The sequence below is a fragment of the Pseudochaenichthys georgianus genome, chromosome 9 (genome assembly GCF_902827115.2).
Source record: "Pseudochaenichthys georgianus chromosome 9, fPseGeo1.2, whole genome shotgun sequence".
Lineage (NCBI taxonomy): Eukaryota > Metazoa > Chordata > Actinopteri > Perciformes > Channichthyidae > Pseudochaenichthys > Pseudochaenichthys georgianus.
In genome coordinates, this window is record NC_047511.1 from 1967268 (window position 1) to 2039356 (window position 72089).

The 72089-nt window shown below is 43.8% G+C and overlaps 1 protein-coding gene and 1 long non-coding RNA gene across 3 annotated transcripts in view; both read right to left on the reverse strand.

Annotated features, from left to right (window-relative positions):
* Window positions 1–34978: 34978 nt before the first annotated feature.
* On the reverse strand, window positions 34979–35847 carry LOC139434371 (uncharacterized). Its single transcript, XR_011643718.1, has 2 exons — window positions 35810–35847; window positions 34979–35296 (listed from the first exon to the last, which is right to left on the reverse strand). It is a non-coding gene; the product is annotated as an uncharacterized lncRNA (long non-coding RNA).
* A 32044-nt stretch (window positions 35848–67891) lies between these two features.
* The window catches only part of lhx2b (LIM homeobox 2b), a 9932-nt gene continuing 5734 nt past the window's right edge, over window positions 67892–72089 (reverse strand). For both annotated transcript variants that reach the window (XM_034091605.2, XM_034091603.2), the window contains exons 4-5: window positions 71368–71573; window positions 67892–68565 (exon numbers count right to left, since the gene is read on the reverse strand). In XM_034091605.2, the coding sequence (XP_033947496.1) occupies window positions 68275–68565; window positions 71368–71573 (497 nt within the window). In that variant the 3' untranslated portion in view covers window positions 67892–68274. The remainder of the gene's footprint in view (window positions 68566–71367; window positions 71574–72089) is intronic.

The following is a 72089-nucleotide window of genomic DNA, read 5'->3' on the forward strand; positions in this document are numbered from 1 at the left end:
CCCCTGCAAAAGGTAGAATCACTTTTAGTTTACAAAGTAGAACCATGGCAAACAAAAGAGCAACCGGACATTTTACTTCCATTGTATACCAAATGTGACCACACCACAGAGAAGAGGAAAACCTATAACCTAAATAAATGGCTGTGATCATTTGGAGGCAGAACTTGCCTCCTGGACATACAGTACATGCTTTAATACTTGTCCTCTAATCGATCATGACAGACGCTTTGGAATGTGAGCCGGGAACTACATGCTCTTTGAGATCTTTCCCAGCCTGGTATCCAAAGTTAAAGACTTTTTTGTCCAGGGTTAAAAGTTGTCCAAGCTCTCTTCGTCTAAAACCAGCACTCTGCCAACAATCTGTTTTGGGTCAAGTCTCCTATGCAGAGTGTGGGCTGTGTTAGTACACAGAGTCAAGGTTTCACTCAGTGAGTCTGCTTGTCAGGGCCTCGGGCCTTGGCACTCCTGATGGCTGCTGGCCGCTAGTAACCCCTCCTCCTCCTCTTCCACTTTCTCCTCCAGTTCTTTGCAAGTACATGGCGAGGATCTGGCAGAGTAGAAGGACCCCGGCCTTGCAGACTTTGCTCCTCTCTGTTAGTGCTTGCCGCATGCCCCCCTCCCCGCATGCCCCCAACCACCTTCTCCTCTGCTATCCCATCATACCTCCATCTCCTCTTTTAAAGTAATGCTAATGCAGAGGTCAGCAAACTAGCGCATGGTTTTCAGAGGCCAACTGCTCCCGAGGAGGTGCTTTTGATTTTCAACTCCATTGAGCTGCACTTATTCAATATTTACTCTCCAAGACCTCTGCATTAATTTTACACCATACTTCCAAGAGGGCCCATCTAAAAAACCCTGCAAAGGGCCTTACGCAGCACTCCTAACAACCCCCCACAAACACACACACCACACAGACACACCACACAGACACACCACACAGACACACACACATCCTAAAACCTCCCTCTCTGTGCGCTCCACCGAAGGCTCATTCTCCGCTCGTCTCTGACTCCTTCCTATCCACCAGTGGGAAGGCCAATCCTGGGCTAGTTATTGTTGGTGTGCCGTTCTATCATTACCGCTAACCTTGACTCCTGGCTGCTTGCTGTAATCACGTGGAGCCACCAGGGAGGAAGTCTGGTCTGGGGTGAATTATTAATTAGCAAGGCTGGTCCTCCCCCTCAGCGCTCCCTGGGATAGGAGAGGGGGCTGTGTGCACTCCTCACAGGCGGTAGGGGTTACCCACCATGCAGATGGTATTAACACACCTATCAAGGTAAGAGGGATCAGCACTCTAGGCTACTTGTGGAATTGTTAAGCAACAAGGAATCAATAACTAACAGTGCAACGCTTCCTGCCATGCATGATATGTGCTTCTAACTGTCCATCCCTGTGAAAGCCTGTACAGCATTATTGGGGGGGTTTGGAAGAGGGGGGGGTGTTCATTAAGATGAACTTCACAGGCTTCCTCACTGGGGACATGCTGGAGGTCGATGAATTCCAGTTTTCAACTAATGATCAACTTCTATATGAAGTCAAAAACAAAGCAAAGCTTCCTAATACTTGTTATCCCTTACTGACCTTTCTACACCTTGCCCCAAGCCCCCCCCCCCCCCCCCACACACACACACACACACACACACACACACACACACACACACACACACACACACACACACACACACACACACACACACACACACACACACACACACACACACACACACACACACACACACACACACACACACACACACACACACACACACACACACACAGGATAGGGTATATCATGTACAACAACACACCCGCAGTCAGAATATGGCAGAAGGAAGGACTACAGACATACAGTTACCTTACAATATGTTTTTGAGCCTCGGTTCACTTGTTTGGCAGATCCCCTGGGGTCATGCATTTCCCAGCACCCCTGATTTCCCCCACCTAAACAGCAGAGACTACGGGGACTGGGACAGTGGCTTTGATCTTCACACAACTCCCTCAAATCATCGAGAGGAAGCAGGGGATTTTCTCCAAAGGGTGTCTCTGCGCTCCTATTCCCCAGGAAGACTGAGCCAAGTCATCTATGAAAGAGTGAGTTGCAGAGCAAAACAGTGCTCCCCAGGGTTCAGAAACAGATACTCCAACAGTCACTTTTGCTGCTTTTTGCAGAGGAACACTGCTAGTGAAAAGTGTATCAGCGTGTGAAGTGCAGTACCTGCAGCTCCTCCACCTGATGCGCAAGTCACATACAGTCAGTAACAAGTGATAATAATAAAACCAAAATAAGCGTATGAATGTGAACTAATCGGCTTAAATGACCCACTTCATTTGATTTATTCAGCATGCCAGAGTCTTGTTTAATTTTCAAATATACTTTAGAATGTATAGACAGAATAAGGGATCATGTTTGGGGGAATCTTGTTTTGTCCAATTATTAGGAATAACTACAGGAAGCACACACTGTTAGAATATAATAAGCTCGTCACTAAATGCAGTGAAACAGATCTGTATCTGCTGCTGGGGGCCGCCTTGGTGTCAGTACGTTTGTAGTCGCTATAAGCTAAACACAATAAAACATATCAGTTATATAGACTATAAAACCAAGCTCAGATTCAAGAGACAATGAAATCAATGTTTGATCCAAAAAATACATGAATATGTAGTTTTTTGTAAAACAATGTATTTTTCCCCCTGACCTCTCCCTAAACTTTATTCCCAGGCATCTCTTGCATTTTCTTTTTATTCATACTCCCTCCTGCTGTACTCCAAAATATCTTCCCTCTCTTCCAGCGGATCATTGCACCCGGTGATCCCCCAGGACTCTTCTCTTTATTTGAATCCATGAACTGGGTTTTAGCCTGAGCTTTTGATAAGAAAAACTACCTTTATGAGGGTAATTCATCACCTTATAAACGTGTTCTTCCGCAGAGGCTGAGTGTTTCTGAAAAGAATTATGCTTCTGAAATTAAAAATGTAAGGATGTCTGCGGAGGTCCGGGGGGAGTCGTTTGTGGGGCTACTGTAACTGTACAGTGCTGCGGTGGCGTAATAAAACACAGGGTGTCAAAGTGGCTTCCCCACTCTCGCTGCTGTCAGCCATAAATTGAGAATAAACACGGCTATATATGGAGCGCCTATAAAAGCCTTCATAATTCATGCCGTTGGGGAGGAGCTCAGGTAGATTAAGTTGTTTCTGTGAAACATTGTTTTCACAGGAAAAATATATCCATAATAACCCTCCCGACTCCCACCCTCCGCGCCCCTCCCTCAGCTAATAGGTTTATCTGGACATTATTGTACAATAAAGGGACACATAACATATTGCAGAAGAATAGACCCACGGGTATATAAAGTACTACTGTAGGTGTAACAGCCCCTCATATAGCAATACGTTGCATTAGTGGTTCTCTGTTCATCTCATGTGGGATGGAATAATTACTCTCATCTTTTGTTCATTAAATGAGGATATCAAGATGCGTTGCTTTTCTATGTAACAATTTAATTTTCTTTCTTCCTGCATTTTGATATAGACTTAGGCATTCTGATTAATCCCTGAGCTAAAAGCTCTCCATCTCTGCCTTCTGACATGGTTCTGATCCTTGGTGAACTCCTCAGGACGACAGGCGACTGGCATATAGCAAAGCCTTAAAACACAGCATCACAATATAAAGCCTGCTCACTCTGTGGATCTGATGCTCGTAAGCCAACAGAAGATAAAGTCGTAGAAGACATAATACACCTCAGAAAGAGAATCCAAGAGAGCTGGGTGCCAGATTTCTGATCAAAGCACGTTTGAAGTTTGCAGGAGTGGTGTGTGTGTGTGTGTTAGAGGCAGAGAGTAAGACTGTGTTCTCTCAAGATATTTGCCTTGCCGTCTTTGTCAGTGTAACAAAATGCACTGAGCAAACAGACAATGTTACAAAGATATACTGAACGTAACGAGACTTTCCACAATAATAATTAAAAGATTACATCTAAAGAAAAGTCCACTTGTATCATTAATTAAATATATGTACTTATCTGCTCAAGTGTCTCTCCTTTTCATTATGTATTTGAAAGCATCATGTCCAAACTGTCATCTTCTCCTGCAGGAAGAGCAGCCTGTTCCTCTCTTTCTAACAGCATTTCAAGTTGATTCAGTTGTATCTAAACCTCCAGGTCTCTGTGACTATTAAGGGTCATTCTATAAAAACGGTGTCCTTCATTAACGTATAATCCAGGACCAACGTTTCCCTCTAATGAATCTGCTTTTCTAAATGATGCATCCCCTAATCTGTTTTTCCCCCTCTGCTATGGAGTACATATCTGTTACTAATTATTTTTAGCTTTACAGTTTGAAATTGTGTGTTAGGGTTAGGATTATATTAAATACAACACTTATTCAGGAAACCCATATTGGAAAGAACTTAGCCTTAAGGATCATAAAACCAGACCGGGAGGTTGTTGGAAAAGCTTTGTTAAGTATGACAAGGACATATTGTTATGTGAAATATATCTGCAAACCGTTCACTGCTAACCCAACATGTTCTTGCTTAATGAATGAACTAAACTAGAATGCTATATGTTAGTAAAATGCTGTGGGGTGGTCAGGTTTTATTGTTTAAAAATGTTGTCAGTTATACAAATGACATAGCAATTTGTGTAATCAGTAACACAATGCATTGGATTAAAAACATGTACAGATGTAGCGCTTCATTTCAGACAGTTTGAAACGCGAGGGCCGTGATTGGTACGTGATCTGCCCTCGCTCAAGGGAAAACCTCCAGCTTGACTTGAGACCTCCCCCGTGATAAATAAATGTAATTATAATGAAGCCAGCTGCAATGGATCATTGATCCACCAGGGGGTGCAGTGGGGTTCCACACTGGAGCTCATGTGAAATAAAGTCAGATACAGTACGTTGGATGTACAGCGGAACTTTGTTAAGATCCATATGTCACGGATATCATACTCTGTGCTAAATAAGAGACATGTAATCATTTACAAAACATCACCATGTTGTTATTTAATTAAATAATGTTGTTTAGTCGGAAACGAACGGGAGGAAATGCAGCTCGGCTCTCGATTTTTAATCCTAATGTAATCATCATCTTCACCACGATAATTTATGTTTATGTTCGCCGAATTGACATGAAATCACTGACACATATGAATGTACTGTATTCAACTGAATTAAAACGTTATTAATGTGCCTAAACTCAGTAATTCACTAAAAATATTTATATTGTAATGGAGCCTCGTCAGCAGATCAGGATCTTGATTAGCATGAAGGGTGTTATTTTCCCCATAAGGAACAAGTCGCTGCAAATTATCCCGCTTATTACATGGCCACATTTTCAACAAAGTAACGACATGACTCCCAATATTAATTGAAATGCTTTTATGGATTTAGAAAATGTTTTTATAGATTTAAAAAATAGTTGTATGTATTGATTTAAATTGACATGCATCCGCTAAGAAAAATAGTCCGTTGTTACCGTTTTTTAAACAGTCTGAATGAAACGGCAGCTCTCAGCTGTGTATTTACACAACCAATGGCCCATCAACCACAGCTCTCTCCCCCCCTCCCCCCTGATCTTTCTTCTCCAGCAGCTAAATTAACTGTAGGTTACTCTGAGTGACAAGCTTACAGTTAGACACAACACTGTCATTGCAAGTGACCCTCAGGCTCCGGCCACACGAGGACGAAAACGGTTGTTTGCGTTACTGTTTAGTGTCATATAGACCGTTCGGCCACACGAGGACGACCGAATACGGCACTAAACGACTGAGGAAACGATAACAGGTCCCAAGGTGGATAGAACGGCATACGCAACGCTCTGGGGGGTCCAACGGCTCCGTGTGTACGCCCTATACGATCATTTTCTGATAATGATGAGGCAAAAGCCCCGCTTCTCCCCACCTCTGCTGCTCACCCCTGCGTCAAAGTAAACTTCACACTGAATTCAGATTATTTATCTTTCTCTCGATATGGAAATAAACGCGAGTGAAGTCTAATCTGACAGGACGGAGACACCTCTCAAACTACCTAAACTAGTTATAAATATGTTTATTTTTACTGTCGGCCGGGTCACTCATTCACTCATTACTGGATCAGCTGCTGCATGAGACAGACACTGACGCTGTCCGAAGAGAGGGAGGAAAAAGAGAGGCTCCGTGTATTTTATTATTATATTATATAGAGTCATTATTCATTTGTTTTAAAGCTCAATAAATAACAAAGAAGACCTTTGACCGGCACTTTTATAATTTTGTCCAGAAGATTTAAACTTTAATACACGTTGACTGGCGAAAAACTCTGCCCGGTTCCCTCGGCCCCCACCGCGGAGAATAAACAGAATGGCAACCATGACAACCATGCTTCTTCGCTGCTTTTGTGGAGGAAGTTACAGCGCCACGTACAGGCTCTTGCATATGTACTGCAGCTTCTCCAGCGGTTGGAGCTAAACGGAGCTGTCTCGGGTGGACAGACAGACAAGCTTTTTTGCGATTGCGTTTGCGTTAATCCTATGCATTTAGCCGTTTTCGTCCTCGTGTGGCCGGGGCCTCAGTTAGTTGACTTTTATGTTCAACTGCTAAATTCGTTACTGATAAAAAAGGGCTTCTACTGTACCTAATTACCTTAACACTATAGAACCGCCAGAGGTTTTTATATAGGCCTACCTAACACCGTAAAATCCCGCTATTAGAATGCAATTTTTAACAACATAGGGTGCTACATAACACACTTTCAGGAAAAGTCACGGACTGGGAGACTTTAAAATTCTATTGAAAAAAAGTTACATTGCACACACATCACATTTGACCAGATTGGCAGTTCTAGTGTTGAATAAATTCACTAATTAATTAAACCAGTTCAATACACATTATTCTTATTCTTATCATTCTTTATGAGCGCAGAAATAGTCTTAAAATCAGACCTGTTTTTTAAATGAAATCTGACGGCAGGCAGTTAGCTCTGATCACCTAATGATAAATGCGCCACACCTAATCGCTGGCCATTCAGCCACAGAGCTTCCTCTATACAAATCAAACCGTAGACGGTGTGAAAGCACCGTATTGACTACAAAAACATTCTACTCATATACAAAGCTGTCCATAACCTTGCCCCCATCTACATCTCTGACCTCCTTCAGGAGTACACCCCCTCCCGCACCCTCCGCTCTTCGTCCGTAGGACTTCTCACCGTCCCAAGCTATCGCCTCAAAACCATGGGTGTTCGAGCTTTCAGCTGCTCGGCTCCCAGACTCTGGAACTCCCTGCCACGACACATCCGACAGTCTGATTCCATAACAACATTCAAAACCCAACTCAAAACCCACCTGTTCAAACTGGCATTTTCTCTATAATCTGTACCCGGTGTCCTTTTGTAGTCAATTTCCTGTTGTTTGTCTTTTCTTACCCCGGCTGATACTTCACTAAATCCACTGTTTTAATTTGTAAGGTACAATTGTAAATGTAAGGTGTCCTTGGGTGTTTTGAAAGGCGCCCCCCCAAAATAAATTTATTATTATTATTATTATTATTATTATTATTATTATTATTAAGCCCTCTGCTCTGGCTCCCTTGAGCTTGGACAAAAATAAGAAGGAAATCAAATAAAAGTATTTGTAGGACTATTTATATTTTCTTGCATGGTTGTAAATGTTTCGTATCTTGTATTTTGAGCTGACACTGTGAAACATAAAGAAATAACAAAACGGTTTTAATTAGGTCAACTAAAATGTGCGTCACTTCCTGCTAGCGCCTTTTCTAGCAGGTGAATAACCTGACCCCCGGCTCGATGAGCGAACTATGGATAAATCAAAGAAAAGTATCGGAGGAACACAGGGTTTAATTCTGCGTGGACAGAGTTATATGTTTTCACAGCAAACAATGCTGGCTTACCGGTATGTTTGATATGTAAATGCAATGTAATGTAATGATATGTAGAGAGAAGTTGTCAAAGGTGCTGCAGCCTTTACGTATCGAGGAACAACACGGGAGAGGAAGACAGCTGACGATCTTCAGTCATAATTCAATGGGGTATGTAATTTATTTCAGAAAACACTTTTTGTTATATTCCATGGAATGCTCTTAATGTCCCGATAGCAATGAATATATTAAATGCTTTGACAATAAATACATAACATTTTTTATCTGTGGAAGCTGTAGCGCTGTAAAAAGCACGACCAATCATCTGAGCCGGCCCGGCTAAAGTAACTGGATGGCCTACCTGCCTGTCAGCCTTCCATCTGTGCACAAACTTATCTCGTGCCCCCATTGGTCATGTGCACGTTTGTGTGTGTTGGAGGAGGGACTCTGTAAGGAAGTGGCAGATTTGTTCCGGCTGTGTATTTTCAAATTCGAGCTGATATCTCCATTCTTACCCTTTAACTCTTTTTAGGGTGCAGCTATATGTTTTATTTATTTCAAAGTGGGCCCATTTTAATTATATTTTTTTTCTTTCAAATGTGCAGAGGACTCCCCAAGTGCTGTGTTTAATTTATTTTAAAGTAGGCCTGTGTATTATTTCTAATTCTCCTTATAGGAGTTATTTGTTTCTTATTAGAGGTTAACAGTTTTATATAATGTAAATAGCCTAATAAATGCAAAAAAACTGTAGTTTTTGTCTGATATAACAATAAATACAACTTTATAAGCTGTTAAGCTATGAAATGTGTTTTGCGGCTCCAGACAAAACATTTTTTGTGAAAAAGGAGCAAAATGGCTCTTTTGGTCAAAAAAGGTTGCAGACCCCTGCCCCAGGTGAATAGGGTAATTGTTTTAACTTAAATATATCAGCTAGAGATTTCTCCAGTTAATAACTTATAATAAGGCAATTGTTTTTTGTATTACAAGTTTTCTGAAATAGCATGTTTACATATGCAAATTATTCATTATCTCATTAAATATGCACCCATTTTAACACATTTCAGGAATCGGCATCTGAACTTTGGATAAAGCCAGGTTCAAAATGATTGTTTCATTTTGTAGTCATATTAGTATCTAAGGCTTTTACAGAAGGGATTTTGGATATCTCTTTGTTTCACTCCATAAATCAGGAAATACTGTCAACAGCCCTAAAATATCCATTTTCGCCATGTTTTTAGGTATACAATGTTGTATAATTCAGGCTATGAATGATATATGAACAAACCCTTCTCTAAAAGCCTTCATTATATTGATAGGAATATAACTGGAAGGTTTGGTGTATCTACGTGCTACTGAAGTGGACATTTCAGACTCCGATTAAGAGAAAAAACGATTTTTGAGAAAACGACCTTTAAAGATTGCAGTGAGGCGCTAGCTGAACCCTCCTGTTCTTTGGATGACAGCTTGCGCATCGACGCACTCCGTGAAAGTATTTCATGTTCGGGGTCATTTTTTTTTTGTATAACCTTGCTTTGTGCAAGTGATAATTGTTGTCGTCTTCTCTGTGAACGTTTTTTTCGCCGTTCTTTTGCCATTTTGAGATTTACATTTCTAGCGGAAAGCTAACCAGGAAGTGTTTTAGCACTAGTGATGTGTTGGTCGCGAACGAGATGGCTCAAAGAGCCGATACAGTAGCCCCTTCTTTTAAATGTCTATGCTTACGTTTTTATAGGTGTTGCTATCTGCTTTGTGTAGCGTGGTTCTACAAGCAAGTCAGTGCATTCATTGGGTGGTATCCATAGACTGTATATATAAATGGACGTAGGGTCCGTGACGTCACCCATAGGAGTCTGCAGAGTTGCCGAGAAGCCCTTAGTAGGCGGAGTCGGCCACTAACGGCTCAACAGTGACGTCAGAGTTCAACTCCTGCCTGCTCCAAATAAGGGCAAAGAGGCGGAGCAGAGGCGGGACCTGCTGCCACCGAGCTGGAAGTTCCAGAGCTAGCTGAAGCTACCAAGCTAAGCTAACATGCTCCCCATCTGCACACTGCCGTCGCATTTTACGTTTCTAAGGTAAGCGGACATTAAACTATTCAGCAAAACTATAAATAATAATCTAAGTTATTGAGTTTTTAGCATAATACTTTAGAATCTTAAAATCCCTTAACGTTTGTATGGAATTGTGCTAAATTCAACACATATTAATATGTTTGCATGACATTAGTTATTTATATTTTGATATTACTTAATTATACGTTTAATAAATTTAAGTCAAGCTAAGGTACATGTCATGGTAGCTAGTTAGTGCTCTTACCTGTGAGGCCTCCTCCAAACAGCATACTAACCAGACTGTATCATTAAAACTATAGGTTACTTACGTAACCCCAATTCTCAGAGTAACATGAAGTGAGATGTCTCACTATGGGATGCGCCTCATCGCGGAGCAAACAGAAGCATCAATCTCATTACGCCAATCCTGATTGGCTGGTGATCTTGACATCAACGTCAGGGGAAATCACCCCCTATAAGTAGCCTGCGCCACCACGCATGCGTCATTCAAAATAAGCACCTCTTCTCGCTTCATCATAGCAAGGAGGGCCGTCTGGTGAGACATCTCACTTCATGTTACTCTGAGAACTGGGGTTACGTAAGTAACCTATAGTTCTCATTCATAACACTCCGTTTGATGTCTCACTATGGGATATTGTAGCTCCCGTATTGCCAGACGAGCTTATCTCCAAGATCTCCGATCAACCAGAATTTAACAGGTGGAGTCCCGACTCAACAAGGTGCCCAGCACTGCTCGGGCCACGCTTGGAGCGGAGACGTTTAGCCTGTAAAAGCGGACAAAAGTGAGCGGCGAAGACCAGCTCGCCGCTGCACAGATGTCTTGGATGGAAACACCCTTGAACAAAGCCCAGGATGTAGCCAGGCCCCGAGTCGAGTGAGCCCGCAGACCCGAAGGTGCTTGCAGAGTCTGACTCGTATAGGCCAAAGCAATTGCCTCCACGATCCAGTGGGAGAGCCGTTGCTTAGTAACAGGCTTACCCTTGTGAGGATTAGCCCAGGACACGAAGAGTTGGTCATTAAGACGAAGCTCTTTTGATCTGTCCATATATGTGTGTAAAGCCCGGACTGGACACAACAGATCCTGCTGCTGCTCCCAGGAGGAAACTAGCGGCGGAGGAAATGCCTCAATGTCAATTGGGGTACACGAACCAACCACCTTTGGTGTAAAGGCAGGGTTGGGTTTCAACAACACTCTTGTTTGCCCTGGGGAAAACTGAGTGCATGAGGGATGTACAGACAGTGCATGAATATCACTGACCCGCTTGGCGGATGCCAGGGCCAGTAACAGCACTGTCTTGAGTGACAGATGTTTCATATCAGCTCCTTCCAGGGGTTCAAATGGGTCTGAGCCCATTTAAAACCACTGCCAGGTCCCATAAGGGCACCAGCGACCTGGAGACAGGGAGGAGCCTGCGAGCTCCCTTCATAAAACGGCAAACCAAAGGATGTTGGCTAGCCGTCTTACCCTCAAAGCCCACATGGCATGCAGCAATAGCAGCCAGGTACACCTTGATCGTGGAGAAAGCTCTGTGTTTATCGATCAAGTCCTGTAGAAATGATAAAATCACCCCGACAGGACATTGAAAAGAGATGTGTCCTTCTTGAAGGCACCACTCCTCAAACACCCTCCACTTACAGTCGTAAAGAGACCTGGTGGAGGAAGCTCTCGCACTCTGAATAGTGTTTTTCACCTTCTGAGGGAGTCCCACTGTATTCAGATTGTACCACTCACGGGTCAGGCCCATAGTGCCCCGCGCTCTGGGCGTGGGTAAAGGATCGCCCCCCCCCCCGCCTGAGACAATCTGTCCCTGCGTGGTGGGGGCTGCCATGGCTGCCCGCACAACAGCTGATATATCTCCGCCAGCCCGTACGTTGCGGGCTAGGGCGGAAACATCAGAGTAAGTGTGTGGCGTTGCTCCTTCACTCTGGCCAGAGTTGGGGGTAACAGAGCCAGGGGTGGGAACGCGTACAGAGGACCCGGAGGTCAATCGTGTACGAGTGCGTCCCCGCCTAACAGTGCGTTTAAATCGTGCATTAAAGAGAACAGCTGTCATTGAGCATTTTCTCTTTTTGCGAACAGACTTAACGCGGCTCCGCCGTAACGCACTCACAGCGGACTCCCGATCCTTGGATGAGGAGTCCAGTCTGCATAGAGTGGTGCACCTTTGGACAGTAATTCTGTCCCGAGGTGCATCACTCCCGGTACCTGTGTCGTTCTCAGAGAGAGGAGACGTCTGCCGCTCCAAGGGATCAGTTTGTGTGCCAGTGTGTGTGACTGGAGACAACGCAACCTCCCTTGGCGGTTCATACACGATATCGTGTTGTCTGTCCACACGAGGACATGGTGTCCTCTGAGAGAAGGCAGGAAGCGTTTTAGGGTGGGGAACACCGCTAAAAGCTCTGGATAGTTTACGTGTGCCCGCTGGAGGTCTCTGCTCTAGGGACCTCTCACCGGGCGACCTTCGTAAATACCCTATCAGCCTGTCTGACATGCGTCCGTGGTGACCACCTTCCGTGAAAAGACAGCACCCGTAGGCGCGTCCCGCACTAGAAAAGTCGGGTGTAGTGCCACTACGCATTACATAATAACCTTTACGAGGACATATTTCCCCGTAATCTGACTCTGCTCGGTGGGCATTATAGATAAAACCCTTCTTTCTAGGAGAGACAGAACCTCTCTCTCCAGAATATGGGTTGACTCTCTCTGGGCTTGTGAAAACAGATAAAGTATAACTGTTTTGAGAAGCCCAGGCAGATGTCGTGAGTATCTCCTGCTGTATGCTCCTTAGAGCCAGCTGAGATGTCACGCTTACGGCTCCGGCCGGCACTGTGCATGCGCGTGACGGAGGTGCCCTTACAGCTCCAGTCGGCACTGCGCCTGCACGTGCCGGTGGTGCCTTTACAGCTCTAGCCGGCACTGCGCATGCGCGTGACGGTGGAGCCTTCACAGACCCGTCAATAATCCGCCTCTTGAGAGATGCCGTAGCTGCTCTCAAAAGGGGAATAATTGGCGGGCTGTCCTTTAAGGCGGGCTGTTTATTGGTTTTATTGATTTTCTTTTCATTTTTTTTGAGCTGCGCCCTCGGCCTGAAGCCTGGATGCGTCAGCAGCAAATGTTTAATGACAGAATGATCAACCAGTGTGTGACATGTGTTTGTGCAGACTTGAGGATGGTGTTTAGGCATCTCTCGAGGCGGCGGGAACACATTCACGGAGGGGAAAAGGGGGGGCTGTCAGGCCGCTCGCTTTTTCTTCCTCGACTGCTGGTCGAAAGTCTGGGTTGGCTGCGCCTGGGCTGCAGCCGGAACCGGAGACTTTCTAGGCCAACTCGCCTTCGTCTCCTGCCTGGGCTGGGGACTCGGGGCGGGCTGTGACCTCTGCTGTTTCAGTATTTTAAACCGAGCAGGGTTCGGGGCAGCTTGGGCGAAAGGTTGCCGCTGTGAAGGCAGCGGCTGGACCCTTCGAGGAAGGCAGAGGTGGAGGGCCTCGTCTTCCTTCTTTTTCGACTCGCATCTCCTCTGCATGGAGACGAGAGCGGAGCCGGTAATCCCCTCGAGAACGATGGGCATGTCAAGCACATCCTCCGTTTCCCGGTCTGGGAGGTTGGTGAGGTTGAGCCATCTAGCTCTTTCCTGCACCACCATAATTCCCATTGCCTTGCCCGTGGCCTGGACGGCGCAGCGTTGGACACGGAGACAAATGTCTGTGACCGCAGCCATCTCGTCCAGAGTGGCCGGTCCAGGATTGCTCGACAGATCCTCACAGAGCTCTGCTTGGTATGCAGTTAGCAGTGAGGAAACGTTCAGAGCCCTGGCGGACAGCGCTGCGGCTCTGTAGGACCGTTCAGTCATGGTCGACTGGAATCGGTCCGCCTTCGCTGGCAGTGTGGGGTTCCTGCTTGGTGACGGGCCCATCCTCGGTAGGAGGTGGGTTGCCACCAGCGGTTCCATAGGCGGTATGCGGAGCAGGCCGAGCCTCTCCATACCGTCACAGTCTAGGGAGGAGGCACCCTGGATTGGGGCCTTGTTGCTAAAGGGCCGGTCTCTCCACGAGACCGACACCTCATCCAACATCTCCGGGAAGACCGGAAGGAGTTGCCTCTTCCTCCTCGTTGTTTTGGGAAAATGTTTCCCCTCGTAACGGGACCTGGAGGTCTCCTTGGCCATTTCGGGCCACGGGATGTCTAGCCTGGACGCGGCGCGCTGACACACGGCCTGCAGGTCCATGCTTAGACAGGGCGAAGCTGGTGTGCTATCGCCCGGGAGAGCAGCCATCGCTCCCGGCTTTGCAGCCTGAGCTGATGACATGAAGATGTCGTCTTCTTGCTCATCCGAATCAGACAGGAGGAACTCAGAGGCATGTTCTTCGTCCTCCATGTAATCCAAATGGACATGAGGGGATCCTGTCCCGACAAGCTAGCTTTTCGTGCTAACCGTCGGCGGAGGCTCTTCATGGTGAAGCGGGCAATGCCCGCACGAGCCGGGGTTGTCAATAGCCTCCTGGGCGTGTTCCAGCCCGAGGCAGGACGAGCAGACCTGGTGTGAGTCTGTGCCTGATACCTTCAACCCGCAGCCGCAGAGTCGAGCCTCCGAGTCGAGCCTCCGAGTCGAGCCTCCGAGTCCCTGACTCCTCTGGTGTGAGGGAGAGAGGCGTCCATCTTGTTCGCCGCGTGGCGTGGAGAGGACCCGCTCGTAACAGATACGTCGAGAAAAAAGTGTTACCAACCTGTCTTTAATCCGGAGAAAAAAGGACGGTGTGGGTCTTTTTTCTCAAAGAATATTACCTGGTGTAGTAATATTCTTTTAATCCTTTTCTCCTCCGTGAGAAGAGAAAAGAAAAAACGTCCTCGCTACCGTGGTGTCGGCAGTGAGGGAAAACAAGCTAGCAACGGGTGTGTTGCTAGCTTGAAAATCAAAACCTTACCTTAATTCCAGAGGAAGAACGGCGGGGTTGATTATTTATAATACTAACTGGTGTGTTAGTACTATAGTCTTCTTGCGAAGCAGAAAGAGTAGCCGGCTAACGCCCGTCGACCGAAGTTAGCTTTGGTTCAGTCTGTGGACTGTTAAGCTAGCCCGGCTACCATTAGAGATTTGCTCTGAAGCGAGAAGAGGTGTTTGAATGACGCATGCGTGGTGGCGCAGGCTACTTATAGGGGGTGATTTCCCCTGACGTTGACGTCAAGATCACCAGCCAATCAGGATTGGCGTAATGAGATTGATGCTTCTGTTTGCTCCGCGATGAGGCGAGTCCCATAGTGAGACATCGAACGGAGTGTTATGAATGAGAACTAAGTACCAGTTCTAGATCCTTGACTTTAGACAAACAATTCAAAAGACAACATGTATTTAAAGACCAATCTTTATTTGAATGTGCCTCTTAACCTGAGATATTAGTTATACAGTAATAGTATTGACAATCTAAAAAAACTGAGCAACTCAACAGTCAACTTTATATTTCTTATTGTCGAAAGTATTTATTATTTTCATTTTCCCCCTCTCATATTCAGTGTGGACGGATTGAGACAGCCTGGTGTCCAGAGAGCTGCAGAGACTTCAGGGAGAAACCTCCGTGTGATGGACGTCCTGTCTGTTGGTTTGGAGAGGACTGAGGGTCTTTCCTCAGCAAGGAGGACCAGGCCTGATGGAGGAGGACCAGGCCTGAGGGAGGAGCTCATGCTGGGCAAAGCTGATACCAACTGCACAGGCCTAGTCTGTCACTTTATTTGACTACATGTGTTCACGTATACATTTAATAGGTTTACACCTTCTGTCCATATGTGCTTTTTATTTAAAACATGTTTGATTAACTTTTGGTTCACATTTCAATAAATTGTATTTGTATTTGCACTCCTTTTGTCCATTATTCTTACTGAAAGTGTTAGATTACACATTGACATCTGACTGAAGATTGGCCCCATTTATTTGTGACGTTGCAAACTCTGCAGTACGAGGCACAAGTGATGTGAAGCTCATAAAGCGAGGCAAATAGAAATAATCAGCTGATGGAGTGTAGATGTGGAAATAGCTGCATTCGATCAGCTGACTGTGTTTTCACAATAAAAGTAGTTTCTTAGTGAATGTCCTGTACTGGTCTTAAAATCTCATAACATAAGCTTTTAATGTTCCTCTTGGATGTTCTTCTTGACCCTCAGAGAAGGAGAAGATGTTGTGTCTTTCGGGCATGTCCTTTCCTAACAAAAATGTCAGGAAACATAAAACATATTATTGCAGAACAAGTGTGTTATTTATGAAAGCAGTGTGTTTGTGTGTTTAGGGGCTTTCGATATAATTAATTTGTAATTGTAATGTTTTTTTTTATTTCAACAGTGACAAAGACAATCAGATTATGAATGAACAGTATGAAGTTCATCAACATTGAAATATATGTTATTATCAAAATAATATTGAACTGTTCTCAAAACATAGTGCAACTGTAAAAGCTTGCTCTGTTCTGTTTTCTCACTGAAAGAATAACTTTTACCACGTTTTTTACAGACAATATTGAAAGATAAATAGTAGCAGTTCTCACTATGTGTTAAATATCTTTGCCTTCAATACATTAAATTAGAAAGCTGACAAAGTCATATTGCTAAATATCTAAATGTAACTTTTTGCATGGAAAAACGCCTCAACTTAACTGATGTGTAGGTGATCTAGTATTTAGTATTGTGTAATGCAGCGTTTCTCAAAGTGTGGGGCGCGCCCCACTGGTGGGGCGCAGAGATGTGATAGGTTGGTCGCGAAAAAAAAACAACTGGTGGAATATCAAAACAACAGCCCGCCCGGGGTACAACACGTATCAATGAAAAGTGACCCTCTACCACACAAAACAACACCTGTAGATAACCCAATTTGTGTTCTTTGAAATTGAAAAGGATATTGCATTGTGTTTGTTACTTTCGTTGCAGTTGTATGTCTTAAGTGTAATTTGGCATGCTTTTATTTTGAAGGCAAGTTTACGCTGTTGACAGTTGTTGTTGCTATGGAAACAAGAAACGTTTCACAGCGGGCGGAACTTGTCATAAAGTCCGCGATAATAAAGCCCACCCATTTAGAGGGAAGATATGATTGGTCAATTGTACTGTCATTTGACATTACTCTCGTTCAGTTACTATAGCTGGCCCTCTGTGAATTCATAGCTGGATGTCCAATCAGCTCCTGTCTTCACAGACTCGCAGAGAGGAGCTTCTTTCATTTAACCCTTCACATTCAAACAGAAACTGAATAGGCAGATTCAAAGGATTTATTTCTTTGGAAATGTTATTTTAAATACAATTTAATCAAGTTATTTTTGGTAAAACTATTGACAAATATTACTAAAAACATATTTAAAAAAAATATATAAAGAAAAATATAATTTGTTTTAATGTTTTTAAATATTATTTTGTAGAATATCTTAGGCCCTCAGAGACAGGCTCGCCACTGGTAAAAATCTCTCATACACACGTGTGAAACGCTCTCACAGACACACACAACAGCGTTGCAGTCGGGAAGAAAAGCAATGTGGAGCGAGAGAGCAAGAGAGAGAGCACACCTTTATCTATTTAATAAAGTTATACAAAATAAAGTAAGAAATCATTCCAATGTGTACTATAGGACAGTAAAAAGTTTAAAAGGGGAGTGATTAGTCAAATATGCATACATAAAAAGAAAGAATGCTAACTAGGTAACATAAGATAAGAATAAACAAGTTTAAATGATTTGTTGTGATCATATTCTAAAGATGTTTGGATTATTGAAAAGTATACAGCTCCCTTTCATCTGAGTGTTGAGAGCTGTATCCATAAATTCATGTTGGGCTCAAAGTAGGGCTGCTCGATTCTGGCAAAAATCATAATCTCGATTATTTGGGTCAATAATTGATATCACGATTATTAAAAACGATTAACCATTTACTTTGAAAAACATCAATTTATTGAAGAAAATAATTTGAAAAGTATGTTTTTAACAGTTGATTACCCTGAACTTTAAGTATAATTCAACTGAAAAACCTATTTAAAAAATAAATAAAATCGTTTTATTTCGATTATGTTGTTTTCATAATCGTTGCAAGCCAAAATCGTAATTTGCGATTAAAATACGATTTAATTGAGCAGTTCTAGCTCAAAGTGCACCAGATTGATGCATTCAACTTCAACATTTAAAACAAATCTTCCTGGGGGTGCATGCCCCCGGATCCTCGAGGATGTGACGTCCACCACCAAATAAAGCAGGTTAAAATAATTAAATTACATACATTTTATTTTAGTAAACACTGAAAACGGGTCCCACAGACCCAAACAGCACTCAAAGGTTAAAGGTAGCATATAATAATGTTAAAATGTGCTAAATATATACACTGCAAAAAAACAAAAAAGAGGAGTAAAAGTAGCTCACGACTTGTTTTATTTTTTGAAAGTAACCCTCATCCTAAAAAAAGTTGGAGAACCCTGTTATAGAACGATACATTTGACAATTTTAAGCTTGGCCTACCATTTTATTGGAGCGATGAGGAACAGGTGGGGCTTGAAAAGGCCCACCTGTTCAAAGTGGGGAATGACAGAAAAAGTTTGAGAACCACTGGTGTAATGGAATGTATATCAGTGTATTCAAGTCAATACTTCATTCATTTAAACCAATATTTTTCTTGATTCTTTGTGCAGTATGAAAAAAAGAGTCTTCGTACCTGAGCTGAAGTTCACTGCTGTGAGGAGTCCAGTTCTGTCTCTCACTCTCTGGTCCAGCCTGTCTGCATCACCTGGACACCTTAAACAAACAAATACATATGTAAAGTACCATGTGTACAAACAATATAACTGATTCTCTTCTGTTGAACATGTTGGAGTGTGTATTGTCCGAGTCAGGTTCCTTTTTATTTTACTGTAACTTTGGAAGTTGTGTTACCAATGCTTACTGTTCATTTGATACCCATTTGGTAATGCAATTAATAAAAACAACAAGGTTTGGGTTCGTTCTTCAGATGACCGTGACGTTAACGCGTAAGCTCGATAATGAACTCCAGCTCAACCAACCATATTGTAATATCTAAGTAATCATCTTTAAATATGACATTAATAATTGTAATATACACACATCTTATTGTGAGGTTGATTTCACATACACTACTTCAACGTTAGCTTGTCTACATACTTGAGCATAGCCAATTTAAATTAACCTTAGCGATGCATACAGTTCCTACGTATAATAAAATATCTCTCTACGTTACAAGGATGACCTTATTTTATAACCTCAAACAGAAGCCGTTTGTTCTACAGTATTATCCCACTTAACGCTTAACACTTGTCTATTTCGTTTTAACCTTTATATATACAGTCTATGGTTTTAATTTGGAGGCTACGATTAGCATCGTTAGCACCGATGTAGCTACGACTCGCTTCCACACTAAACCAAGCCTTAACATTCATTACGTAGCCGATTAAAATCATTAACTCGATTTTCAATTACCGTAAAACCGCATGCATGCACCGTCTGTTTTAACCGCAGAGCCAGTCACAATAGTCCGATATATAAGCATGAAGAACAAACAGCCACGGCCGGCTTCAAGTTGTGTTCCCTGGATGAACTGACCAGGCAGAGTCCCTGTAGCTAGCTTCACGGAGCAGCTAGCAGCGAGACGAGAAGCTAGCAGCAGCAGTCACTTGACAGAGCCGTCACTCAAAGTGACCACGCCCTAATTTATCCAAAAACTTTAAGATCTAATATAAATAATTGGTCACGTTAGAAAACAATTCACTCACAGATCCATAATCATGAAGGTGGAACCTAATTATATATAATATGTATTGCATCCATGGGTAGAAACATGTTTTTTTCTGCTGTAAAGTTGGGCATTTTAACATGGGGGTCTATGGAGATTGCTCCTTTCTGCAGCCAGTCCCTATCGGCCAATATATGAACTGCAGTGTGTGGCACTTCCGTATTGGCGTCCCGGCTCTTCCCCAGAGTTTGCCGCTTGATAAGCACAGGCGGAGCCCTCTAATGGACTCTATGGGTACTACCACTCAACCATACCATGCAAGCATTTACCTACTGAGACTTCTATCAATCAATCAATGTTTATTTATATAGCCCAATATCACAAATGTTACATTTGTCTCAGTGGTCTTCACAGTGTGTACAGAATATTAGTATGACAATACGACACCCACTGTCCTTAGACCCTCACATCGTACAAGGAAAAACTTCCGGAGAAAACCCACAGTTTTAAGGGGAAAATGGGAGAAACCTCAGGGAGAGCAACAGAGGAGGGATCCCTCTCCCAGGACGGACAGACGTGCAATAGATGCCGTGTGTAAATTAAAGAGATAATACATTTGCAACATAGGTAGTCCAAATGTTTGGAAATGCATGTGTGTATAATAGGAAGATGAATCCACGAGGATATCCATCCAGGACCGATGATCCAGGACCATAGCCACAACTCAGGATCCAGGGATCGCGATCCAGGACACAGGACCGCAGGATCATCCATGACTCCGGATCCCGGCGTATATAGACACCAAAAAGAAAGACATTTGGGGAAGCTGGGTTAATCGGAACATGAGAGTACACAGGTACAGACAGAGAGAAGGAAGAAGTAAGATGTCCCCCGACAAACTAAGCCTATATCAGCAAAACTAGGGGCTGAATCTAATCAGCCCTAACTATAAGCTTTATCAAAAAGGAAGGTCTTAAGCGCACTCTTAAAAACAGATAGGGTGTCTGCCGCCCGAACACAAACTGGAAGCTGATTCCACAAATGTGGAGCTTGATAAGAAAAGGCTCTGGCTCCCATTGTACTTTTAGAGACTCTAGGAACAACCAACAACCCTGCATTCTTGGAACGCAATGCCCTAGTAGGACAGTAGGGTATAATGAGTTCTTTAAGGTAAGATGGCGCCTGCCCATTAAGGGCTTTGTAGACGAGAAGAAGAATTTTAAATTATATCCTGTGTTCTATAGGGAGCCAGTGTAAGGCAGCCAGAACAGGAGTAATGTGGTCCCTTTTCCTATAAACATAGCCGGCCCCCGGGCCTACCTGAATGCTTGCGCAATCACACCGTATAAAAGGCGGCCTCGCCTCCTGACAGTCATCCTACACCCTCTTGAGCGAGCGTTATAGGACAGACAGTGCCCCGAGGGCTCCGCCTGTGCTTAGGGTTACGTATTGTACCTAGGGTTACAATACGGAACCCCTCACTATATCTCACACAGGAGCCCTGATGCATAAACGCGCTGTCGTCCAACATCATCGACCCCCCCACACTGCCCCTGACCGGCTTTTGGTTAACAGCCACTGCACCGCCACTCCCTCTCCTCCAGTTGTGACCGCAGATCACTTGGCTGGTAGAGCACACTCAGACACGCTTACCTCGTGAAGAGTGTGCATGAAAAAATAGTGAGGAAGGCCCCAGGTGAGTAGAGGCTTCCAGCCCCGCCTGGGGCCTACTGCGCACCATGTTCCCCGGGTCCCCAAGGAGCATGGGAAAAACATAAGTGCATTATGTCCAGGGGAGGGGGGGGGTCGGATACCTACTGAGAGCTCCAGAGGCTCAAATGGTTCTGTGACCAGAGCCTCGAGTACCAACAGCTGGTCCCACTGCGGGGAGGAGGCATGTACCACTGGGCGCTGCCTACTGACCCCCTGCAAAAAATAGCTGGAATCCCAACCACTGTGGCCTGTAGCAAGCTGTGGTGGATCCCGCTCTTGCTGCCTGGATAGTCTGGATAACATTGTCAGACAATCCCCCTCGTCTCAGCCTGTCCCTCTCAGGAGCCACGCCTAGAGAGGGTAATGCCCCTATTGCACCTGTTTCCTGAGACATCGCCCCCCAGAACTGAGGAATCGCCCAGGGCTGGCCGACCATCATCTTTGTGAACTCTGCGAACCACGGCGCTCCGCTGCGATCTGGGGCCACTAGGATGACTGACAGAAGCTCTCGTCTCACTCTCTCCAGGAGGGGGAGAATGAGGCGCAGCGGTGGAAAGGCTTAGAGCAGCTTTCTTGGCCATGGCTCGTGTGCAAACGCGTCCACCCCCAAGGGCGCACTGTCCCGCCGAGCCATGGAAAACCACAGGGCACATTGGCTGTTGCACCTGCTGGCGAACAGGTCCACCTCCGTGGAGGGCTCTCAGAGACAACACAATCTCTGAAGCCCATAACCACAGTTTCTCTGCTGTGGTCAACAAGGCGGTAGGCCTGTCACGATAATTAATTTTGTTGGACGATACATTTTCCTGGAAATTATTGCGATAAAGGTTAATATTGTCGGCACCGTTGTAAGACCATTTTAGACCACTGACATAATGATAATATATAATAATAATTCAAGTACATCCTTTCAAACATAACTTTTTATTGAACATTCAGCATTGCAAATAAAATGTGAAATAATATTTAAATATATAAAATATATAAGTGTCCTGTCGATGTAACAGCCGACACCAGCTCCCCGTGTCCTGTCGGCGTTCCGGCCGACTCCAGCTCCCCGTGTCCTGTCGGCGTACCGACCGACACGAGTTCCCTCTCAAGTCCCCTCTCCAGTCCCCTCTCAAGCCCTCTCTCAAGTACCTTCTCGAGTCCACTCTCGAGTCTCCTCCCGAGTATCCTCTCAAGTCCCCTCTCGAGTCACCTCTCGAGTTCCGTCTTAAGTCCCTTCTCGAGTTCCCTCTCCAGTCCCATCTCCAGTCCCTACTCAAGTCCCTAACCTATGTCCTGTCCCGTTGGGGGTCCTGCCAACTACTCGGGGGTCCTGCCAATCCTATGTCCTGTGCCGTTGGAGGTCCCGCCGACTACTGTTCTGCCGGGGGTCCTGCCAACCCTATGTCCTGTGCCGTTGGAGGTCCAGCCGACACCTGTTTCGTCGGGGGTCCTGCCAACTCCATGTCCTGTGTCGTTGGGGGTTCCGCTGAGGGTCCTGCCAAATCCATGTCCTGTCTTGTTGGAGGTCCCGTCGACATGTGCTCCACCGGGTTTCCTGCCAACACCATGTCCTGTCCTGTTGGAGGTCCTGCCGAAACCTGCTCCGCCGGATTTCCTGCCAACACCATGTCCTGTCCTGTTTGGGGTCCCGTCTACGCCTGTCCCGCCAGGGATTCCCGCCATGAACTTTGCCTTGCCCCTGGGCCGTCCGCCCCGAGACCCCCTCCTTGATCTGTGCTTTGCCCCCGGGCCGTCCACCCGAGTCCCCCTTCTCGGCTTCTGCTTTGTCCCGGGATGTCCGGTTTATTTTTAATGAATCAAATCAAAAATCAAATCAAGTTTTATTTATATAGCACATTTCTAAACAATTTTTGGTCGAGCCAAAGTGCTGTACATAAATAGCCTACAGTAGAGACACTTTACAGCAAATACAACAGCACAGATTATTCAGAATATCAGTATGAGAAAAACGACACCCTCTATCCTTAGACCCTCACATCGTACAAGGAAACGATAATGAAGCCTTGTCATCTCACCATGGGCAAACAGGCTATAATATTATACTATTGGTAATAGTTTACTGTATTATTAGTGTTTAATATTACTGCTATAACAATCACACATTTCATTGTTGTGCAATGTTAAAATCAGACCGTTTTTTTTTTTAAATAGTCTGAATGAAACTGCAGCTCTCAGGTGATCAGCTGTGTGTTTACACACCTGATGGCCCATCAGCCACAGCTCTCTTTTTGTTCATGTCTGATTGGCTTCATCTGAAAGTAAAATGAATCATTATGTTATTGGTATTAAATACATATAATTTGTACAACTTATATTTGTGGCATCTGCTATAATGGGGTTAATGTATGATAGTATTTAATAATACAACACATTACTGTATAATACGTGATAATGTATGAGTTGATTTACTTCGATATACTGTACTGTGTACACCATCTCATGGTTAAATCCTGAAATTGAACAAATGGGAACATTTGGCAACGCCCTCTTAGGAAATAGTGGGAGGGCTTTAATCTCCCAGCCACTGGGATCCGCTGGGTTTTCGGTTGGAATCTGTTGGGTGGAGTCCTATCTGGAGTGCTACATCTGTACACTGAAAAAATGGATACTTTGGACTAACTTAAAAAATGTTCGCTAATTTGTTTTTACAGCTAACTTTTTACAGCTAATTGTTTAATTTATTCCAACTTAATTTTTTGACCTAACATTTTTTATTTGAGTCAAGTAAAAAATATTGCTTCCGTCTAAGATATATATTTACATTCACACAAAGTAATAAGATGATTCATTCTGAAGACCACACAACATTTATTACTTTGTTATAACTTAATTTTTCCTTTTGGACTAACCTCATATTTATATTAGATCTAAGTAGAGTTTTTAAGTTTGTGAAAACAAATAAAATAAAATACTTCATTTTGTTGCAGGCAATATTTTTTATTATAGCTTAAAATATTTTATTTTAGAACAAAGCAAAAACTTTAATGTACATCAATACAATACTGTGTTTTGTTTACTGTAAACAAATTACATTTTGGCTTAAATTTATAACACTTTGTTTAGCTCAGTTCACATAAAGGCATAAAGACAGGAATATTCTCTTCAAAATACCTTAACATTTATTGGGATGTCTTTAAAATATGCATCACCTATTCTGTTTTATAAAATACAATATGTTTTTAATTAAAAATAAATACATTAGTAAATTATGCAACCAATTTGCACTTATGTAAAAAAAAAAAAAAAGTAAATCAAGATCACTTTGACTTGTTTTTTTTTTCAAAACTCTCCTGTAGCCTTAACCACATGCATATGAACATGTTAAACTAGCTTGCATATCTCTCCTTTAAGATGTACATATGTAATGCGTAAGACTAGAATGTATGCATGACATCTTGTTTTTTTTTTAATTTTTAAACACTTCAACAATATTTTCTGAAGCTCTTAATTACAACTTCAGATAAACATGTATTAGCCATTAAGAAGGGTTTCAGTAGCATTACCAGAATCTGTGAAGTCACATTCTTTTTTAACTTCAAATGAAACATACAGAGGCCAAAGCAATTAAGCAACGAATAATGCAGTTCAATCCCTAGCATTGCAATCTTTGAACAAGGTTGGCCTTTTGTGTCAGTTCAATAATTTCAACCAGATACGAGTTCTTGTAGAGACTGAGCTGGAGGGTGTGGACAAGATGTCAGTATCGTCTGATTAAGCAGACGCTGCTTCTTCACAGATGGTAAAGATGTATTCTTGGACACCATCATCAGGTATTGGGATGACCTTGATAGTTGTCAAATCTTCAAGGTCAGCAGTGGATGTCAGGTTGATTGCATCTCCAATGTCTCTGTCTTGATATTGCATTCTAAAACGTCCACCTATAGAGTGCCACAGTGACGCGTCCTAGAACCCGGAAGTAAGTCAGCATTTTACCACTTCCGGTTCCTTTCGACAAAAAAGCAATGCAATTTCTCCATAAGATTTAGGAAAATAGCTGGAAATAAGGTCTGTGGTTGACACACATTTATGAGACGGATCACGTTTTGTTCAGTCGGCATTGGGAGCAGAGCAGGGGATCACCCTTTAAAGTGTATTGTTGTTTACCATTAAAGCAGATTATTGTTTAACCCTTTATCTGGTGCATTGAATTCCTTCTTTTATAAATCTGAGATGCTCATCAAAGAACACGCGGAGCCGAGGTGGGTTTCAGACCAATCCTTGCTCTAACAAAGTGAATGGAGAGAAGCGTTGAAGCTTCAACCAGGGTTCCAGTTATGAACTGAGCTCTATGGACACACACACACACGCTACACACACGCTACACGCACACACCAGCAGCCCTCTACTTGTTACAAACTTAAATATGAAACGGTTCAACTACGCACACACATCATATTGGCCCACGCAGCGCAGCACGCTCACAGGCATAGATTGCGCAACCTTGGAAGTGCAGTGCAGGCATATTGTCATTCAAGAGATGCGTAGTTCTTTTGGAAAACATGTTTTTCTTAGCCTATTTACCTCTTTAGTGTAAATAATACTCATTACATTGACACATGCATTATTTTTTATTCAAATAATGGTTGTTGTTAGCGACCCACACAGATGTATGATTTCACTGCGTCCGTGGGAGCTCAGACCCCTGGCTTCAACGCACGCTGCCGTGTGGACGGGCCGTAAGTCTCCATTTTGGGTTTTTCAATCCTTTTTAAACGTACATGAAAACTACTTGATTCATTTTGGAACTTACCAAATCAGCATACATTGTGACCTTCAGTGGAAACAGCAAACCTGTAAACACAAAGGAAATAAATAAATAAATCAAATCAGGTTTGATTTATATAGCACATTTATAAACGATGTTTGGTGGAGCCAAAGTGCTGTACATATAATAAAAATAGCCTACAGTAGAGACACTTTACAGCAAATACAACAGCACAGATTGTTCAGAATATCAGTATGAGAACAAACGACACCCTCTATCCTTAGACCCTCTGTCCGTAGACCCTCTGTCCTTAGACCCTCTGTCCTTAGACCCTCACATCGTACAAGGAAAAACTTCCAGAGAAAACCCACAGTTTAAAGGGAACATGGGAGAAACCTCAGGGAGAGCAACAGAGGAGGGATCCCTCTCCCAGGACGGACAGACGTGCAATAGATGCCGTGTGTAAATCCAAGAGATAATACATTTTACAGCATATAGACCGAATGTTAGGAAATGCATGTGTCTGTAATGAGAAGATGAATCCACGAGGATGTCAGCTACAATCCTGTGGAAGCCATCGGGGAAGCAGCATGACGAGACCCAAGGCAGGACCGCAGAGACAGGTTCAGCCACGACCTGAACGTCCACGACTTAATCCAGAACTCAGGATAGAGGATCCAAGACACAGGACTACAGCAAGAGGATCAGCCTCGACTCCGGATCCCGGCGTAGATATAGATACAAAACAAGAAAAAAGATTTGGCTGGGTTAATCGGAAGAAGAGAATACACAGACACAGACGGAGAGGGAGAAGGTCATTGGATCAAAGTTATTCTTGATGACCCTCTAGAAAGATCTCATGAACTTCCCCACTCAATCTATCAAGACCCGAGCAGTTCTATTAGATATAGGATAAAAAACAGAGATAATTGAAACGATCTTAACCCAGCATAAATCACACACCCTCAAAGCATGGTCAACAAGACGGGCAGCGTGTTACAAGGAGATTCGTGTTGTTTCCCCCTCCTCACTGTTTACAGTCCCCTCTCCAGAGCAGTGTGGTCCGAGTGTGGGCTGCTGCAGAGCAGAGATACACCTTCAGCCATATTAACTATAGCGGTCCCGGAGCTTTAATAACGGCTCGCCAAAAATATAAACATCTCTAACGCTGGCTGAGGTCTGGCTGTTTTTAATGTGTATTTAATATGCTGCGGTGTTTTTTGTGAGCGGAGCACGCATTTTAAATGATTTTTTTAATGAAGACATGCGATGCTGATTAAGTTAGCGTTGTGTTCTGTTTAGCCCCCGACAGCCCCAGCCCCTGTTCATAAACAAGCTTGAATTAAACACTCTCGTTTTTACTCCAAAGGCCCATGCCACTCAGAGTTATATGCATTTCGGTCACCAAATTCATAAAATCTTTTCAGGGACCTTTACTTTCTTCCCCCAACTTTGCCTCACCTGCCAGCTCTGTGTGTGTGTGTGTGTGTGTGTGTGTGTGTGTGTGTGTGTGTGTGTGTGTGTGTGTGTGTGTGTGTGTGTGTGTGTGTGTGTGTGTGTGTGTGTGTGTGTGTGTGTGTGTGTGTGTGTGTGTGTGTGTCGGAGCATACCAGCCCGCCCGGGCCTTGATCAGACCACACCCAGAGCAGACTGGCGCGGTTTTCTCGTCAACGGGTATATATATATATAACGTATATATAAAAATAAATAACGTTCGCAACAATTCAACCTTTTCACTAGTCACACTAACACAACAGAAGTTCACCCAATGCATGATACATGTATGAAAATTATCTGGTTAAGCCATCCTTAAAATAAATGGTGACACGTGGTTAAACTTTGCTAACACATAGCCAAATACAAAGACAGATGGTAAATTAGTTGTTTATCTGGACACAACACTAAATGGATAAACATTTAAATAGTTTAAAACAAAAAAAAAGCAACCATTTCAAATCCTTACCTTATTTAAAAGTGTTTTTGGGTCAGACACTCTCACAGACAGGTAGCTGCAGAAAATCTTGAAGTCACCTTGCTTTGTACGTCACATGGTCATGCTTTGAAGTGAAAATAACGATTTAGGTAAAATATTGTTGTTAAGTTATTTGAGGTGTGTTTAGCTTCTGGGCAAACGGAAAAAATCATGTCAAAAACGGAAACCATGATTGTTAATTAGACCAATTTAAAAATGTACTTTGATTAAATGACACAGTCGTTGCACTTTTTAAAATATATATATTTGATGTATAGCTCTCTCCAGGCAGGTCCCCCCATCCTGTCACGGATGCGTCTGTGAACTCTGTGACGTAGGAGGTTGCCCGGAGGTTGCCCCCCACTGAGAGGGGGGTGGTCACCAGACGTCGTTTGTGCCTCTTGGGATCTAAAGGAAGGCCGGTAAACCACCTCTGCAGGCGGCGCATATGCAGCCGTCCTAGCGGCACCACATGCCGCCATGAGACCCAGAGTCTGCATGATGGTCAAAGCTGTCACGGTTGCCCCCTGTCGCAGTCTGCAAACTTCCCGAAGCAGGGATGCCTGTCTGCTCTCTGACAGGGTTGTGCGTAGCCTGCCTGCATCGAGCACCATCCCCAGATACTGCACCTGCTGGTGAGGTATGGGATTGCTCTTCTTCCAATTGACTGCAAAACTCAACTTAGGTTAAGTGTAGGATCAATTGGGCTGTGTGGAACATTGCCCATTGCTGAATGTTTGCAGGCAATGTGCTGATTCAGGCTGCGGAGATCTAGAATGGGTCTGAATTCTCCCGTCTTCTTGAGAACCAGGAAGTACGTGGAATAAAGACCCTGTTCTCTATGCTGAGGGTGCACAACAGACACTGCCTGTTTTTGCACCAGGGCCTGAATCTCTGCTGAGAGGAAACCCATCCCCTCCTGGGAAGATAGCTTCGCCTCTCTTATGGATTTGAACGGAGGAGGGATGCTGCAAAACTGGAGTGAGTGACCCAGTTTCCAACACACTCTCACTCCATAATCGTCTAGGAGCGACGTTTGGTCAGTGTCCGTGGCGTGCAGTTGTGACGCTCCTAGGCTCCTTCAGCGTCATAAAGGGACGCAAATAGCTTTCAACTGATTGCAATGTATTCCTATCTGCGGCGGGATTTGACGCTCATGGAAGCACGGCATTCGTTTGTGTCGGCTGCCCTTAAAGGCAATGTGAGCGTCCATTCCCATTGGATAACGGAGAATTGTACACCCGGAAGTAAGTATTCCTCTTACTGTCGATTGATTTTACAGTGATATCTGCACTACTCATCGACTAAAAAACACCAGATTATCCTTGTTAATTACACAACATTGATTGGTTTAAATTGTGTGCAATGCTTTTGTATTTTTCCCCTTCGATTCGGAGAAACACATATTTGTTCGGAGTAAAGGATGGCAGAAGACACTACACTACCCAGAATCCCCAGCTATCGTTTGGACTACACCATGTGCTCTGTTTGACGTCACGTGATCTTCAAATTTCTCCCTGCAGAAAAAAAAAACATTGCCGAACTTCGTTTTATTCTCGGTGGAAAATCCCTATTTTAAAGTTAGTTTGGCCATTAAAATGTGTTTTGATGTAATTTGATGCGAGAAATATGAGTTGTTATTTCAGATTATGTGTGCAGTGGATGCACATGATCTTCAGTTTGCTAGTTATTACGAAGATTACTTCAGGAAATTGCGTCCATTCAACGTTTTCATTGTTACCAAGGTGGTTGCTCGGGACGCTGCTATCGATATTATTTCTGTTATGTTGTGTAACTGTTTAATGGTGTTATCTTTATTGCTACCCCCTTCTCCGTCAATGTATAGTGTTGGTCCACAGCGCAAACGTATTAGTTTAACAAAATCCGCATCTAAAGATAGCCTACGTTATTTTCCCCTGTGCAATTCGAGTCTCACATCGTCATTAACAAATACCAGAAACAGACCCGAAAACATTTTTTAAAAATAAAATAATACTTTATTCCTAGTGTGCTTGCTTTTCTTTTTGAAAGTCATCACATACCGGCATTGTAATACACGGTTCGGCTGCATTAAATATTACATATCTGCCGTAGTTCTCTATTTATAGAGCCCTGATGAAAAGACTTCTAGACAAACATGAGGAACTGAAAACGTGACATGGATCATAAATATATCAGCCATTAAACAACATCTTACATTTCTTTTCACACAATACGTCTCCTTGCAGTATCAACACTAATTCGGCTGACTTTTATATTTGATCCAATTGGTAGATAGGCTGTATTTACACCATAAAGATGCACAGCTGATATAAAGGGACACCTAGTGGTTAAAGCATGTTATTGAATTTCATTATTTTTATTATTAGATATTAATAGGATCGCTATAAAGTATATTCATTACTCGATATTCTCTACTAATAGTTAATTAAAGACTGTATATAATGACTATTTTGCACATCCCTTTCAAGATTTAAAGATTTTCTAAGGTTTATTGACATATCATATAGGCCTACACAACTGTGGTGTAGTTCTGCATTGAATGAAAAACTTGGGTCGCAGGTTCCTCAATAGTGCATTACAAGACATCTATCAATATTTGTGCATACCTCCAGCAATGTTAACTATGTTGAAGCACTTATTTTAACTGATATTATACATCATGTATTATACTCTTATAAGATGTATGTAGATATTTCATCTCCGGCCTTGTCAGGTATTGAACAATCAATAAATAAAGAACACAGAATTGTTAAATATAAAACACAGAATTTGTGTGATTATACTAAATGATTTACAAATAAACACCTCTGCATATTTAACTGTTACACATGCTGATGTAACGCAAATGTTCCAACTTGGGATCAATAAAGTATATCTTATCTTAAGCTGATCGATGGCTACTGCCATATTTGCAAAATGTGCCTCCGAACCTTGACACGTGCATGTTTCAGGCTTATCAATTAATGTAATGTAATGTAATGTAATGTAATGTTATCAATTAACAACAGGGGTCACAAACATAAGACCAGCTGTTAAATAAAGCTCTTCTGACCTTAGCTGGCATGTGTGTATATATATTAATGCTGCCCATTATGGGCACAAGCAATTTTCACCCATTTATTAATTATTATACAACATTATATGTTTTAAATGTGAGTGTTTCCTATCCCCTAAACCTCCAGGGATGTACACAGTTTAATACTGGCAACTTCTTATTATGGGAAATACGAAAACGTCTTTTAAAACTACAACTCCCAGTAGAGACGTGCCATAGATAGAGAACATGTTTGCGAAACAGAATAGCCAGCATGTGTGGTTCTGGGGACAGGGTGGGGGAGGGGGGGACGCGGTGGACCCGTTCAAATCCAGTTTTGGACAGTCTGCCGTGGTTCCATCCCATTTCAAGTGCTGTTCGAGGCTCCGTAACCCTCGGAGCACACTCTCCAATCACAGAGCTTGAGGACTATCACGGGGTTTGTCAAACAGAGCACATGGTGTAGTCCAAACGATAGCTGGGGATTCTGGGTAGTGTAGTGTCTTCTGCCATCCTTTACTCCGAACAAATATTTGTTTCTCCGAATCGAAGGGGAAAACTACAAAAGCATTGCACACAATTTAAACCAATCAATGTTGTGTAATTAACAAGGATAATCTGGTGTTTTTTAGTCTATTAGTAGTGCAGATATCACTGTAAAATCAATCGACAGTAAGAGGAATATTTACGTCCGGGTGTAGAATTCTCCGTTATCCAATGGGAATGGACGCTCACATTGCCTTTAAGGGCAGTCGACACAAACGAATGCCGTGCTTCCATGAGCGTCAAATCCCGCCGCAGATGGGAATACATTGCCATCAGTTGAAAGCTATTTGCATCCCTTTATGAAGCTGAAGGAGCCTCGGAGCGTCACAACTGCACGCCACGGACACTGACCAAACGTCGCTCCTGGACGATTATGGAGTGAGAGTGTGTTGCAGTTTCAGTGTCCTGTCCATCCACTTTGTTAATACACAGCTGAGTTGCCATTCCCCATAACACTGTGTTAGAGGACAGGCCATCAGCTGTGATGCTAGGAAGCTGTCGTACTCCCTAGTGCAGTGGTTCCCAAACGTTTTGTGCCCAAGGCACACCAAAGGACAAGTACAAATCTCAAGGCACACCTATTGTGCAAAATAGCCCTTATAACACGTGTTATTACTCATATCATGTAAAATATCTGTAAATGTGCATAATTATTTACTAATGGAAAATACAATGTGACAAAGACAACTATATTACTATATTTATTAACGAAACATTTCAGAAATTAATTTGAAACTTTATCAAATTAGGCTTCATCAAAGCAGCAACACACTCATTAAACCATACAGGTCACACAATAAAAAATGAGGCAAAGGAAACTCTGCAGAAATTCAACTGTCAATGCAAGGAAGCTGCATTGTCCATGGTTCTGAACCACAAATTATAAATGTAACATTTCAGCAATCAGCATTGAAACATGTTCTATTGTAAATATTTTGACGATTTACAAATTCGTAACTAAAAAAATGTAATATATTACATATTACTTTTTTAAAAAAGTAATATATTACACTACTTCGTTACTATCTACATAAAGTAACTCGTTACTTTACTCGAGCACGTACGAACTGCGCATGCGTGAGTGGCAATAACAATATCCTTACCAGCAGGCGGCGGTAGTGTGTATTTGTCATTCAAAACAGGCAACAACCGGAAGACAGAGAAGAAGAACAGACTACGTGATATAAACAAACAACAAATAGCGTGTGCGTTAGCTTCACCTTAGCATGTGTTCTTTGCAGGTGTGTGTTGAGGTTTGACCAAGCGGCAAACTCTGGGGAAGAGCCGGGAAGCCAATACGGAAGTGCCACACACTGCAGTTCATATATTGGCCGATAGGCGATGGCTGCAGAAAGGAGCAATTTCCATAGACCCCCATGTTAAAATGCCCAATTTTACAGCAGAAAAAAACATGTTTCTACCCCTGGCTCCATACATTTTATTATCGATATAGTTAGATTCCACCTTCATGATTATGGATCTGTGAGTGAATTGTTTTCTAACGCGACCCTTTTATTTATATTAGGTCTTAAAGTTTGTGCATCAATTAGGGCGTGGTCACATTGAGTGACGGCTCTGTCAAGTGACTGCCGCTGTTAGCTTCTTGTCTCTCTGCTAGCTGCTCCGTGAAGCTAGCTACAGGGACTCTGCCTGCTCAGCTCATCCAGGAAACACAACTTGTAGCCGGCCGTGGTTGTTTGTTCTTCATGCTTATATATCGGACTATTGTGACTCGCTCTGCGGTTAAAACAGACGGTGCATGAATGCGGTAAGTAAAATTTGAGTCCTTTATTTATGTGTTAATGATTTTAATCAGCTACGTAATGAATGGTAAGGCTTGGGTTAGCATGTAAGCTAGTGGTAGCTACATCGGTGCTAATGATGCTAATCGTAGCATCCAAGTTAAAATCATAGACTGTATATATAAAGGTTAAAACGAAATAGACAAGTGTTAAGTGGGATAATACTGTTGAACAAACGGCTTCTGTTTGAGGTTGATAAAATAAGGTTACATCCTTGTAATTTAGAGATATTTTATTATGTAGGTAGAACTGTATGCATCGCTAAGGTTAATTTAAATTGGCTATGCTCAAGTATGGAGACAAGCTAATGTCATGTATGTGAAATCAACCTCACAATAAGATGTGTGTTACAATTATTAATGTCATATTTCAAGATGATTACTTAGATATTACAATATGGTTGATTGAGCTGGAGTTCATTATCGAGCTTACACGTTAACGTCACAGTCATCTGAAGAACGAACCCAAACCTTATTGTTTTTATTAATTGCATTACCAAATGGGTATTAAATAAACAGTAAGCATTGGTAACACAACTTCCAAAGTTACAGTAAAATAAAAAGGAGCCTGACTCGGACAATACACTATCCAACATGTTCAACAGAAGAGAATCAGTCATATTGTTTGTACACATGGTACTTTACATATATATATCTGTTTGTTTAAGGTGTCCAGGTGATGCAGACAGGCTGGACCAGAGAGTGAGAGACAGAACTGGACTCCTCACAGCAGTGAACTTCAGCTCAGGTACAAAGACTCTTTTGTCATACTGTACAAAGAATCAAGAAAGATATTGGTTTAAATGAATGAAGTATTGACTTGAATACACTGATATACATTCCATTAAACAATACTAAATCCTAGATCACCTACACATCAGTTAAGTTGAGGGTTTATTCCATGCAAAAAGTTACATTTTAGATATTTAGCAATATGACTTTGTCAGCTTTCTAATTTAATGTATTGAAGGCAAAGATATTTAACACAGTGAGAACTGCTACTATTTATCTCTCAATATTGTCTGTAAAAACGTGGTAAAAGTTATTCTTTCAGTGAGACAACAGAGCAAGCTTCTACAGTTGCACTACGTTTTGTAACAGTTAAATATTATTTTGATAATAAGATATATTTCAATGTTGATGAACTTCATACTGTTCATTCATAATCTGATTGCTCACTGTTAAAAAAAACAAAAAACCATTACAATTACAAAATAATTATATCTACAGCCCCTAAACACACAAACACAACGCTTTCATAAATAACACACTTGTTCTGCAATAATATGTTTTATGTTTCCTGTCATTTTAGTTAGGAAAGGACATGCCTGAAAGACACGACATTTTCTCCTTCTCTGAGGGTCAAGAAGAACATCCAAGAGGAACATTAAAAGCTGATGTTATGAGACACTCCATCAGCTGATTATTTCTATTTGCCTCACTTTATGAGCTTCACATCACCTGTGCCTTGTACCGCAGAGTTTGCAACATCACAAATAAATGGGGCCAATCTTCAGTCAGATGTGAATGTGTAATCTAACATTTTCAGTAAGAATAATGGACGAAAGGAGTGCAAATACAAATACAATTTATTGAAATGTGAACCAAAAGTTAATCAAATGTTTTAAATAAAAAGCACATATGGACAGAAGGTGTAAACCTATTACATTTATAAGTAAACACATTTAGTCAAATAACGTGACAGACTAGGCCTGTGCAGTTGGTATGAGCTGTGCCCAGCATGGGCTCCTCTATCAGGCCTGGTTCTCCTCGCTGAGGAAAGACCCTCAGTCCTCTCCACACCAACAGACTGGACGTCCATCACACGGAGGTTTCTCCCTGAAGTCTCTGCAGCTCTCTGGACACCATGCTGTCTCAATCCGTCCACACTGAATATGAGAGGGGGAAAATGAAAATAATAAATGCTTTAGACAATAAGAAACATAAAGTTGACTGTTGAGTTGCTCAGTTTTTTTAGATTGTCAATACTATTACAGTATAACTAATATATCAGGTTAAGAGGCACATTCAAATAAAGATTGGTCTTTAAATACATGTTGTCTTTTGAATTGTTTGTCTAAAGTCAAGGATCTAGAACTGGTACTTAGTTTGAATAATACAGTCTGGTTATTATGCTGTTTGGAGGAGGCCTCACAGGTAAGAGCACTAACTAGCTACCATCACATGTACCTTAGCTTGACTTAAACGTATAATTAAGTGATATCAAAATACAAATAACTAATGTCATGCAAACATATTAATATTTGCTTGATTCCAGTGTTGAATTTAGCACAATTGCATACAAACATTAAGGGGTTTTAAGATTCTGAAGTATTATGCTAAAAACTCAATAACCTAGATTATTATTTATAGTTTTGCTGAATAGTTTTATGTCCGCTTACCTTAGAAACGTAAAATGCGACGGCAGTGTGCAGATGGGTTAGCTTAGCTTGGTAGCTTCAGCTAGCTCTGGAACTTCCAGCTCGGTGGCAGCAGGTCCCGCCTCGGCTCCGCCTCTTTGCCCTTATTTGGAGCAGGCTGGAACAGGCGGGAGTTGAACTCTGACGTCACTGTCGAGCCCTTAGTGGCCGACTCCGCCTACTAAGGGCTTCACGGCAACTCTGCAGATTCCTATGGGTGACGTCACGGACCCTACGTCCATTTATATATACAGTCTATGGGTTTGACGTGGTGTTTACAGCAGTGGATAACAGCTTCTGGCCCGGACACAGTTTGCACCTCACCGTCACATTCCTGTCTATTCTTCGGACGAACTCAAAATAATGGGCATACCTCCACCCCTCGAAAGTTATCGCTGACTCAGCCATGTTTATGCAGTACTACACGTGGAGATGTGGACGTGCAAGTCGCGCAGATTACGTACATATAAACCTACAAAGTACTGATATAGTAAATTAAATAATTATTTTTGTGTAGTTGTATATTGCAATAATAACGTATGGTTGTGTCACACAATCCCACGGCACACCCGGACTTGCCTCACGGCACACCAGTGTGCCGCGGCACACCGATTGGGAACCACTGCCCTAGTGACCCACTCCGCCGCCAAACTCTCCATAAAAGGAAGTTCGGCCCATGGGGGGTTGACACAGAAAGGGCCGATTTTCCACTGAGGTCACTGAACGCACCGCAGTGCGCTCCCGTGGGATCCGCCATAATGTTGCCTCTAAGACGATAACATGTATTACTTGGAGTCTTTACCAGTGGCGGCTGGTGGAAAAATGCTTTCATGCTGCATTCAGACCGGACGCGATGCGAATATTCACTTAGCTCTAAACGCTCCTATCGCATCGCTCTAGTCGCTCGAGTTTCACCGCGGCTGCCAGCTGTGTTTACTCGCATCATTCAAACAAGACGCGCTCTGGAGATACAACTACAACAAAATGAACATATTTTACCGTGATTAAATTGTAATACACGTTTCTAAATGATGCCGACGTAACAACATACTGATACCGGTTAGTAAAAACCATGAATTAATGCTTTGACAAGTCTGCAGACAGACGGCAGGCGGAAAACCTTTTAGAATGCGTGCTTTCTAAATGGAGCTTGGCTAAACTAACGTTATATATGCTCCGACTGTCCACACTCACAACAACGGCCTATACAGACATAAATAAACCAGTGACTGTATTCTCCATGACACAGACAGTCTGGGGTTTGTACTTGTTTAACTTTTGTCTAGTTTCTGAACAGATCGTATCTGTTCCCGGCTGTTTGAAGAGCTAGCATGGGAAACAAAAGACAGCATTTACCTGTTTGCATCCAGCTAGCCATGCCTTTCTGGTGTACCAGCTACGTGAGAAGCCTCGTTGATACGTTTTGTCTTTTTCACGAGCTTGCTGCGATATATACAAATCGGGTTGGTCCGGTCCAAGGTCTTTAAGCAACAGTTTATCTCCCAAACTTCTCCTTTCGAAAGGATTGGAGAGTAGCTCTTGCACGGAATTGGGCGGGGACCGAGGTCCGGCGACTCCACCTGCACACGAAGCCATTCTCATCCAACTCATCCAAACCTTGGTCACTCACGAGTCTAAAAAACAACTCACGTCAACGCACGTAAGCAACGTGGGCGCCAACGTGGGCGCCAACGTGGGCGCCAACGTGGGCGCCAACGTGAGCGCCCTCGTGACCAAAATATTTGACGGCGCTGATTGGCTGAAATTATGTTTCGGCGGCACAGTTTACTATTGAGACTTTTGCAACGTGCTGGTTACTGCTGTTTGGCTCGGGGGCTCCTTGTCACGGCGCCCGGTAATGATAAACTAATGCCACGGGCAAGGCCAGGCAGAAAACATGTGACTTATCAGTAACTTTAGACATCGTAACACCATTTTAAACGAGATTTTATTGTAGATTATACATTTTACTGATACCAATTGTATGATATTTACCTTGTTCATTAAAAATAAAAATATAAAATATATATATTTTTTAATTTTATATATTTTTTTATATATTTGTTTGTATGTGTATCACTGGTCTTTACGCTAGGTGCGGTGTGTCTCCTAACAGTCACACGCCGGCCATAACGCCCCTGTACTCGCATAGTGCTTTGATAGCACTTCCCGAGATGTATCACTCTCACATGCGCATGCCCTCTAGCTGCTTCCTTTACTGGAGTTACAACTGGGGCAGCGAGTGGGGAATCTGTACGGTTAACATGATGTGGAAGTGTGGAGAGAAATGACACTCAGACTGGGATAAATGCAATCACTTTTATTTGAACATCTCACAATATTTGCATTAAAGAGGGAGGAGACGGGATTCGCCCTCGCGTCCTGGGTAGAGAGAGCCAGGTTGTCTTGGTTGATGTTACATTAGTTGGACCTAACACAAAGCATATGGTTCAGCACATTTAGAACTTGCGTGTGTTATATTAAAGCTGCAGAAGAAACACCTCTCTCTGTGAAAAAGTCTCAGATGATTTTTTGAGAAGAATTATGTGGAAGCCAGCATTTAATGAGCAGACGGAGTCCTTCGGACCCTGAACAAGTACCCTCTGTGGTGCTTGTGTTTAATGGCCCCACAGAGGATATTGCCCCCTACCTCTCTGAGAAGAGCTCTCCTGAGTCAAGTGACTTTGATGGGCTGCCCCCCTGAGCCCGGTGCTTTGCCATGGGAATGGAAGGCAGAGGCCCTTGTGAGGTGAGGAGAGAGATTTGTGTGCCGCCTATTGTTCCCAGGCTCTCTTCCGGTGAGCCAAAGACCCAGAGCCTCCCAATGTGCAGCACACAGAACAATGCAGCCCAGACCCCCAGCTCCTCTGTCCTGCAGACCTCTCCAATCTCTTGATGTTGTCTGCCTGATGTTTTAATCCTTCCAGATAAACTGGGAAACATATTTTTCCCCCAACTGTCATCTTGTGACAATAAAGTTTGTCAGTGTCAGTTATTTGTTGCAAATGTCAAAAAAAGCAAATTCCTTCCAAGATGCCTCATCTAAATGGAATTAGATTTGATATTCACAAACTAAATATGCCGTAGGAGGAATAAAAAAAAGTGTATTAATTATCAAACACTGTTGGCTGCAGTGAATTTAGTCTGGCTTTAAAAGATTAACCGTAACTTAACTATACTCACTCAACCTGGTAATAATTGAGACAGATCATTGAAAATAGTTGTTCTCTTTGGATGTAAAACAAACTACATGAATTGAAACAGCTCTTTATCAGTGCGCCTCTCTTAATGCTGAGGGAGCAGAGAATGTGCTGCAGAAATCTCACTTAGTAAACATGCGCATCATTATCCATTCATCGAGACGTATTGTTTGTTTACCGTGGCCCCATTTCCAGAGAGCCAAAAGCAGGCCGGTGGAGTGGGAAGCTGTGAACAAAGGCCTCCCCCCTAACCCCCCCCCAACCCCCCAACCCCCCTGCAACCCCCCCCCGCCTCAGAAATGCTCACCACTCAGCCGGCACAGAGCCTTTCACCGGGCTTTTGGCCGCCCATGAGTGACAGTTGAATCACCAAGAACTTTTCCCAAGTACAGGAGCCGGGGTGACAACACTGCAAAAAATATTTCTGCACAACCCAAATATATCGATTGTTGAGAAGATCTTTAACTACAGTCTGAGGCTTTGCATTCAGAGATATGTTTGAGAGGTGTACAAAAAAAGGATCTTAATGAATAGAGTATGATGCGTTACATAACAGGCCTTTTTATTTAGGAATATAAGAATTTAAAAAATGAATGACATTTTCCAACTCTGAGATATAAAGGGTGCTTTGGTAAACTGTGAAAGTCACTTGTTTGTATTATTTTTTAACAAAATGTTAAGCTAGCTAGCTTGCTTCAATTTGTATCTCCTAACATTAGCTTTTGATGTATTTATATGTTATAGGCATATTGTTGCGTCGCCGGTAATGGTGAACGAGCATGTGCTGGAGACTGTTGACCAGTTCACGTATCTTGGCTCAACAATCAGCAGTGACCTGTCATTAGTTAAGGAGATCCAGACTCGTATCGGCAAAGCCGCAACGTCTTTCAGTCGTTTGCGCTCAAGAGCCTGGAGCAACAAATACCACACCGAGCGCACTAAGACACGTATCTACCAATGTTGTGTGGTCAGCGTCCTGCTGTCTGGTTCCGAGGCGTGGTCAACCTACGGGCGGCACGAAAGAGCGCTAAATGCTTTTCACATGCGGTGCCTGCGCAACATCCTCGGGATCACATGGCGGGACAAGGTCACGAACGAGGCGGTGCTGGCGCGTACGGGCAGCAAGTCAATGTTCCAAACACTGAAGATCAGGAGGCTGCGGTGGCTCGGTCACCTTCGCAGAATACCAGATGGCCGCCTGCCAAAGGACATCTTATACAGCGAGCTGAGCGCTGGTTCCAGAGGCAGAGGACGACCACTGCTGCGCTTCAAGGATGTCGTAAAATGTGATAATGCGGAGAACCGGACGAAGTGGCGCCAGCAGCTGCGCGAAGGTGGTGACAGACTTGACAAAGACTGGATTCGTGGACTTGCTCAAAAACGTGGACATACTGTATCTCTCTTGCACTATACAATCTCTTGTAGATTTTCTTGCCAATAATAATGTCTCATCGTTATCATTGCTTACATCGTCATCCTCACTGAAAGAGGTAATACATTTTGTATTTTACATATAAATAATAGAAGAGAACTACTTTTTAACAAACCTGTTCGTTAATTCTTATAGAAATAGAAATCTCTTTTTTAGAACCGCTGTGTATTTTCTAGAAGCTTTTTTTGTTCATATGCCCTCGAGCTGTGGAAGGCATTTTAACCTCTGCCAGAACGTTACACTTTTGATCGTGTTCCCAAAAGAAAGCAATGAATAACTACATCAAATGTCTATAATGTCGTTGTTGTATGGAACAGCATTATAATTGTAATTTTAGATAAGAGGTGAGTTGACCAAAAGACACATACAGTAGCGGAGTAGACTTTTTGCAGTGTATGGCTGAGTGCTGTTGTGGAGGGCCCGACCCAGCTGCATTGCTGGGAGGTCCGCCTATTGTCTGGGCCACATAAAGGCAGGACGAGCAAGGGACATGCTTTACAACTCAGCCCAACAAGCTGCTGCTGAGCTCACACACTCTCTGACCGTGTCATTGAGGCATCAAGAGCCGTGGGGTGGTGCTCTTCACATGGATGAGACAAAGACAATCTCCACATGTTAAATCAAACAAGCACAGATACTAATACTGACTTATTACATCATACATTCCATGTGATACATTGGTGACATTTGTTGGTTTTCCATCACGCTATGGGATTTGTTACAGTGCCTCTTCATGAACACTTGTTTGAAACCATGTAGTTGGAGGAAGGCTCTGCACACAGGTTCACGATCGTCCTACCAGATGGGGTTCATGTTGATGTCTGGATGGAGGAGAGAGCTGTCAATCATCTATTCAACAGCCTTGTTGCAATGAAGCCAGTCCCAAACAAATAAGTGGTGAGCCTTGTCAGAGCTCAATGAATCAAATGAAAGCTGTGCCTCTGCAAAAAACTCTGCTTCTCTGAGTTGAAAAAGTGTGGCCATCCCGAGGCCTTTCTAAAGCCCCTCTGCATCGCAGGCATAAACTGAGCTGCCTTCCATTCAAGAATAAAAGAAAGGAAGTGAACAAAGGGAAGGTGGAATTCTACAGAGAAGCAGCAGGTGCCGAAAGTAAATGAAAACTTGTACCAAAAGTGATGCTCTTACATGACTTAATGTGCACACTCAAGGATAGGTTTGGCAGTATTCTATATTTGTGTTTGTATTATCATGAAACGTCCAAAAGCAACAATGAATGTATGTCTTAACAAGTGTTGTGTGTGTTTCAAAGCCTGAGAAATCTACTTCTTCCTCTGTGCATATGCTGCATTGTTGTCAAAGGAATACAATGATATCGATGAGGCGCACTGTTGCTCTGACAGGACAGTGTGTGTTTAGCGGTGTGACTCCACACACACTGTCCTGACATTGCCCAAACAGTTTCTTCCTTTTGTTAAAAAGCTACAGGGACAAGATGTTAAGACATGACTGATTGTTTTGTCATGCTGCATATCCTTTCATTCATGAATTATGAAACCCTCAGTCAGGATGTCTTTACTAAGTGTTTGTATTGCCCTTTAGGCATCAAAAACAAGATTTGAACTTTTGTTTTTCATCCAGTTTTTTCTAAGAGATTTTTAAATGTCCACTCAGGTGGACAGGATGTGTTTTTGGTTTCCGTTGAAGAAATAAAGATGTGCAAACTTAAAATAATATATGTAAATATAAAGAAATTCTGCATACCTATCCAAAACATCATTTAGGAATACTCTCCATCTCACTCTCCTGTATCGAGCACATGGAAAACATGGAAAGAGTAACCTACACACACCACTGGCATAAAGTGGATATATTGATTTTGAAAACGTTCTTTTGGAGGAAGAAGAATGCATTGACTATGGCCACACGAGGACGAATTCGGTCGTTTGCGTTACTGTTTAGTGTCATATAGACCGTTCGGCCACACGAGGACGACCGAATACGGCACTAAACGACTGAGGAAACGATAACGGGTCCCAAGGTGGATAGAAAGGCATACGCAACGCTCTGGGGGGTCCAACGGCTCCGTGTGTACGCCCTATCCGAACATTTTCAGATCACTGATAGTGATTGCGCAATAGCCCCGCCTCTCCCCACCTCTTCTGCTCACCTCCGCTTACCCCGCGCCATTGCTGAAGTGTTTCGCCACCAACAACAACAACAATGGCGGATCGCAGAGTTGCTATCGTGCTCCGGACGCTATTGACCATGCTACAGTTGTGTGTGCAACATCTACAGCAATAAGGATGAGGCAATAGCCCCGCCTCTCCCCACCTCTGCTGCTCACCCCCGCGTCAAAGTAAACTGCACCCTGAATTCAGATTATTTATCTTTCTCTCGATATGGACCTAAACGCGAGTGAAGTCTAATCTGACAGGACGGAGACACGCAGCTCTGCTCACCTGCAGCTCCTCCCGCTGCAGCAAAACACAAACTTCAAGTCAGATCATCACCCTTGGCTATTTTAATTACCTCTCAAACTCCCTAAACTAGTTATAAATATGTTTATTTTTACTGTCGGCCGGGTCACTCATTACCGGATCAGCTGCTGCATGAGACAGACACTGACGCTGTCCGAAGAGAGGGAGGAAAAAGAGAGGCTCCGTGTATTTTATTATTATATAATATAGAGTCGTTATTGATGTACACACTTTTTATTTCCAAGAAAACTCCATAAGGCACCTTTATGATATTGTTAATCACAAAAGATGAATACACATTGTTGTTATTATTATTATTATTAATTGTTTGTGGCAAATTAAAATATAATAAACAACATAATATTTGGATGACAAACCCGGCAGCAGTTGAACAGCTCTTTTTCTTTATTTGTAAATCTTACTTGAGAATTCTACCTTTTTGAAACAATAAATATTTAAAAGATCCTCCATTCTTTTATATTTTATCCTCGATGTGGGTTTTCTTCTCTTGTCATTTTATTGTTTCGACACTCACAAAGCTCAGGAGATGCATGCAGCGAGCATTCCACGCCCAGCTTTTTGACCTGAATGCAAACACAATGGATCAGCCGGCTGCTAATAGCATGAGCCTGTGCCTGTGGCCTTTACAGTGTGCAAAGAATAAAGTTCAGGTGTCAGTAGTTCAACTGATTTATAATGGTGAACAGCCTGTGATTAAGTGCTGATGTCACGGGATTCCTCACCACTCATTTGGGGAATCAAGTAGTTTGTATCCAAACAAGACAAATGGGCCCCTGGCTGCCTGTAACCTTTTTCATGTGCATGTTCCCTACAATCATATGTCACTACTCCTTGGATCTATGAGCTGACTCTATTTATAGCCTCGCTGCTCCTGTGTGTGTGTCTGTGCATTTTGGGTGTCTGAATTATGTGAGAACAAACAGTTGTGCATACTTTTTTCCTTTTTTGCATTCTGTATGCTCACCATTGTTTATATTTTGTGAGTTGGTTTATTTTCTCAGTAAGTAATACAAAAGTTCATCAGTTTCAATTGGATCTTCTTCAAAACCTATTTCAACGCGCTCATGTGTGTTTTTTAAAATGTGCTAAATAAAAAAAATAAAAAAGGATTTTATACAACATTTACATAAAAACTACAACAGAGTTTTGACTTAAATTGATCTGAATGCGAAAAAATTGGCCTAAAGTTCACTTTAAGTTAAGGCACCATCACAACACTGAGAAACACACGGTTCTTTTTTGGAAAGAAAACATCATAAGTGTTTATCTAACTAACAGCAGTGTTTCCCCTAGGATGGAGTCATAGCAGCGGTGCTAAGGCACGTGGGCCCAGCATAATGTGAGCGCAGAGCGCGTGGAATCTTTTAGTGTGTGCGCATGCTAAGTGCGCCCCGCCAATTTGTTTCTATGTGTCTGCCAGCACAAGAAAGGCTCTTGAGGCCTAGTACCAGGGCCGGTTCTAGCCAATTTGCTGCCCTAGGCGAGATTTTATAAAGAATAAATGAAAAATCTCTACAAAAGACAAATACACTATAAAAACAGAAACTTATTGACATAGGTCATACACGTCAAAATGGCTTCAGTATTGTATGAACATGTTTGAATTGGGGGGTGGACGTCACATCCTCTAGGGGGGTCCGGGGGTATGACCCCCCGGGAAGATTTGTTTTGAACATTTTAAAGTAAAATGCTTCAATCTGGCGCACTTTGAGCACACAATTACTAGAGACCTGATCTAGGGGGTACAACTCTAAAACACCCATATGCCTGAGCCTCTCAGTCTGACAGGAGAGCTCTCCTCCACCCTGGTTGTAGAAACATCTACGTCTTATATCCGTTAGCGCAGCTAACACCAGATTCTAATAACAACAGCGCCGGTACCGGTTCGCCCTCTCTCTCTCTCTCCCTTGCTCGCTCTCTCGCTCGCACTTTGGCTGTGAGCTGCGGGCGCCAGATAAGCCAACATCCCCCACTTTCATCACTTACAGCGCCCATCGTACAGGGCACATGAAAAGTGTAACCGGGGTGAAAAGGGTGTTACCTTTACGTAATTATGAATGTTGTTACATCAAGGCCGAAAATTAGGATGAGCGCCAATGGTTTTTTCCCCTCCCAGAGCTACCAGCGCAGCGCCCCCCAGATCTGGCGCCCCCGTGATCTTGCGCCCTATGCGACCGCCTATGTCACCTATGACAACAATTGGCCCTGCCTAGTACATACAGTGGCAATGTCTCAAGATTTTGCAAAAATACACCTTTATTAACACAAATACTACAAATCCACATAACAAACGATCAACATTTTTTTTTTTGGGTACCTTGCAGGCCCTAGCAGCGGCGCGCATATTTCAGCAGCGGCGCTGCGCCGTCACTATTTGTATATAGGGGAATCACTGCTGTAACAGTGTGTATTTGTGCATATAGATAACTCTTTATATACAGTTACACAATACCTCAGAGTCATTAGCATATTTAAACATTACGTTATATTGAATAATGTTATAAAAAAATAAACTACAACATTGTCTTGATTGTTTCAACTGGGGAAGTGTAGTATTGATCTATTCGAGGATTGCCTGGATCTAGTAACAGTGGGGGCTAAGCCCAGCCAGACAAGTGTACGTAATAATGTATATGTATATATATATATATATATCAATAAAATATCAAAAGATCACACAATATAAAATGAAAATAATGAATTCAAAGTCTCGATATCAGACCAATCTGCTACCAATATAGAAATGAATGGACTTAATTTACTATATAAAAAGTGTGCAAATGTATGTAGTATTCTGTCCATGTGAACATGATTTAAGTGGGTGGTGGACCTAACCACCGGGAACATTTGTTTTAAATATTGAAGTTAAATGCATCAATCTGGTGCACTTTGAGGGCAAATTAAAAGAATAGGTCTATTGATACATCTCTCAAAACCCATATGAAAAATATATATATTTCAATAATTCAAAAATAATTAAAATATGGCCTCACCTAATAACATACTGTACCATAGTCAATACACTTGTTTATTTTAATTTTGTTTTCATTTATAGTTGTGAGTGTGTCTGGGCTCCTGAATCTGTCTCAGAGCCCCTCTCTCCCCCTCCTTCCCTCCCTCCATTTAAATATTTGTTTAAATGGTGACCAAAAAGTTTGAGAACCACTGAGCTAAAAGACTGAAAGGAGAGGACTCTATGATATGGTGTGTGTGTAAATCACTTTAACATTTGGCTTGAACATTAAAGGGGAGACGATTCAGTTCTTCTTAAAGCTGCTGGTGGAGGTTCTGATTTCTTCATCATGATTTTTCTAATGATCTTTTACTTCCATTTGTGGGAAAATTTCATTTATTCTCTTCTCGGTAGAATAATGCATGCGGTCAAATACACTGTTTAAACATAGAACTTAAACAAAGTTAGTAATGATAATACAAATAAAATTATAAATAATAAAAGTACTTGTACAGAAAAACGGGTAAAATAATGTGTTTTATGTGAAGGCTAATTCCTGTGTATTAGGGACCATGTTGGCATATTGGATGGTTTGTTTCTAAATGTGCTTCTTTTTTATTTAAGTGGGAATCTAAAAACGTTTTTTGGCAGCTTGTTTTACTTTTGTAATTTGTTCAATGTGCCACATTCTGATGGTTTGGCCCCCTCTTCTCTTATTAGCATGATTAATGCTGACAGGGTTCGAGTAGCGCAAAGATGCAGTTTCTAATAACTAATAAAGAACACAGCAAATCAATCAATCAAAGTTTATTATACAGCTCAATATCACACATTTCACATTTGTCTCAGTGGACTATACATATTTAGATATATGAATACGACACTCTCTGTTACTATGCCAACTATTTTTTCCGTTCAGATTTTTATTTGGTGATACGTATGTTAGAGATGCCTTGTACAGTTCTGCCCGTGGAATCTATTCAAATAAAAAGTTAGATGTAATGTCTTCTCTTTTAAAGCAAAAACAGACTATTATTAAAAACATTTTTTTAGTGTTGTAGCCGTGTTAGTCTTGTCTGCCTCTGTATGAATGTGTGTGAATGCCAGGGTTGGGAAGGTTACTAAAAAAATGTTATCTGTTACAATGACTAGTTACCTGTTGAAAAACGTAATCAGTAATGTAATCATATTTCAGCCAACAGTGATGTTTAAAAGAGGTGTGACGCATGGCTGGTCTTATGTCAACGAAGCACAGCTCTGCAAACTGTTCCCGTTGTTCAAATGTGCAATGCCTTTGTGCCCTTTACCGTTTGTTTACTCACTAATCACATGTCCCCTGGATGTTAGGCTATTTTTTTTTAATACAACTGCTTTCATTGTGACACGATGTTTATAGTGAGAACAGCTGCTGAGGTCAGTGCAGAAAGCAGAACAGTGTGTACAATATATATATCGCTCAACAATATATGTAACAGGCCTACATTTCACACTTCATTTATAGGCTTTTGGAGATATCTACAAATAAACAGTAGATATTTTTCATGAAACCATATAGTGTTTCACATAATAAAATACACAAGGGCTGTAGCCTGATAATTATTATATGCTTTATATATGTGTGTGTTGTGGAGTGTATAGGTGTCTTTTGTAATGAATATGCCGCCAGCAAAGGGCGTTGTTGGACTAACAGTAGGTGTGTGTGTGTGTGTGTGTGTGTGTGTGTGTGTGTGTGTGTGTGTGCGCATGCGTGCGTGTGCGTGTGCGTGTGTGTGTGTGTGTGTGTGTGTGTGTGTGTGTGTGTGTGTGTGTGTGTGTGTGTGTGTGTGTGTGTGTGAGAGTTGATATGCCAGGCAGACAGGCAGGTCTCAGTAGCTTATCTGACATATAAATGGTAAAAAATTGTACATTCTCCTTTAGCCTACGAGCTCCCCGTTCGAGCGAAGAACTATTCCTTCTCAATGTAGCATGACATTGGATATGTGCTTAACTTGTCCGGGATTGGAATTGTTTTGATCATTTCCCTAGGAGGAGTTTGAAAAAATGTGCTTAAAAAGCAAATAAAACGCCCATTTTAGACAATTGCCAACTTTCTGGGGGGCGGGGCTAATGGACGCAATTTGAAATATGTCCAGATTCATAAGAGCAATGTATAGCATTTCGTGAATATCGGTAAAACTGTATGCGAGTGGTTTGGACGAATTTGTGACATGTAAATCGTCAAAAATGGTGTATTCGCTGTTAGCTTACGACAGGGGTCGGCAACAGGCTATACGGATCCGGACCTATAATCAATACATTAATAGGGGATTTCAATATTGACGGGGTGATTCTATTTTAACCACTGCCGACAGGGGGCGAAAGAGACAAGTGAGCGATACAGGGAGAGAAACACAGAAGAAGAGATGAGAGCGTGGCAGAGAGAAGTGGAGAGGAAAGTGAGAGAAGAGAATAATTAGCGATACAGGGAGAGGAGAGTGAACAGGCGTGTTAGCGGCAGACAGTGAGAGACAAATAGTTACACATGGCGCTCTCCAAGAAGAGGAAAGTGGACGGTGAGAACAGAGCTTTGAACCCTGAGTGGACTCATTCATGTTCATCCTGCCCACTGGGAGCAGAGAGCCAGTGTGTCTCATTTGTTCAGAGACCGTGGCGCTCATTAAAAGTGCCAAAACGCCACTATGAGACAAATCACAAAGTGTTTGACCAAACATTCCATCTCAAGTCAGAACTGAGGTCACAAAAAATAAGCAGTCTCAGAGCCCGATATGATCAGTCCACCAGGATCAAAAACTAAATATGGTTCCAGGGCAGGCTAACCGAGGCTAACAACCTGATCTCACCAGAATGCGTGACTCCACCACGACTCCTTAACACCACAATGCGTGGTGGAGTCACGAACTTTGTTACATTTGCGTGTCGGCACCACGCAAACAACCCCAATGTAAAGTGAATGAGGCTCCTTTGTCGTGGTGCACACACGCATTTCTACAACGTGCATTGTGTGTAATGCAACTGTTATTTTTATTAAATTAGTTAGTTTTTAAGGAAGGCCAGAGCTTCAGCTGTGTCAAATAGATTGTTCCCTTCAGTTAACGTTATTTAAAAGATAATGATCATGTCCCCTGTATTGTATTACGAGCGTCCATTCCCATTGGATAACGGAGAATTTTACACCCGGAAGTAAGTAGCCTATTCCCCTTACTGTCGATTGATTTTATAGTGATATCTGCACTACTCATCGACTAAAAAACACCAAATTGTCCTTGTTAATTACACAAAATTGATTGGTTTGAATTGTGTGCAATGCTTTTGTATTTTCCCCCTTCGATTCGGAGAAACAAATATATTTTCGGAGTTTTTGGACGGCAGAAGACACTACACTACCCAGAATCCTCAGCTATCGTTTGGGACTACACCATGAACCCCGTGATCAGTCCTCAAGTTCTTTGATTGGTTGACCTCCAACTGCATTCCATATGAAAAAAAACGGTTTTGAAGAAAAAAAATAGTCTTTACTTGAAAATAAACAAAATCACTCTTTTAGAGGAATGAACAAACTGACAAACGTAAAGCGCTCTCGTGGAGGGTAAAAGGCAAAACACTGACTTTCATTAAACAATGGCTTAGATCTTGTTCATTGCTCCAAGAAGTAAGATACGTCTTTTATATTTGATCCAATTGGTAGATAGGCTGTATTTACACCATAAAGGTGCACAGCTGATATAAAGGGACCCCTTTATCCACAAGACAACTTGTTTATACTAGTCATATTTTCATGGCCTTTTTTGATATGCATTCTTTTTCACATTGCTTGACATCCTGAAGTAAAGGTTGTTGTTGTTGTCATTTGACTCCTATCTAATTTGTCCTTGCCTAGTGGACAACATAAGTACACTTTGGCTCATCTTACCCCACTCTCCCCTATGTGTGAAAACACATTGACACTGGACAGAGCTTTTTACATTGATGAATAACATTTTAGATACAGGTTTATTTAGGACCAAATGACCCACACATACAATAATTGTCTTTAGAAGCCTACAGCCAGAGCTCTCAGTGGTGAGGTACACTCCAGGTTGACTAAGACTAAACTGCACATTATTCTTCCCTTTTAACTTAAATCATGCAAATTATCGTTGGCATTTTTGTTTTGTCTGACACTAACATTTCATCCTTTATGGAGAAAAATGTTGCTTTCAACTTTATGTTTTTTGGGGCCGAAAATCCGGGACAGATTTCCACTCAACGTGTGGGTGGAACTGTGTGATAAAAAATGTGTGTGTGTGTGTGTGCATGTGTGTTATATCCATGCTAGCTGCTCACAGCCTGATAGCAGGGCTGATGGGCCCACACACACTGGAGCTCCTCAATTATTCTGGTTATGTGTACTCTACAAAGACTTCATCACACAGTGTTTCAGGGAAGTTTTCACATTGCTAGGTGAATCAAAATGCCGGTGACACCCATCCCCAGCCCGGATGTCATCTGTGAATAAACAGGGTGTCAGTCTGGCTGTGCTCCAACTGCCTGCAGACAGCCTCTGTCAGCGTCAGAACAGGAAATGCCACCTCTCTGCTGACAGCTGCCTGTGCAGGGCTCACACTGCCCCCCCCCTGCAGGGAGAGCCCAGCTCCCACCCTGATCTGCACACCGCCCTGCTTAGTGCAGTTCCCAAACCTCCGTACAGCGCTCTGACAGCACGTCACTGTATATCTAAATAGAGCAGGAACCCAGCGTGTCCCAGGGAAACTTTTACATTCTGCTCCATTCAGGGAGGATTTGTCACATGGGAAGGAGGATAATGAAGCACTGTTTCTTCTCTGCTTGTTCAAGGCAGTCTTGTCCCGTAGACATGGTAATGGTTGGATTGGATTAAATGAGCTCTCCTCCTTGGCTGTCAAGGTGAGGACCGTTGAGTTCTGTGGAACCTTTAGGTTTTGTTTTAAGCGGCAACGGTATTAAATGAAAATGATCAAACTGCATAATGAAAGGAAGTAGGTTTGACTGAAGTCACTAACTATCATAGGTGGGAGGTAGTGGAGTACAAATAATGTGTTACTGTACTAAAGTAATTTTTTCTGGTATCAGTAATTTACTCCACTACTTATTTTTCGGACTACTTTTTACTTGTACTTTTTACATTTAAAAACAGGTGCGTTACTTTAGTTTTAATTTGCGTTTGGTGGCGTGATAAATATTATTTAGAGTCATTGCGTGCCTATTGATTTTAACATGATCCGTGGATCCATCATTTCCTGATCTTCTCTAAAGAAGAGGGACCAATGAAAACAAGGGGTTACGTATGGTAACAGGCGGAGCCCTCTACTGGACTCTATGGGTACTACCCCTTGATCATATCATGCAAGCATTCATCCACTGAATCTACCTGAATGCGCGCGCATCTCACCGTATAAAAGGAGGCCTCGCCTCCTGACTATCATCCTACACCTCTCTTCAGCGAGCGGCATAGGACCGACAGTGCCCCGAGTAGAGGGCTCCGCCTGTGCTTATATAAGGGTTACCATACTTAACCCCTCGTTATTTCTCTCACAGGCTCCGCCCTCTACTGGACTCTATGGGTACAGTGGGTGGAGCCCCGATGTAGACACACGCTGTCGTCCAACAACACCGTTCCACCCCACTACCCCTGACCGGCTTTCTGGTTAGCAGCCGCTGCACCGCACCCTCCTTTACCTCGGTTGTAACCGTGGAGAAGTCTGGGCCGCGGCTGACAGAGCACACTCCGATGCACTTACCTCGCGAAAAGTGTGCTCGGAAAACAGTGCTGAGGGCTCCCATAGGCAGACAGAAAGAGTCCCCAGCCCTGTATGGGCTCACTGTGCACCACCTCTCCCGAGTCCCTAAGGAACACGGGGAGAGTGCAAGTGCCCCATGTCCCCCACACTCAGCCACTGACCCTGTGCAGAGTGTGTGTGGACTATAGTGTGGAGGGCTCTCCCCTCCTGCCCCTAGGCAGGCGAGGAGAGCCCTCCAGCCCCGTATGGGCCCAGTGCGCACTACGTAAAAAAAACGTAAGCGCATTACGTCCGGGGAGGGGGTCAGATGCCCACTGACCCACAGCCCCCCCCCCCCCCCCCCTCCTCACCAGTCTTGTGTTGCCCCAGCAAGCACAGACGATGAGAAAGAGCCAGACATGTCCGAGAGATAAAACGTTATGAAGGGGCCTGGCGTTGACCAAGACGCCGCCGTGTATATGTCCTCTACACTCACACCATTGAATAAGACTGTTGACACAGCCACAGCCCGTGTAGAGTGTGCACAGACCCCCGCCTGTCCGTAAGCATGTGCAATGCACTCGCAGAGCCAGCCTGCCAGGTGTTTCTTGGACAGAGCTTTCCCGATCACCCCGCCCCCAAAGCACACAAACAGCTGTTCAGTGCGTCTAAAGGCAGCCGTGCGCTCCGCATAACATGCTAGCGCACGCACCGGGCAGAGGAGGTGCAGTTTAGCTTCTCTGGCCCCACTATGGGGTGGAAGACTAAAGCCCCATAACTGAATAGCCCTCGACCTGAACGCACTCCTTAGGCTCTTGGGCACAAAGGAGGGGTTTGGTCTGAGTGTCGCCCCGCTCTGGTCATCCCGTATCTGCAAGCAACTTGGGTGCACCGACAGAGCGTTTAACTCTGACACTCTCTTGGCTGACGTTAAAGCAAGTAGCAATGCTGTCTTCCACGACAGTGCTTTCAGGGAGGAGAGCTCCAGAGGCTCAAACGGTTCTGTGACCAAAGCCTCGAGCACCAACGGCAGGTCCCACTGCGGGGTGGAGGCGTGCGCTACTGGGCGCAGCCTCCTGACCCCCTGTAAAAACCGCGACAGCAGTGGTTGACTAAAGGCTGACCTGCCGCCAAATCCCTCATGGCAGGACGAGATGGCTGCTGCATACACCTTCACTGTTGAATGAGCAAGCCCCCTGTCCACCAGTAACTGTAAGAAGGATAAAATAGAGCCTAACTCACAAGATAGGGGCTCTATTCTCCGCTCCTCACACCATCGCTGGAATCCCAGCCACCTCGGCCTGTAACAGGCTGTGGTGGATCCAGTCTTAGCCTGTCCCTCTCAGGAGCCAAGCCTGGAGAGGTTGGCCGAGAGTGAGTAACGCCCCGATAGCACCTGCCTCTTGAGACATCGCCCCCCAGAACTGGGGAACCGCCCAGGGCTGGCCCACCTTCATCTGTGTCATCTCTGAGTACCACGGCGCCCCAACGCGGTCCGGAGCCACTAGGATGACTGACAGACGTTCTCGCCTCACTCTCCCCAGGAGGGGGAGAATGAGACGCAGCGGTGGAATGGCGTAGAGCAGCTTCCTTGGCCTTGGCTCGTGTGCAAACACGTCCACTCCCAAGGGCTGGTCGTCGCTCAGGGCCATGGAGAACCACAGGGCACAGTGGTTGTTGCGCCGGCTGGCGAACAGGTCCACCTCTGCTGTCCCGAACTGAGCCCAGATCTGCTTCACCACCTCCGGGTGAAGCGCCCACTCGCCTGGCAGGGGGCCGCCCCTCGACCCCCCTGTTCTCCTCCCGGGATATGGAGGGCTCTCAGAGACAACACCACCTCTGAAGCCCATGTCCACAGTTTCTCCGCTGTGGTCAACAAGGCGGCAGATCGAACTCCGCTCTGCCTGTTGATGTAAGCCACTGTGGTGCTGTTGTCGCTCCTGACCATTACATGTCTCCCTTGAATTAAGGGTTTGAAATGCTGGAGGACCAACACTACTGCCGTAGCTCTTGGAGGTTGCTGTGCCGTGTTTCTGTTAGAGACGGGACGCGCATCTGCTCACAGACAGGGTGGCGCATAGCCCGTCTGCATAGAGCACCACTCCTAAATACAATGCCTGTTGGTGAGGTATGGGGGTGCTCTTTTTCCAATTGATCGGTTAGGTGTAGGATAAATTGGGCTGTGCAACACATTGCCCATTCCCTGGAACTGGCCATGACTATGAGGCCGTCCAGATAAAAGAAAACGTCCATGCCATGGGCGTGCAGCGGCTGGAGCGCTGTGGCCACATATTTGTTGAACGTGGATAGGGAATAGCCAAACGGCAGCCTGTTGTATTCGTAGGCTATCCCCTGGAAGGCAAAAACGCAGATACTTTCTGTGCTCTGGACCAATTTCTACATGAAAGTATCGACGGTGGTGAAACAATCGCCCGGCTGCACTAGCCCCAGTAACTGCTTTATAGTTAACATGCAACATTTTCTGCAGGCAATGTGCCGATTCAGGCTGCGGAGATCTAGAATAGGTCTGCATTCTCCTGTGTTCTTGGGAACCAGGAAGTACATGGAATAAAGACCCTTTTCTCTGTGCTGAGGGTGCACGACAGACACCGCCTGTTTTTGCACCAGGGCCTGAATCTCTGCCGAGAGGAAACCCATCTCCTCCTGGGATACTAGATTTACCTCTCGTATGCCTTTGAATGGAGGCGGGATGCTGCAAAACTGGAGTGAATAACCCTGTTTCAGCGTCCTGTCCATCCACTTTGTTAACACACAACTGAGTTTCCATTCCCCATAACACTCTGTTAGGGGACAAGCCCTCAGCTGCGGGGCCCCAGCTATAAAGCTGTGGTACTCTCTGGTGACCCGTTCCGCCGCAAGACTCCCCGTGAAGGGAAGTTATGCCCATGGAGGGTCGACACAGAAAGGGCAGATTTTTTACTGAGGTTCCTGAACGCACCGCCATAATGTCCCCTTTACCCCTACGGTAAACTGCATTAATCGGAGTCTTTACTCTAGGCGTAGTCAATCAATCAATCAATGTTTATTTATATAGCCCAATATCACAAATGTTACATTTGTCTCAGTGGACTTCACAGTTTGTACAGAATATCAGTATGTGAAAACGATACCCTCTGTCCTCAGACCTTCTGTCCTTAGACCCTCACATCGTACAAGGAAAAACTTCCAGAGAAAACCCACAGTTTAAAGGGAAAAATGGGAGAAACCTCCCAGGACGGACAGACAATAGATGCCGTGTGTAAATTAAAAAGATAATACATTTGCAACATAGGTAGTCCAAATGTTTGGAAATGCATGTGTGTATAATAGGAAGGTGAATCCACGAGGATATCCATCCAGGACCGATGATCCAGGACCACAGCCACGACTCAAGATCCAGGGCTCGCGATCCAGGACACAGGACCGCAGGATCATCCAAGACTCCAGATCCCGGCGTATATAGACACCAAAAAGAAAGAAATTTGGGAAAGCTGGGTTAATCGGAACATGAGAGTACACAGGTATAGACAGAGAGAAGTAAGATGTCCCCCGACAAACTAAGCCTATATCAGCAAAACTAGGGGCTGAATCTAATCAGCCCTAACTATAAGCTTTATCAAAAAGGAAGGTCTTAAGAGCACTCTTAAAAACGGATAGGGTGTCTGCCGCCCGAACACAAACTGGAAGCTGATTCCACAAATGTGGAGCTTGATAAGAAAAGGCTCTGGCTCCCATTGTACTTTTAGAGATTCTAGGAACAACCAACAACCCTGCATTCTTGGAACGCAATGCCCTAGTAGGACAGTAGGGTATAATGACTTATTTAAGGTAAGATGGCGCCTGCCCATTAACCTGTTGGGCCCCAAGCCTGTTTTTCAGGTTTCAAGATTGAAAATGACATTCCCAGAACAAATGACCATATCTTCTAAAAGGGTTAAATTAATAATCTTTGTTCTCAAAGTAATGATAAACCTGTGAGTTGGATGTAGAAAAGTCAGAATCAATATAGATGTTTTTATTTTAAAGAAAATTCAGATTGAACATGGTAAAAAACTGTAAATTATAGTGTCCGTCCAAAAGATATTTTGTACTTATAGTGAAAACTAACCTTGGATGATGGGTTAGTAGACTAAAAGCTACTATTGTAGCGTAGTGTGTTCACTGACAGTAATACGCCGGCCATAATGGGAGGAGGCGGGATTCGCCCTCGCGTCCCAGGTGGAGAGATTCTCTCCCTACGCCGAGGCACTTCCTCCCCCCGCCAGTCAGCTCCGCGATGACGGAGCACTCCACCCGGCCGCTCTCTGCTGCTGCGGAGCCTGCCGGGGTCGGGCAGCCCGTCCCAATCCTATTGGTCCTTCTTGGATAGGGCGGTGAGTCCTAGCCAAACGTGATACGATGCCACGGCGGCCACCCCATGGATACGATTATTCATCTGACCAATGCAGCAGTCCGGATAATGGCTCCCATCCTGAGGCGGGAGGGTGGGGGTGTCCGTCTGAGGGGTAATCAGGGAGACACTCAACACGCCGAGATTATTCACCGCAGCCGCCATCTGTGCCCCGAGCCTGAACATTTTATCCAAATATTCTAAGGTGTCTCGGTCCCACGGCAGCGGGGGCAGAGGTTTATTTCTCACCGCCCAACCAGCTGCCTGCGGAAGCAGATGGGCCGCCAGGCTCTCGTCGAGGGGGGGCACACCGGGACACGCCGTGTCCGAGCGGCCCTGCACCCTGATGATACCTGCCATGGCTGCTATTGGGGCCTTCGTCCTCAATGGCTGCCGCCACATCGCCTGGGCCGTAAAACCCCTGTCGAAGGTGGCTTACTGGCCTCGGTGGCAGCGGTGGGGGGGAGTGGTAGGCCCACACGCTCTGCCGCCAGGGTCATCACCGCCGGGGAGTCCAGACGCGCAGACCTGTGTGCTGGACCCTCCTGGCCGCTGGACCTGAAGGTTCCAGACAACGAGGCGTCCTCGTCGTCTTCCTCTTCTGGCGGGCCGAATTTCACCCGGAAATGATCCCCACGATGTCGGCGGCTTAGGCCGTCCTCGGCGTGGTCCGTTCCCAGGCACTGGAAGCACAGGCAGTGCGGATCAGCCCCCACGATTAGACCAGGGTATGTTGGACAGGTCCGGTGTTCGAGGAGTGGTGAGTCCATGCTTCTCTTCTTTCTTACTTTTCTCGTCTTATGCTACGTTCACATCGGACGCGATGCGAATATTCGCTTCGCTCTAATCGCTCAAGTTTCACCGCGGCTTGCAGTTTGTTTTATCGCGTCATTCAAAACAGACATACCGTTGACGCGCCGCACCGTTGACGGGCAGTTAAGGTTGTTTACACTTCCATGCAAGATCGTTTTGGTTATTTCTGTCGTAGACTATGGAGGATATAACAACTATTGCTGCTTTGTACCTTCTGTGGAAGTCCTACAAACATAGCAACAAACGCCGCTCTGTCTGGGTTCACAATGTAATCAAGCGTCGCACACAGTTTGGTGAATATCATTGTTTAATCAAGGAACTGCGCCGGATGACTGCCGTTTCCAGCAGTATTTTAGGATGACCTGTGTTCAGTTTGATGATCTTCTAGCTCGGGTTGGTGTCAGGATTTCCCGGATGGACACAAACTACAGGTGTTCCCTCTCAGCTGCGGAGCGCCTGTCAATATGTCTCCGGTAAGTAAGGATCAACAGCAGGACGTCAGAGGGACGTCAGAGGGAATCCCAACGCTGATTGGCTTCCGCTAGAACGCGCCATGTGAATTTGACGCCCGAGTTGAAAAAATGTAACTCTCGCGTTTGACGCGGCCCCCTTCAATCGCCTCAATCGCGTGATTCGCGCCGCATCCACCGCTTCATGCGCGCCGTCGGAGAGAATTCGCGTCTGATCGCGTCTCTGCATTGACTTTACATGTAATCGCGTCGCCCCCAAACATCGCATCGCGTCCGGTCTGAACGCAGCATTACTGCTCAGGTTGTTCAATCCTGCTCGCTGAAGAAAAAAGGATGATAGTCAGGAGGCGAGGCCTTCTTTTATATGGTGAGATGCGTGCACATTCAGGTAGGCCCGCCCAGGGGCGGCTACGTTTATAGAAGTGTCAGTGGATGAATGCTTGCATGATATGATCAAGGGGTAGTACCCATAGAGTCCAGTAGAGGGTGGAGCTTGTGAGAGATATAACTCAGCTCAAGTCTATTTGGTCTATTCCCATCATCCTCTGAACCAGAAGCAACTGCAGCACCTTATTATCCCAAACTGCGCCAGTAACGGAGCGAGGCCGAACCAGGCCGAACCAGGCCGAACCAGGCCGCAGAGGCAGCGAGAGGAATAAAGGGGGACGTTAGGGAGGAAGAGGAGGAGGCAGAGACAGGTGATGTAGTTAGTGACAATACTGAGAGCAGCGGAGATATTAATCTCCCTCCCCCATGGCCATATATGAGGGAGATGTTCTTCATTATAAAAAACTATTCCTGGCAAATGCGCTGCGAATTGTGTCGACCCAAAACTCACGAAAAGTTGGCTTTCAAGAATTTGCCGTCGAATGTAGCTGCATTTTTATTGTTATCATATCTTTGTAATCACAAGATTATTCAATATTTCCTGTAGTAATAGACTATGTTTGCCTGTAGAGTTAGCATACTATTGTATGGGTTGGCTCTAGAACAAATCGAATGGGGAGGCAATCATTTACCACGGGGGGGGGGGCACCCACTGACGTCAACAACCAACACACAAACACCAACGCAACTTCAATTTCAATTTCATAGCGCACCTATGACTTGTGCATACATGCACGGTTGTGGCACGACCACCAAACAGACACATATAGGCATAGGCCACCATATAAAAAGTGTGCAAATGTATTTAGTATCCTATCCATGTGAACATGTTTTAGGTGGGGGTGGACCTAACCTCCTCTAGGAGGGTCTGGGGGCATGCTCCCCCGGGAAGATTATTTTTAAATATTGAAGTTAAATGCATTAATCTGGTGCACTTTGAGAGCAACATGAAGAGATCTATGGATAGTCTACACCTCTCAGCATCCATATGAAACAGAACTGTACACAAATGTACTTTTTCTTTATGGATATTTTACTAATCACTCCCCTTATAAACTGTATTCTTGTTTTATTGTCATATAGTATTTCATACCTGTTTTTCATTTATTCTCTTATTCTTTAATAACGATAATGATCATATAAAGGTATTCCTCGGAAATACTTGTTTACATAAATGTTACCCAACCGTTTGAGACCCACTGAGATAACTTAAGTGAACTATCTAAACACTGACAGAGTCCTGACCTTACCTCACTGTGCTGTAGTTATCTGAGCCTCTCAGTCTGACAGGAGAGGACTCTCCTCCACACTTGTTGTAGAAACAGCTCTATATATCCATTAGCATCTAACCAGATGCCAACAACAACAAAATGCGCTCATGCCACACATACACAGAGCCGAGCTTGAATGAAATACAGAGACCCAGAAGTACTTGTACTGTATCATATTATTTTGCGTTCCGAGGCAGCATAGACACGTCTTTTCTGTGTTAGAGTTGTACTCCGTACAGGGTGTACTTTGAGGGTTTGTGACTCTGCAGACCGTCTACATGCAGAAAAACCTTCATAACACACAAGGGGACTGGTAATAACAGGAAAAGCATGACATGGGACCTTTAATAAAACACAGTGGACCAACAGCACCCCAAACCATCACCGACTGTGGAGACTTCACACTGGACTTCGATGAACTACCTGTACAACCCAGAACCATTTTAAAAGTAATGTATTTCTATTGGTAGTATGTTTCGTGCCTGCATCACGTATTTTTGTCCGGTCGGGTAGACGGGTTGGAAGACCGGACGCTGTGGGGTTCATAAAAACATGTTCTTACTCAACATCAAGCCACGATTATTGTTTGTTATTTTAAGTCGTATAATGTCGGACTTTTTTTGCCGTCCGTGAGGAAAATAATTGGGGCTCAGAGCCTCAGAATACTGAAATCTGTATTTTTTAAATCTTTTTTTCCTTCTAATTTGTTATTATTTATATATTATATATACATTATATATTATTTATTGTATCATATTTGCACATTAATCTGGACCCAGCTCTCCTCCTTTGTCTCTTTCGGACTAATGTTTTGCCTTTTTACCCGGAGAGAAGAGGACTCATTATCTATAGAACCAGAGTTAAAGATTGCTTCTCCTGACTGGTTCTTTTATATTTGTGGTTTGGAAAGTCTCTTCTTTGTCTAACTACTTTCACATATTCCTGTTTATTAGTATTTCATTGTCTTTGTTAGCTTTAGTTTTAAGTGTTGCAGTAACCATTCAATGTAACAGAAAATAGTCTTTTTGCTAAATGTTATAAAATATTTGTCTTTACCATACAGCCTTGGTCAAGAGTCAGTATTGAGCAGCTCTGATGATCGTTAAATGTGACCTACGGCTTTGCTAACACAATGCTATAATGTGAAGCCCATATCAAAATGGCCTTAGCAGGCTTTACAGTATGAACAGCAGATGACACACTTTGTTTGACACTAGATTCAGTTAAAGCAAAACTCACCCGAAATATATTTTGAACAGAACAGAAACACAGTATCTAGGGCTGACAGATGTGCAGTTAGATGTCATGTGTACACTGTACACCCTAAACATCTTCTTCAAATCAAAGTATAGACAATCGGGATGATGTTTGTGAACATGTGGCGTATGGATTCAGGAAGACACGAGCAGCTTTCCGGTGTGTCCCAACAGAGTCTGAGCACACAGCTCCTTCATGGAGGGTTGGAACGGGGACAGACTGCAGACTCACCAGAGCTGAACCAGGAACACCATTCACCCAGAGGAGAAGAGAAGAATGCAGGCACAGAGAGTGAGACGAGAGGAGAGACCCCAAAGACCCCCACATCTGAAACGACAGCGAGGAGAGCGCGGTCTTAGCAGGCCTGATTGGTATGAGTTTCTGCGCTCTGTCGTGTTTATGTACGTCTTCCCATGGAGGGTTGCTCCCACTAATTGGTCTTAATTGTTGGTAATACCCCCACGTCGTTTTCCTTTAGGTCGCTTCGGCCTGCGACTGAGGAGATGCCTTTTTTATTGATGTGACAGCGCTAAATTGAGAACCTTTGGCGGAGTGTCAAAGCCTAATTAATCACTCTAATTTCATCTCTCTGTGCGTCCTCAGCCATTGAGTGAATGTGATCAGAGAGAGCCGTCTCTGCGTTAGCTCAGCCTCCTCATGCTAATTAGCTGCTAGCCCTGAGATGGAGAGGCCCTCAGGGTGAAAGGCAAAGGGCTAAAGCAGGCCTAAATGGCCACATAATGACCAAGGGAATGGGAATAGGAATCCAGCTCATTTTCATTTCCCCCCCCCCCCCGACTCTAGTTCCCCTGAAGGCTGTCGTCTTGTCCATCGCACATCAGACTGTCTGCCCGGGCAGACAGAATAAGCTCACCTCTAAAGGGTGAAAGTGGAACAACAGCTCACCCAGAAGAAAGGGACTAAATAGATATGTTTCATTACGCCACCTCCTTTAATATTTTAATTATGTCTGAAATAAACAGGTGGACCTAAAAAAGGAGTTGATGCACTGTAAAGGAAGACAACACTCAGTATGTAATTCTAAACTTAACCCCAACTATGGGAATGTACAACATATTGGATGGGGACGAGTGGTGAATCTTATAAAGAGCATTGTGCTCTCTACTATAATACAAAAGTAATTGTGAATATTTCTGCGTCTCTCTCTTCTGAGTAAAGGGCTCATAATCATTGTTGCAATGTCCCTAACTGAACCTAACAAAATCAAAATGCTTGGCAATGAAACATAAGTGGGTTATGTGTATGAAAGTTGGATGGCCAGTATTTATTGTAGAGCATCACTGTTAACCTTAAAATCAACGGATAGGTTAGAAAAGCTTACTCACTTGAACTATAAGTAAAAATGAATGAATGACATGTTAATTGAACAGCTGGTTGAGATTTATAACATGTTTCATGCAGGTATGTGGTGCCCTGATTCCCCCCCGCCCCTCCCCCCAGTTAAATAAAAGACATTTGGCACTGTTCCTGCATATTGAACTTAACAGGGCCCAGTGTTGCTATATTGCCTGTCATGCGTTGTTAAAACTGGCCTCGCTCTATTAAAGCCTTCATCACACCACTTTATAGGAGTGTGTGGGTACATCTGGCCAACGGATTTGGAATCCTCTCCACTCTGGCTCCGACACCTAACATGGGACCTAAAGCCCTCGGCACCCAGCCTGCCTGGCACCCCCCACACTCTGGGAGAGCTGTGCCAGGAGAACAGAACCTGAATCAGGACAGGCTGGAGAGTGTGTGTGTGTGTGTGTGTGTGTGTGTGTGTGTGTGTGTGTGTGTGTGTGTGTGTGTGTGTGTGTGTGTGTGTGTGTGTGTGTGTGTGTGTGTGTGTGTGTGTGTGTGTGTGTGTGTGTGTGTGTGTGTGTGTGTGTGTGTGTGTGTGTGTGTGTGTGTGCGTGCGTGTGTGTGTGTGTGTGTGTGTGTGTGTGTGTGTGTGTGTGTGTGTGTGTGTGTGACGTTGACCTTTGCTCTACTTACTGTTGGTTGCTTGTAATGGTGGTGATCCAGGAACTGAAGCCTTTGCTGGTCTGTAAGTAGCTGTAAGTGGTTGGGCGTCACTCTGCAGGAGTGTGCCAGCTAAATAGCTGAAAAGTGCATGTGGCTCCAGTTCCCTGTGAATAAATAAGATACTAAAGAGAACACTGAGAGAAAAAAGAGGCGGTTGGGAAGGCCAATTTCTGCAATCATAACTGATATTAACATTACAATGAGTGATATTGTTGTTGTTGCTTTATAGCTCCGTATTTGAATGTTTTGCAAATTGGATTTACTTTGCAAAGATTAAAGGTATTTGATTAGACTGCATGTGATTTTCAAAAGCATATTATATGTTTTTACATTTGTATTGCAACTGCCACTGTTTCCATTCATTTGACTTGACTGACTATTATAATTTATTTATTTAGTGAATATTTTAGTGTGATCAGATAAACACTATTGTAGAGTTTCGGTGATAATGTAACTAAAGAAAAGTACCTCAAGTGAGGTATACAAGCAGTTATAAGTATTGTAAATCATGTCTGTCTTTCAATACTTCCTGACTTCCCTTTCAGCCACAAGCCCATTGGTTCCTGCTGACAATATCAATCTTTAAAAAACCAACACAAATATTAAGTTTATTTTTTAATAAAAAGTAAAAAATGTAATTCAGATTCCATAGGCTTATTTAAATAACTAATTGAATCCTCGCTTTTCAGAAGCTGAAGTGGAATGTATGGCATTCTTGACATTGGAAATTACAGAAGAATAATCCTGTCAACATGTTGATTACAAAACCTGGTTGAGATTTAGAGAAAATATTGAAAATCAGTGTAAAAAGTTTGTATGTTCTATAATAAAAAGTGAAGGTTGATGGCTGCCAGGATGCTCATTCAAAGCAACAGACACACAGGCCGCTGTGACAGCATTCAACCAACTCTGAGACAAAACAACGACATGACGTGAAGCTGTGGAGGCCTCCCAGTCTGCCCTGGAAAATTAATAATACACCGTGTATTGTCCTTAGAATAAGAATGTATAGGAACAATAATAAGAGAATCATCTATTGCCATGGAGCAGGTTTTCAGTTATGAGTTGTGTATTTCTCTGAGACGCTCTTCGTCTCCTTGTAACAACTGGATCAAATTCACATCACACATTAACGTGGAGCAAGCGGCCAATTCTTTTTTTTACAACACTGACAAATGTATAACCGGTACTACAGTATGTTTGTCCTCACAGTGATATGCAGTTTCAGCCAGCCTCGACCAAGGCATCCATATGTTAGGTTGACCTGATTGATTTCCTGGAGTGAGGGCTACACACACAACACACACACACACACACACACACTTTATATTGTTGTTCATGCACACGCGAGCAGACCTGGAGAGATGTAAAATGTGAGCAGATTTCCGAGTGTGTTTTGTGGTCACGTCCTCAAACTCCCAACACAATAGAGATAATTACCATGCCTGTGCTACCAGCGTTTTATGAACACCCATTTCTAATTATGCACTGCAGGGGAAGTTAAGGTCTGTTTTTCATAATTCATGTTTTGCCTACAAAGTGTAAAGACTGCAATTCTCCAGACCTCTCCCTCCACCCCCCACTCACCGCCTCCTTGTTAAACTTCTGTTTGAACGGATTGTGAAGTAGAAAGTCTTCCTACCTTTACGAGGAGCTCTCGTCCCTGCAGCCGTGAGAACATTGAGCACAGTGTGCTCTAACAGACTGAGGAAAAGCTGCTTGTGAAAACAGATTTGTTTTATGATTGCACTTCCCGGAAGGCTGTCAGCTGCCATCACCCTCAGCTCCGGCACAGATGCTTAGTTTAAAGGTCCCATGTCAGGCTTTTCTGGTTCTCACCCGTCCCCTTGTGTTATGAAGGTCTGCATGTGAACGGTCTGCAGAGTCCCAAACCCTCAAAGTGCACCCTCTAGCGAGTAACACTCTAACACAGAGAAGAGCTGTCTGTGCTGCCCCAGAACGCCTCCTTGGACATTCCTCTTTTTCCATTGTTTACTTCCTGGGTACTGTGACGTATTTCGGGTATAGTGAGGTTACGTCTGCGGAGCCGTTAGTTTGGAGCAATCCTCGGCTTCCTCACACACACACACTCGGCGGGACGCTGCGAAGCTCGCTGCTGCGAGGAGCACACACAAACTCCTAGCCAGGCTGCGGGTGTGTGTGTGTTTCGGGCTGGGTTTCGCTGGGTCTCGCTGTCTCGCAGACGGCCACTGGGCTCACAGGGAGGGGGGGCAGGAGCTCCAACAAGCCGTGTAGGGCAGAGAGTGAATACACAGACTGCACAGAGATGCTGTGAGAAACCAATGTGAGATTGGAACATTGAACAATGTGAATCTGTTCTAGTCGACCTCAACGATGGAATCATGATCAGTAGAAATGGCCATGTCATGGGACCTTTAAAACCAGTTAAGCCCCATGCCCCCGGTACCGACACCTTCAACCAACTATGAATGTGTCACTTAACGGGGAGAAACTCAGCTATCAGACAATATTAACCATTTTTAGCTAAACGAAACAAAAGGGTGATAACAAAGGCTCTAAATTAGCCCTGAGCGAAAAAATGCTAATGCACTTAGCACAGAACTCACGGTAAGATACCCTTATTACTTATTGGATCTGCACAAACAATCGATCAGAACTCGCGACATGGGAAGCAAAACCAGACATCACACAACGTAGCTTTCGGTAGCGAAAAACGGCCAATTTGTCTTGGCTTTTGCTGCTTCTGATCAAAAGGTATGTTCAATGGCATTAAAGCGATAAAAACACCGCTGAACGTTAATCCAATAGTTATTCCAATGTGTCTGCGTCACTTTGAAATGATTACTGATAATCCATCATTCCATTGTTATGTCAATAACGGAGATTTCATATTAGCTGCTACGAGAGTGTATGACAGCTTCTGGTATTGGGCATTCTGGCTACGCATCACTCATTCACCAATGGGTAATGATTAGATGGATTTATAGGATAGGAACTTCCCCTCGATTCTATTGGCTCTAACGGTTCAAAAGAGGTGTCAATCATCAACATCGACAGAGGGGGCCAGAGATATGGAAAATGCACCCAAATGACCCCAGAAGTGGGTTTCTTTTTCTAAATGTGTCTAAAAAGGTCACATGTCACTTGTTTTGCATCACTCTTGGTTCAGGGTACTTATTAGTGTTATAGTTTGGATTCCTAAAGCGTTTAGTCTACCATCCCATCATCCAAGGGTGGTTTTCACTAAGTCATGTTTTTTTGGACGGACACTATATTTTACATTTTTACCATGTTCAATCTGAATTTACTTTCAAATAAAAAAATTCTATATTGATTCTGACTTTTCTACATCCAACTCACAGGTTTATCATTACTTTGAGAAAACATATTATTAATTTAACCCTTTTTACTGTAGAAGGGAAGTTCTCATTTGTTGTGGGAATGTCATTTTGAGCCTGAGACCTGAAAACAGGCCGCATTCGGTAAGAAGGGTGAAATGAACGGTCCTCTTGAAATGATATAGTCAGACAGTGCACACACACACACACACACACACACACACACACACACACACACACACACACACACACACACACACACACACACACACACTTCTGATTTGATACATGACATGTATATTTGTACTTTAAGGAATGATGATACCGAGTCAGTTTCACGTTCTTTTTTTTGGTGTTTTTTAAAGTTTGAAAGCATGGTTTTCCGGTCGGGTCAGTCCACACAATAAGTATTAACTTTGATATCTGAACATGATGAAGTCCTGTTTGTATACGGGCAACAATATTATATTGTCCTACTTATATTCATTATTCGAAACAAATTGTATTCTTACTTCATACGTCGTCTGTACCTTTCAGAAGTCATTTTCATTCGAATTTGGTGTACCCAAAAACCTGAATCGTATTTGTTTACTTCGAAATTGGAATTATTTTCCTACAGATTAATTATTAATAATTTTCACTGATTACTGAGCATGGGCAGATGATGGGACATTGGACACCTTGGACTGTATACATAAAGCCCCCTATAATAATAATACTAATAGAACACATCCTGCCAGACTCGCTGCTTCTCTCCAGATTCTCTCTTTGCATTTAGTTTCTCACAACTGTGATAACGATTGGTTGGAAACGGCACCCTCATTGTTACACTTGGGTGCAGATGGAAAAAAGACAATAATACCACCAGGTTTCGGCCCGGTAGGCCCTCCCAGAGAAGGACACCCTCACTGTCACTGCACCCCGGGGTCAGGTCTCTCCACCCAGAACAGACTTATAACAAGCCGCTTCATGAGAACAATACTGAGAGATGTCAGCTATGTTAGTCAGGATGGATTTACATAGTATACATATATACTGTATATATATATATATATGAACCCCGACCTCTCAGTGTCTGAACTTCCACTATGAGCTCTGGAGGAATCACAAAAGCATACACTGAAAAATACTGAAACGTTGACAGTATAAAATACTGTGTGTAGTACTGTGTGTAGTACTGTGTGTACACTGAGAGGCAGCTGCAGCTCCGGAGCCGCTCGTCCACTGGCGGGAAGACCGGCAGGATAATGAACCCTGATCGCTTGTGAGTGTCTTCACACCTTCTAAGACGCTGATCAGTGTGTGTGTGTGTGTGTGTGTGTGTGTGTGTGTGTGTGTGTGTGTGTGGATGTAGGATGTTTGTCTAACTGTGCGAGCTCAGTCAGGATCTGATCCGTGTGTGTGTGTGTGTGTGCGTGTGTGCGTGTGTGTGTGTGTGTGTGTGTGTGTGTGTGTGTGTGTGTGTGTGTGTGTGTGTGTGTGTGTGTGTGTGTGTGTGTGTGTGTGTGTGTGTGTGTGTGTGTGTGTGGATGTAGGATGTTTGTCTAACTGTGCGAGCTCAGTCAGGATCTGATCCGTGTGTGTGTGTGTGTGCGTGTGCGTGTGTGTGTGTGTGTGTGTGTGTGTGTGTGTGTGTGTGTGTGTGTGTGTGTGTGTGTGTGTGTGTGTGGATGTAGGATGTTTGTCTAACTGTGCGAGCTCAGTCAGGATCTGATCCGTGTGTGTGTGTGTGTGTGTGTGTGTGTGTGTGTGTGTGTGTATCTGATCCGTGCCACCAGAGCAGCGTCTTCACAGCAAATGTGTTGTATTATAAACAAAATGATAAGTTTTAGTCCAAGAAAATGTGATGTGAGATAATCCACGTATTCCCATGCATGTGACCCGTGTCTCAGTTTGCCAATTCTAAAAGTGCATTCAACTTAAATGATTCAATAATAACTGCTTTTCAAACACAGTGTCCTCGTGGAGCGCTGCTCGAACCCTGATGTTGACAAAGTGAGGAAGACAACGCTCGTTGGTAGAAGCACGACATCCGTTTGCGCGGCTCTCATCAGACCTACCACTGAAGGGAGCTTTAGAAATGAAAGCGCTGCACACTGCGTATAACTGTATGCAAAGTACACACATGCAGACACACACGCAGACACACACGCAGACACACACGCACACACACACACACACACACACACACACACACACGCACACACACACACACACGCACACACACATGCACACATGGAGGTCATGGCTCTCTGCAGTGAAATCAGTGTGTGGTGCTGTTGGAGACGAAGTGGACCGCGAGGCACGGGGCACGCGTAGAATATTGTAACCTGTGTTTAATCTCAGATTTTCAAAAAAAGATTCTTTTACAATCCTTTCTAACAGTGACTCTTGAACAACAACATAAATACTGTGCTGGAAAAAATGAATGAATTCAAAATTAAGCAGTTTCTTTTTTCCCGCAGTCTCTTTCTGTAAACATTGAAAAATGCAAATCAAGTCTCCTCAGTTCTCGACAAGACAACAACATCAAAATAACAACAACTGCTCCATCTGTAAGGCCCGGCCGCCTCACTATGCAAATAGTCTCTAATGGGCTCAGAGCGAAATTATTTCTGTTTTCATGTTTCCGTTACCTTCTCTTCTCTAATCCATTACTGTTGGAAGGAGTCAAGTCCTTAGTCTTAGATCCAGTGGGGCGGAGCAGAGTTGAGAGGGGGAGGGGTGGGGCATCAGAAGAGGCTGGTCAGCGTGGTCTGTGACGGGCTCCGGCACTCGTGGACGTCCATGCCGCCCGGCACGGAGCTGAGCACCGAGGTGACGGTGGGCATGGTTGGGTTGGTCAAGTCTGTGAGGGTGGTGGGGGTGCTGGAGGGGCTCATGGAGGCGTTGGAGATATCTGAGGCCGGGCCCGACGGCGTCCCCCCCGGCAGCGTGGAGCCGTCCGAGGCCTTGTCCCCCCCCGTGCTCTCCTGCCGCAGCAGGTTCCTCCTGAACTTGGCCCGGGCGTTCTGGAACCAGACCTGCAGGAACAACATCATCCTGTTACTATAGGAACGGGCCACCTGAAGACCCTCATATGTAATCATTGCCAACGGGTCAGCTTTACATTACACAAACAAATATATGTGTTGTATCTATAATGGTATCTGTTCTATCCATCGACACTGAAACAACTGAAAGGTTTACTTTAATGAAATGTATGATGTTAACAGATTTCACATAATTGTATTAGTTTAGTTAAAAGCAATAATATTAAGTTTAAATAAAAAATAATAGGTTCAACGTTTCAGTTTTGTACGTGTATGTTTAGATGTAGGTCTTCACCGTTTATGGATCTCATCATCAGTATGAAGGACAGTTTACGCATTTCGGATGTATCATCTCCTTCTAGAACGAGTGTCCTTATTGCTGTGAATAACCCACACAACACAGAACTATTTTCATATGTATAATTTCTTTGTCTTTCTTTGTTCCGGGCAAGGTCCGGGATTATAAACCAGGAAATGCATAAATATAAAATATATAGAAATATAAATCAAATATATAATGGTGTACATTTATATAATGCACACAACTAGAGGTCATTCAGACTCTGTGTAATCAAATGTTTGAAACTGTGCTGAACCCGTCTGTGGCTCTTTCTGCTGTAACAATGTCAGTGTCCCTCATAGAGGTATCCTGCTTCTGGTCAACACCGTGCATCAATGAGCAGCTCATCTCCCTAACCCGGACGCTTTGCGCCCACATGTCACCAAGCCCTCACCGGACCGGACACAGACCCTGTGATCGGGACATCAGAGGAAATAAAGGTATCTTGTTTTTAGTTTGATGGACTGTTTGCAGCAAAACAGCAAAGAATCATCTTTGATGTTGAGAAACCCAAGTAGACTTATATGAACTCGCCGCACACGGGTGAGCATCTCCTCGTGCCTTTAAAAAGTGTGTTTGCGAGTCAAGGATAAAAGAACACTTAAAAACACAACGCCGTGAACAAAACCCATAAAGCCTCTCTCTGCAGTCAAAGCCTTGGACCACAGAAAGAAACTGTTCTTTCATGTCTGCTCATGAAAGTAGAGCCTGGCTTCCTGCTTTAGACGATAGTGTAACAGACAATAACGGACCTGTCTCTCGTGTGTGTAGGGATACAAGCAGCTATCATCTCACTCATTACTCTCGTTAGAAAGGCCCTGCAGCACGTGCCCTGCTCCTCTTCTGCCTGGTGGTAATGTATGTGAATACACGAGATCTGTGCTCTCTTTTTCAAACTGAAGATGAGAATCTGAGTTGTGTTGAGTCCGCGGTGTTTGCGCTGGAATCACGACGGAGCCATGGGAAACGGCTTCCGCTGGAATAACACGCGGGAAAACTGGAATGCATCAAAGCAAAACGACTGCTTTGTTTTCTGCAAGCGTTAATTAAAGCAGCGGGAGGATTGTTTCCTCCTCAGAAAGAATTTGATTCAGAAACCTTTTTGTCTCAGCTTTATGCGTCTCAGTCCCCAGATCATTTGCTGTCGTCTTTTGTGCAAATCAAACGCCGTGTTGCTTCCTCTCTCTCTGCGTGTAACAGAGCTTTCTGCTTTGCATCTCTCAGAACTCAACACGCCGTCATTGTTCCACTGAACACTGCATCCCTCTCTCTCTCTTGCAGAGGTAACTTTGCATTCCAATAAAACATGCATTCATGTTTATCGCCCTTGAGGTCATTAGTATCTCGGATTCTTTTGTATGCAGATTTTAAAAATAGTTTCTTAAATGTTTTAATCTAAGTGAGAAAAAAAGGCTTCTCTCTGATTTTGTTTCAGTTTGTTTGCCGTTTTCTTTCCAAGAACTCCCCGGAATAGAAACATCTTAAAAACCTCACCTTTAGTTTACATTAGGAAGAAGGCTGATGTGCAGAAAACAAGAGAAGCTCTTTAACCCCTGATAGCATTTGTCTCCTACACCACAGTGAAGGACAGACAAAGACTGGAGAGGACAGTGGAGGACAGTGAAGGACAGACAAAGACTGGAGAGGACAGTGGAGGACTGTGAAGGACAGAAAAAGACTGTAGAGGACAGTGGAGGACAGAAAAAGACTGTAGAGGACAGTGGAGGACAGAAAAAGACTGTAGAGGACAGTGGAGGACAGAAAGGCACAGAAAAGAACAGACACAGACCTTAAAGGAAGGTGCAGGAAAGTGAAAGACAATAAAGAACAGATGACAGACAAAGACAGTGGAGGACAGTATAGTACAGTGGAGGACAGTATAGTACAGTGGAGGACAGACAAAGACAGTGGAGGACAGTATAGTACAGTGGAGGACAGTATAGTACAGTGGAGGACAGACAAAGACAGTGGAGGACAGACAAAGACAGTGGAGGACAGTATAGTACAGTGGAGGACAGACAAAGACAGTGGAGGACAGACAAAGACAGTGGAGGACAGTATAGTGCAGTGGAGGACAGACAAAGACAGTGGAGGACAGTATAGTACAGTGGAGGACAGTATAGTACAGTGGAGGACAGACAAAGACAGTGGAGGACAGTATAGTACAGTGGAGGACAGTATAGTACAGTGGAGGACAGACAAAGACAGTGGAGGACAGACAAAGACAGTGGAGGACAGTATAGTACAGTGGAGGACAGACAAAGACAGTGGAGGACAGACAAAGACAGTGGAGGACAGTATAGTGCAGTGGAGGACAGACAAAGACAGTGGAGGACAGTATAGTACAGTGGAGGACAGTATAGTACAGTGGAGGACAGTATAGTACAGTGGAGGACAGTATAGTACAGTGGAGGACAGACAAAGACAGTGGAGGATAGTATAGCTGTGGGTACCTGAAGGACCCTCTTGGTGAGGCCGGTCTTCTGGGCCAGCTGCTTCAGGTCCTTGGCGTCTGGGTTGTGGTTGATGGCGAAGTAGGACTTCATGGTCCTCAGCTGGTGGTGCTTGAAGGACGTCCTCATGCGCTTGGTCTTCTGGCTGGAGCTGTACTGGGAGTCCCGGTCCATGGACTCGCCGTCGTTCTCGTTACAGCTGAGCGCTGCGACAGGAGAGGACGGCGGGTTAGACACAGATTCAATCACAACCATCATTATTGAGACGTGTTCAGTCCCTCACTTCTGATTGGCTGTTTGTGTGGAACACTGTGGGCTGTCCTCTTTGAGTGACACAATATCTAGCTCCCAATATGTCCATGAGCCCAGTCATGAAAGCCTGCTATTTTTAAGCACAGACCATCTGGAAATGCAGTGTTTAAGAATTCTATTTTTCATTTCAAACCTCAAACATTAAACCAAAAAATATGTGATCATAAACTCTGAGGCAACCACAACTATGAGCAAGCATAGTAAGCAATGCGACATGCTATGTGATATACACGGAACGTTGAGTTTAAGGAGTGGAGGAAATGATATATGAAGAAAGAAAGAAACAACAGTTTGAACTGAGGCTGTCAAATCGTCTTTCTGTCCTGGTAGGAGGTGGGAGCCTGGCTTCAGCACACACACACACACACACACACACACACACACACACACACACACACACACACACACAC